Source organism: Orcinus orca, chromosome 10, assembly GCF_937001465.1.
Source record: "Orcinus orca chromosome 10, mOrcOrc1.1, whole genome shotgun sequence".
NCBI lineage: Eukaryota > Metazoa > Chordata > Mammalia > Artiodactyla > Delphinidae > Orcinus > Orcinus orca.
Window position 1 is genome coordinate 16,064,964 of NC_064568.1, and position 72,089 is coordinate 16,137,052.

The 72,089-nt window shown below is 36.8% G+C and overlaps 2 pseudogenes; one reads left to right on the top strand and one right to left on the bottom strand.

Moving 5' to 3' along the window:
* Nucleotides 1-29,333: 29,333 nt before the first annotated feature.
* On the bottom strand, nt 29,334-30,785 carry LOC101277273 (CAAX prenyl protease 1 homolog; annotated as a pseudogene).
* A 239-nt stretch (nt 30,786-31,024) lies between these two features.
* Nucleotides 31,025-44,975, top strand: LOC101277022 (ubiquitin-conjugating enzyme E2 Q1-like; annotated as a pseudogene).
* Nucleotides 44,976-72,089: the final 27,114 nt, after the last annotated feature.

The window sequence follows — 72,089 nt, forward strand, 5'->3', positions numbered from 1 at the left end:
CAAAAAAGTTCATACTCAGAGTAGACTGAATATGTAGATTATGGGCAACTAACAGTCACATGTCTGATAACTTATCCAGAATACAGACCTTTATGATGTTTTGAGCTGCCTTTACTTCTATTGGTTAAATTCCATTGTTTATAGAGACATATAAATATGTGTATTTAATGCAAGCAAAGAAACATTGAGTTCCAAGCAAAAGATGCAGATTTGTTAATGATATTTATCAGTAAGCTGATGAGTCATCACTTAAATTTCAGTGTTTTGTGATTGAAACTGAACTGTTCTTTCTCTAAAAGCAGATAGACAAAACTCATGCCTGCAGAAGGTTATTTGTTATAATGCAGGCACTGAATTATCAACTAATCGTATGTATAACTAGTGAGTATGACAATTTTTATTTAGGAATCAACTGGTGCTTGAAAAATGCTTTCTTGTAATCATTCAATCAGCATTTGAGTGCCTACTATATGTCTGGTACTCAATCTAGGAGCAGGTGATACAACTGTGAACATAGCAGACACAGCCAAGAGACAAACAAGAAACAAACAGGAGACTAATCCCCAAAAGTAGAGATTGTGTTAAACGTTAAGAAGATGTACTGGGTTGACTAGTGTCCCCCAAAATTCATGTTTGCTGAGAACCCCTGAATGGGTTCTCATTCTAATCAAGCTGCATCTAATTCAATCATACTGAATCAGGGTGGGCCCCAAATCCAATACTACTGTTGCTTTTATAAAAAGAGGGAAATTTGGGCAGAGACCTGGACACATAGAGATGAGGTCATATGAAGACAGAACAGAGATTGGAATGATGTGCCCACCTGCCAAGGAATGTCAAAGAATGCCAACAACCTCCAGAATCTAGGAAGAGTCAAGGAAGGGTCCTCCCCTGACTGTTCGAAGAGAGCCTGGCCCTGCCATCACTTGATTTGTGACTTCTACGTTCCAGAACTATGAGAGTACAAATTTCTGTTGTTTTAAGCCACCAGTTAGTGGTACTTTTTTAAGACAGCTGTGGGAAACTAATACAAAAGGCCTGAAGAAAATAAACAGATGAGTATAACAGAAAACAATGTGGCAGGAGCTATAGGACAGGGTGGTCAGGAAAAATGCATCTGCCAGAGGGTGACTTTAAGGGGAGACTTGAAGTATGAACCAGCTTGTAAAAAAAGGCAGAGGGGAAAAACATGCCAGCCACAAGGAATAGCAAGAACAAAGGTCTAGAATCAGAAAAGAGCTGGAGGAACTAAAAGGAAGGCAGTGGGGGCTGGAGGAGAGACAAAGAAACCAAGAGGTTGAGATGCACTGTTACTGAGTCTAAGCTCATACTGTTCGCCACACAACAGGCCAAACCAAGAGATGGTGAGCTCGCGCCCCCAAAGAACCATCTTGCCTGAGTCAGAATTCAGGCTTCTTTTATACTAAAAGAGGAGGGAGTAAAGTCAAACATATCCTGGTTGCGGTCAGACTCCAGAGGGGATGTGTTAATTTCTTCCTCCCTGCAGTCATTCACAGGTGGGTCTGGTCAGGATGTTCCCTGAGAGCTAAACAAAGGTATTTCAGCTTAATGCTCATTACCTGGACGGCAGGGTTCCCAGATATGGGCCATTATGGATAATTTAAGCTTATAGGCAACATCCCTTTAGTAATTAACTTGTAATAGAATACAAAAGGTTCCTCCCTAGTACAGCATGAAAAAAAGAGGTAGAAGCGGTGAACATGACACAGCTGTAACCATTTCCTAGTCTCAAGGAGCACCCACTCTAGTGAGGAGCAAACCCACATTACTGATAGCTCTGATTAATGATAGGAAGTAATAAAAGCTCTAAGCAATGTACAGCGTTCCCAGAGAGAAAGCAGTTTTTTCCTTCTCTGCGATTAGTGAAAGATTTGCTGACAAAATGCCATTTGTACTAGGTTTTAAACATACAAATACAATTTACGTATTATCTTAGGTCAGATTCCCTAAAAAAGAAAGGCTGAGATGAGGATTCTCATTCTAGAAATTCATTAAAGTAGCGCTTTCCTTTCCGGAGAAAGGAAGAAGCTAAGTAAGGATGTGGTTTCAGGTGATGTCTAGCCACAGTCTGATTCCACAAGGGAGTGCAAATTGCATAGGAAATCTCTTTTGCCTGGAAGCAAATAGCTGAGCTTTTGTATCTCCTGTCCATGTAGTCATTGGCTCTGGGTCAGCTGGGGGGCTCCATTCCCAAGCCCCTCCAAGGGAAGCAGCTTCTATGCCTAATGGCAATACCGTGAACAAGGATGTGAATGAGAGCCTTTGGGCGCCATTCTTCTAAAAGGGATCCTGGAAATATGAGCAGAGCAAAAGGGCATCAGCTAGAGATAGGCAGATATGAGCTGGTCAAAAGGAGTTAGAGTTATGTGAGTGGGAAGAATAATAAGGGCCAAGACGCTCCTATTCAAGTCGACTCCAGCTCACAGACGTCACACAATAAATAAGGAAGGAACTGGCCAGACCCAGAATGGGAGTCTCTGTAGGCAGTCTCTCCTAACTTTGCTCATCTCTGCATCACTGTAGTCATTACATTCAGCTTCTATTAAAGGATTACAAGAGAAAGAGTTTCGCTTCTTCCTGCTAGGTCTCAGAATGAGGAAATCAGTGACAAGATTTTTAAGTTCTAATGTTAACAGCAGATGCTGAATCAAATAACAGTGATTATTTCCAGACAAAACACCTACAAGAAGAAGAGAAGGCAAAACACACTGTCTCTTTTTTACGTCTCTATCCCGAGAGACAGATGAATGATAAGTCATCCCATCCTTAGGGATTGCAATACTTGTCCCAATTTCCCTTCAGTGAATCCTTGAAGCATCTATTTTGTGCACTTAACTCATGGTCATTGAAATTTATTTACCATCCAGCAGACATCATCAATCCCAGGGAAGTGAGTTCCAGGAAAGTAAAGATAATTTCATTGAAGTGTTTTGCCACAGTAAGAATCTGAATAACATTAGTCCTGATACGAAACCAAGCTTATAATATAATGAAATAAAATAATGCCATTTTGTTTGAAGTTTTTAGCTTCCTGATTTATCAATGTAGTCAAGGAAATATTGAAATAATTTTTCAGTAGAATGTATGATATATGTGTGCATATACATATATATATATATACATACACACACAGATATGATATATTCTATTAGCAATGATAGGACGATAGGGCTAGTTCACTTCTTAGAGATAATGATGGAAATATGTTGATTATTAGCATGAATACTGGTTGTTCATTAAATCCAAGGGGACTTATGGATCAATAGCAAATTGAAAGAAAATCAGAATTAGGAGATTTGTTTCTTTTTTGTTTTTTGGCTGCACTGCACAGCTTCGCTTGTGGGATCTCAGTTCCCCAACAAGGGACTGAACCCACACCCTCAGCAGTGAAAGCGAGGAGTCCTAACCGCTGGACCGCCAGGGAATTCCCAAGATTTATTTCTGAAAGTCACATTAACTGTTATTGTTTTCAGTGCCTGCAAGGCATTATCTGTAACTATTTTAGCTCATGTGATTTTTTTCCCCCTATTTAATCGGAGGAAACTTTCAGTAGAAAGTTACTATTATTTTTGCATTAATATCAACACAGATCACTGTACTATCACTGTTGGCAGTTTTCACCTTCTAATAAATATTTTATAGTTATTTTTTATACAAGCAGTTATAAATAACTTCTTACAGTTGAAAACTTAACAAATTATTTTACTTCATTTTGGAATGTTCTCCGGGATAAAAAATATGATTGATTATAAAGTTAGAGCTAACAAATCTTTTGCAAATTCATCCAGTTTTATTCTCTCTGTGTCTTTTTATGCTCCTAATCATTTGTAGATTACATGGAGATTTTAAATAGTTTGCTTCAGCTGCAAAAATTATTGAAGAGTACTAACTATTTTATATATTTCAGATGTATCATTATAAAAGTTATTTGGTGGGAGTATACCAAAATTTATATAATGAGTACATTTACAGACATAAAATACTTGCTCTGAAAAATAGGCTATTAATTCTATAACAGGCTACTAAGATTTAGCAATTTGATAAATTATATTTACTCATTATTCAAATATATAATTTATTTTCTTATTCTGTTCATAAAATGTAGTAGCACGAGTCAGATATTATTTCTCATTTTTAGAGAAACATTGGGATTCTTTTATAGCTTTGCCCATATTTTTTAAATTCTTTAAAAAAAATTTTTTTTTTATTGAAGTATTGTTGATTTACAGTGTTTCAGGTGTACAGAAAAGTGATTCAGTTATATATAATATTCTTTTACAGGTTCTTTTCCATTGTAGGTTATTACAAGATATTGAATATAGTTCCCTGTGCTATACAAAAAGACCTTGTTGCTTATCTATTTTACATATAGTAGTGTATATCTGTTAATCCCAAATTCCAAATTTATCCCTTCCCCCATCTTTCCCGTTTGGTAACCATAAGTTTATTTTCTATGTCTGTGAGTCTATTTCTGTTGGTAAATAAGTTCATTTGTATCATTTTTTGGATTCCACATATAAGTGATATCATATAATATCTGTCTCTATCTGACTTACTTCATTTAGTATGATAATTTCTAGGTCCACCAGTGTTGCTGCAAATGGCATTATTTCTTTCTGTTTTCTGGCTGAGTAATATTCCATATACATACATACATATATATACATTGCATATATATATATATATATATCACATCTTCTTTATCCATTCATCTGTCATTGGACATTTAGGTTGCTTCCATGTCTTGGCTATTGTAAATAGTGCTGCTGTGAACGCCAGGGTACATGTATCTTTCAAGTTAGAGTTTTCTCTGGACTTGTGCCCAGGAATGAGATCTGTGGATCATATGGTAACTCTATTTTTAGTTTTTTAAGGAACCTCCATACCGTTCTCCATAGTGGCTTCACCAACCCATGTGAGGTGATACCTTATTGTGGTTTTGATTTGCATTTCTCTAATAATTAGTGATACGGAGCATCTTTTCATGTGTCTGTTGGCCATCTATATGTCTTCTATGGAGAAATGTCTATTTAAGTCTTCTTCCCACATTTTGATTGGAATGTTTGTTTTTCTGATATTAAACTGTATGAGCTGTTTGTATACTTTGGAAATTAATCCCTTCTTGGTCACATCATATACAATATTTTCTCCCATCCCATAGGTTGTCTTCGCTTTGCCCATATTCTTAAAGACCTTGTCAGCTCTAGCTATTCTATTCTGGCTGAACTAAAAATTACATTAGTTTAAATCCCTAAAATTCATAAGTGGTCTAGTCATGTAAACACTTAGATTGCAAGGGCCTATCCCTTAGGCAGTGTAAGAAAGTCTTTAACAAATATAACTATGTAAAAATTTTTCAGTTTATTTCTTATATTAAACAAATATTGATGAGTTTATTCAGCATCTGTTGAGAGCCAGAGTAACAGTTAAGATACTGGAACTAGAACCCTCAATTTCAGTTCAATTCAGTGCTCCATCACTTATTCATTCTGTCACCTTCCTCAAGGTATTTAAGTTCTCAACTTCAGCATCCTCATTCATTTTTTAAAAAATTTTATTAATTTTTGGCTGCGTTGGGTCTTCGTTGCTGCCCGCAGGTTTTCTCTAGTTGCAGTGAGTGGAAGCTACTCTTCGTTGTGGTGCGTGGGCTTTGCCTTGCGGTGGCTTCTCTTGTTGCAGAGCATGGGCTCTAGGCACGCAGGCTTCAGTAATTGCAGCACGCAGGCTCAGTAGTTGCGGCATGCGGACCCCAGAGCATGCGGGCTTCGGTAGTTGCAGTGCACAAGCTCAGTATTTGTGGTTTGCGGGGCTCTAGAGCATAGGCTCAGTTGTTGTGGCACATGGGCTTAGTTGCTCCGCAGCATGTGGGATCTTCCTGGACCGGGGATCAAACCCATGTCCCCTGCACTGGCAGGTGGATTCTTAACCACTGCACCACCAGGGAAGTCCCTCCTCATTCTTTAAGTTGAAGAAAATAATAGGGCCAAGTGTACATTGTTGTCATGGAGATTAAATAATATATTGTATATAATGTATTTGGCCCAATGTCTGGCATATAATAAGTGCTCACTTAATGTTGCCCATAATTACAGAGTTTAGCCAGTGTCTAAGTGCAAAACAATAAAAATATTTGTCTCAGTTAACAATCAGGAGAATGTACATAAGTTAATATCTTGAAAATATAAATTATCATTTTCTAGTTAATATAGTATAACAACATAGAAATGATTCAAAATTTAAATAGCTTACTCCATCCAGAACAATAACTTGTTTATTTTTAAGTATCTTAATCTGTATATCTCATATAGTCTTTTCTTGAGAAAATTACTTTAACACCTTCATAAATATCCTCACATACCTTAGATAAAACCTGTTTTCTCATATTCACCCATTATATTAGGACTTGGAATTATCTATAATCATGGATTTTTTACATTAAACTTTTTAGTAAAGTATAACAAACATACAGAAAATGGACACAGTGATGAATTTTAAACTCATTAATTTTTCTGCAGAATAAAAACCCCCACGTAACTACCATTCAGATCAAGAAACAGAATTTTACCAGCACCTCAGTAGCTCTTACCACACCACCTCCTGGTCAGTATCCCCTTAAATTTAATCATTATTCTAACTCCTATTAGTTTTGCATATTTTTCAAATTTGCGTAACTGGAAGTACACAGTATGTACTGTTTTGTTTTTGGCTTCTCTTGCTTATTGTTACGCTCATGAGATGCATCCACTTTTGTTTTCTTCATTTTCATCGTGGGTAATATTTCATTGCATGAATCCATCATGATTTATTTATTCACTTTGTACTTGATGAAAATTTGGGCTGTTTTCTGAACTTAGCTAGTATGATAATGCTGCAATGAACATTTTCTTATACATATTTACTAGGGGACATAGGTATGTACTTCTTTTGGGTTTATACCTAGGAGTGGAATTCATGAGTCAGAGGGTCTTGGGAAATTCCTGAGTCAAACTGCATCTATTTAGCTTAAGCACATACTGTCAAAAGGAAAACATTTTGACAGAAATGGGACTTAGTGCTATTACCCATTTTATTGATTGGAAAACAATGACTCGTGGTTAAGGGACTTGTCAGTGGATCTAAGAAGTACCAGTCATAAATGTGGGAGTAAAAGCAGATCAGATACCCACTGTGTGCAAGACATGTTGCTCGGTGTTATGGATAAAACGGTTAGAGAAAGGAGCCATGACCTCTGCTTTCATGGCACACAAAATATAGTACAGGAGACAAATGTATCAATAAAATGTCAATAAAATGAAAAGTCACATTGACAAGTTTATAATTATAGACAAGTTGAGTGATTTGAATAAAAGAAGCATGATCCTAGGACATCATATAACACGTAATATCATTTGTTCTAAACTAGGAGTTCACAGAAGTCTTCCCTCAGGAAGTATGTTGAAGCTAATTTTCAAGGAACGGATAATAGTCAGGCAGGAAAAGAGGAGGCAGAAGGGCCTTCCGAACATAAGAAACAGTATGTGCACAGAACCCATGTGGGGGAAGAGAACGGCTCTTAGGACAAGACTGGGGGAGGGCGTAGTGAGCAGGGAGTCTGCAGAGACAGGCAGTGATAATAACACACTTGTCCTTTAGCCACTGTTAAGGATTTGGATTGTTTCCTGAGAATAAGAAGTCATGGAAAGATTTAAATGTGGGAATGGGGAGAGGTATGGAAAAGATCATGCTGGCTGCTATGTCATGAACAGACCAGACAAGGGCCAGCATGAATGCAGGGTACATAATCACAGAAGACATGATCCTATTTCAGACAAAGGTGAGGCAGTGGAGACGATGAGAAGCTGACTGATTACAGTGGTATATGTAAAACCAACAGCACTTGATAAGGGAATGGATGCGGGCTGTGCAAATAAAAAACACATCCAGAATGAGCCCTGGGTTTCTGGTTTGCTCAGCTGGATAGATAGGTAACTGGTTAATCCTGGGAATAAAATCATCCTAGCTGTTGATGTCGCTAAATCTAATGTAGCTTTTTTTTAAAAAAAAAAATTACATTTAAATCCTGGAACTAAATCCAAGAACAAATTGACTGAACTGTTTTTTGTCACCTTTGGAAATGCTCATTCTCCTCCCGACACGCCCCAGATGCTGCCAGCAGCTTTCCGTCCCTGGCATCAAATCTTCAGTATTTTTAAAGCTATTGATTGTGGATTTCAGCAAGAAACGTAATTTTGGAGGTGTTTAAAGATAATATCTGTTGTACGTGCATATGAAGTAGATCAATGGTAATCACCCACTTGCTATCTGTTCAATTTGAATGCTACTGAGATATTGTTATGAATTTCTTCTCATTTCATCTCCTACCATTAAACACACTCTATGAATTTGTTCTGAGTTTCGTTTATTATTATAAACCTAATGAAAACATTTCATCTACATAGAGCTGTCACAGAGATGTCTATGAGTGTTTTGTTTCAATATAACTGTAGGTAAGAAGTACTTAAATAGATATATCTTCATAAACAAAAATGTCTCTAAATTATACATCTGCAATTTGGGATTTGTTTAGTACACACCTTGTCATATTTAAGCTGTGAGTGATTCGTATATTGTTCTAGTCAGAAATTATGTCTTGGATGACTAAAGAGTGTTTTTAAAAAACTAGAACGTATTGAGAAAATAGTTAAGCATATATTTTTATTTCCTCTCCCTAACTCCATTTTTGATTTTAAATTAATTCTGCGTATCACTGCCACATTAATTTTTCTAAAAATACATTTTGCATCCCGTCACTGAATTACTTAGGGATAAAAGATTCTTCCCTATTACGTACTACATGAGACTGTTTCACATTTTAGGTCTTCCATAAACTTTTCTTATCCTAAAAACACCCATTCATTTCTCTCTCCTTCTGAGAATGCTGGGTCTACCATATTCAACCAACCCTCTTTGTCTGCGTTAACCTTGGAAGCTTGAACTTTTGTGCATTGCTCCCTCCCACCCTTACCAGGTCCTGAAAAAGTCAAAAGGCCAGAACCTCTCCAAATACTTCCCATCCCTCAAAGTTAAGATTAAATCTAACTTCCATTAAACCTTTCATCATTATTCCAGCACACAGTGATCATTCATTTTTTCAGTTACCTCGATTCCACACATAATTAGTGCTAGTTGGCTTAAGCAATTAATGAATTGGTTTGTAGGATGATATTTATCATTAATAGATACTATATTCTCTAAAGGAAAGGACCTTTGTTTATATATTTATGTGTCTGTATCACAGTGCTGCCCATATGGGGACTCAATAAAGAGATGCTAAATTGATTACTTGATTGATTAGAACACTCTGAGCTGTTTATTAAACATAATCCAGTAATTTCTGTACATTATTATTTTCAAAGTTATAAGTACCCAAGGGATAGAAAACATTCTATTTATGTCCAATCTTTCCTTGTAATTTTGCGGCAATTGGAGAGAAAGCCAAAAATGAAACCTAAAATGAAAGTAACTGAACCATTTGGAAATTCAGAGTTATTGAAAGAAAGAGCTGCGGAGATTAGTCACACTCTTACTGCAATTCTGAAGCAGCATATGGCTGAATATTTCCTCATGAAGTTTGTTCACTGAACTCTGTAAGTGAATATAAGCACCACAAATGCACATCAAGATATCATCCAAAAATTGCCACTAACAAGTGTAGGAACATGTACAACTCTAACTTTTCAAAATTGAGTATCAATTTGGGAATGCGTGTACATAAATATATGTGATGTGCATCTTAGAAAGTGTTATATATGATCAATTTACACACATGAGATAGCCATCTATATAATATATTCATTTATTGTTCAGTAATTATGTATTGAGGACCTGCCATGTGACAGGAAATATACTAGTTGCTAACCATACAAAAATGACCAAGAACAAAAGACATGAACTCTGGTATGATGGAGTTTACAGTACAGATGTACAGAAAGATAAATACTAAGGAAGCACATACAAAAAGGATAAATCTGGGGCTTCCCTGGTGGCACAGTGGTTGAGAATCTGCCCGCTAATGCAGGGGACACGGGTTTGAGCCCTGGTCTGGGAAGATCCCACATGCCACAGAGCAACTAGGCCCGTGAGCCACAATTACTGAGCCTGCGCGTCTGGAGCCTGTGCTCCGCAACAAGAGAGGCCGCGACAGTGAGAGGCCCGCGCACCACGATGAAGAGTGGCCCCTGCTTGCCACAACTAGAGAAAGCCCTCGCACAGAAATGAAGACCCAACACAGCCAAAAATAAATAAAATTAATTAATCAATTTTTTAAAAAAGCCAAGCATTTGAAGCCCTTTAAAAAAAAAGGATAAATCTGGATTATTTCATTTATAGGAAGTAAACAAATGTCATTGTAGAAAATGACAAGCAGAACCTGCAGAAGGGCCTCTCTGAGGAAATGAAATTTAACTTGGTCCCGGAAGGATGAGAAGCAGCTAGCTGTGCAAAGACACCAATTTATTATTTTCTTTACTAAATATGTTAGTAGTAGTTAGAGTGAGACATGAAGCAAAAATTTTATTTTATGAGATCTTAACTTGTTCTTATGGTCCCATATCAAAGTCTGCTCAACAAGGAGATTCTATGATATAGGCAACTGATTGTATGTTGGTTTCAAAGTAATTATAGTTATAATTTCAAGAAGAAATATAGTAGAAGATTTTAAGAACAAGAGTATAAATCATTATCCTCATAATTCTCTTTTCTACTCAAATGGAAATACTTTTCAATTCCTTCTGACATGCACCTTATTTTTCTAAAAATGACCTAATGATTAAAGAATTACACTAATGTGTAATAAGATTTATGGAAAACAACCAGGCTCGGAATGAAGGTGTTTGTATTCGGGTTCAATCTTTATCATTCAATGGCTGTCGCCTCTCAAAAAACTCAATTCTTCTTGAAAGAACTGAATCACTTCCCTGATACAATGAAGGCCTTTATCCTCTGAAGTTTCCTACCCACGTTCCTGAAGATCATAGAATTTCATAGAATGCCTCAGTGACTACCCAGCTAGGGAAGGAGAGAGGGAATAAACAGGATATTGGAGCAGGAAGAGCTTTATGTCTCTTTCTCCTACTTCAATACATAAAAATAATGCGTAAGTTCTGATGTTATGTATTTTACATTTGGGGATGTCAAATGAGCTTTAACAGAAGAATGGGTTCTGTCTCTAAAATGATGTTGTAAACCATTGGACTAGTTGATTTGAAGACTTCATCTTCAAACAGCAGTTTAAGAATCCATGTTCTAGGACTTCTCTGGTGGTGCAGTGGTTAAGAATCCGCCTGCCAATGCAGGGGACACAGGTTCGAGCCCTGGTCCGGGAGATCCCACATGCCGTGGAGCAACTAAGCCCATGTGCCACTACCGAGCCTGCGCTCTAGAGCCTGCAAGGCACAACTACTGAGCCTGAGTGCCACAACTACTGAAGCCCACATGCCTAGAGCCTGTGCTCCGCAACAAGAGAAGCCACTGCAACGAGAAGCCCATACACCACAGTGAAGAGTAGCCCCTGCTCGCCTCAACTAGAGAAAGCCCACGTGTAGCAACGAAGACCCAATGCAGCCAAAATTAAATAAATTAATTTTAAAAAAAAACTATGTTCTTCAAAACTAAGATTAAAAGTATTTTCTTAAGATGAAATAAACTGGTAATGATAATCTCCAGATGTTCTAGCATGACTAGTTTAAATCACTGGTTAAATTACTTTATTTAAATCATTAGTTTAAATCACTTTTAAATAAATAAATTTATCTGAAAAAAATGGGAACATAAAGGTAGAGGAAGTTCAAGGCACAAACGATTGCATACGTGAACCAAGTTATGCTTCCCTCCAAGGCATTTGTGCACCATGTACCAGCTACTTCCATGCACCTTTGCCATCCTAGGTATTCTTCAAGTCACCACTACCTTCAGCCACCTCCTCAGAACACAATATTGACCTTAAATAGAAATGAAACTTAAGAGGTTCACCTTGCCATTTCTATTCTTACATTTTAAAGTCTCACTCAGATGAACTGTATGGTTATTTTTGTGACAGTAAAGGCAGGTAGAAATTGCGATTAAAATTTTAAAACATTGTATTTCGCCATTCATACGATGAATGAAATCCAGTGACCAAGTTTTGCATAGATTCCATGAGAAATCACTTCTTCATCAGGTATATTATAGCAGAAAAAGAGCAGAAATGTGGCTCTTTCTGGCTGGTGAGCTTCTGTCAGAAACAATGGCAACAATTTGAAAGGAAACCATTTTATAGCAATGAAGCATTTTCAGCAATATTAAAAACATATACATATTTCCAATAAAATCCTTGTAAAGCAAGATCTAATAGAATTTTTTAAAGCCAGTTTCATTCATACAAGGCATCTGCTGTGAAGAGTGTCTTGTTGTTACATAACATTGAAAAAGAACTAAGATACATAGGAAAGAAAATAGGAATTGTTTATCTTTAAAAACTGAATTACTAAAAATGTTTTATGCCAACTTATTCTCTGGGAAATACAGAAAAAGTGCATTTTTCTCTCTACCTCAGGTGATAAAATGTTCGTCTAAAAAATCAGAAGTGTTTTCGTATTTCACATGGGCCCTTAAGAAACATCCTTTCTTCAAGTGAATTTTTTCCCTGTTGGCTTTAATTAAGTTTAGAATAGTGCATCTAGATACTAAAAAATGAATGCAAATCGAATTACTGTCTAGACCAACAAGTTCTAATATTTCCCCTTACAGCTGTGTTCTGCTTTCAATGTGTTCATGAAAAGTTTCTCTTAAATCAAATTTCTGATAATCAATCACACTTCAAAAGCACTAGGAGAATTTGTTATTTAAAAGGACTCTCCGTTAAGAGTGAACTGCACAACTAGTAATCCTTGGAGGTAACACACAATCTGCTTTAACTATTGTAGAAATCTGTCTTTACATGCGTTAGATATGCTTTAAGTGTAGAGCACTTGGGCAGTGCAAATGGCTCAAACACCTCCCAGTGTTAGCTAGGAAGATGGTGTCAGTTAAAACTGTAAGAGGGTTATTCACCCCTACCCTTACCACAAGCACCATCGTACCAAAAGTGTCCAAGGCACCTGTCTGCTGCTAGTGCTCTCCAGCCAAAGCCCACCAGTGTTACAGCTGTAGGTGAACAAGTTAGGTTTATTATCCACAGCAGTGAGAGACAACACTTGCCATGGGAACCATGGGATGACTCAGTAAGAGAGGGTTAGAAAACACTATATTCTTGTTAAAGAATTTGGGATCATGTTAAGTGATCTGGGGGAGAGTTTAAGGATGTGGGGCTCTGGTCTGGACTGGATATTCTCAGGAGGTGGGGTAATTCTATGAATGGATGTATTAATAAGTCTTATCTAGAAGAAGGGAAGACTAAATCCTTCAGCTCTAGAGCAACAGTCACGCATACCATATGGGAGAATGAAGTGTTTGGTGTTTCATGGTTTAGACAATGTTCATGTTTAGTCCGTGTTCAAGCGTGATTACACAGTGGTCTTATTTTTGTCTTGATCCATCATGCTCATGGGGTTGCCGCGTCTGATGTTGATGTTCTCTAAGTCAGTTTATGTTCAACAGGGGAACTCCGCGGCATGACTGCGAGCATCAGATCAGCCTGCAGCAACACCAGGTTCTAGCTGCACGTCAGAGGCTAGAATTCTTTCTCAGTGTGAATGTGTTCAGACTTTAGTTTGTTATTATTTGTTGTCTCATAATCATGCTTATTTTAAAGAAGCTTATGTTTACTCCTCCAGAGTCATCTTAAGTAGATGACTTTTCAAAATGAATTCTTCTCTAATCATTCACTTCTTCCTCATTCTTAAACCAATAAGAGAGGCATTTGCATTATCAAGTACTTTTTTAAAATTATAAATAACTTTGGAAACTTTATAGTCAAACAGTTATTTTTATCTTTTATATATAAATATGTAAAGATGTACTTTTTTCCTAATCAGAGAGCCAAAGAAATCAGAAATTTAGATGTCTTGATAGAAATGGAAAACTTCTATACTCCTTTTAATAACGTTTTTAGTTTCTATTATCTACACTTGTAACATTGTAAAGCCATTCAGAGTTGGTGTTTCTCCACTGTGGAACCCTGATAAAGGTTTTTCTTAAGATTTTCCATTTCTGGTTCCAGCCAGACTTAATCACCTAGTGGACTTCGTAATCAGTCACCTGTATTAACTGAATCCAGCAACGTAGTGTATCTAAAAGCAAGGACTCTTTCCTCTCACAGTCAAGCATTGAAATACTAGAGGATCACACCAGAGAACTCAAAAGAGAGTGAGCAGAATGAAATTCTGGTGCTTTAGTCAGAGAGAAAACAATAGGAGACAGCAGAAGCAATGATAGTTGTCTCAAGCAGTTACAGTAGTGTCTTCATTTCTGTTGCTCCAAGGAGCAAAATCCATATGACAATATTTTAATTACACAACGTGTAGAATTCTTCATTGGGAATTGGACTGGTGAGCTTTAAATGCCTGTCCAACCTAGGACTTTGGGTTATGGTCTGCAAACACGGATAGTGCCTGGTTTATGGCACCATTATCCTAAGCCGTTTATGCACTCAACTGTAACAAACATTTGCCGGGTGCCAGGTACTGTGCTAAATGCCAGTGATATAGTAGAGTCTACAACAGACAAAGTATCTGTCCTTATGAAACCTATTTTATAACAGACAGGCAACCAACTCTACAGAGGTCAACATATAAATTAACACAATCTAAGTATAGATTGTGATAAGAAGGTGGTTTTAGAAGAGGGGAAAATTAATCCCATTTTAATAATATTTAAACCTTAACTTTGGATGGTTAGATAATCAGTTAATGAGGTAACAGGCAAATTTTCCTACTCCTATTTTTTTTCTTGGCTTATGTTTTGACTTTTAACTTTGATTCCCAAATATAGATCATTACCATTGGGATGACTGAATAGAAGAATATAGAGAAATCAATGTAAACAAATCTTTATGATTAAAAAAATTAGATTTCAAATCTGTTGAAAAATTGTTTGATTTAGACCATCAGCAACATCTAATTCAGCACAAATATGGATCACAGACCATGGTATCACCCGCTCAGAGTATTTTTTTCTTATTCAAGAATCTTTTTTCTGTTTCTTGGCAGAGAACTTATACTGATAATAATTGTGTTTATTTCTGGTTTCTTAAAGATTTCATTTCATGGAACACCAAGCAAATGGCCTACCACATCTTTATATGATCTTAAATATGATACTTGCACCCAAAGTATAAAAGCAACTAAGCAACTTCCATATCACAAAGTAGCACAGGTAGTTGAATAAAGCAGAAGTGAATGGATAAATCCTATTTTAATAAGGTTCACAAATCTTTCACTTAAATAGAAGAGAAAAATAAAAACAGAGAGGAAAATTTATATATGATTTCTCAGCAGTACAAAGAAGCTACTGTGAAACTGATTAAATGGGAGATTTAGACCTATGAAAACAAGATTCAACAACAACAAAAAGCAGCAAGATTCAACCAAAAAATCTCTGTGTTGCTTTAAATAAAACCCATTAGGATGAGGTGGGATTGTCCCATGAGTCAACCTACGCCAAAAGCTTATGTTTAAATACCAACCATAAAAAACATTGTGCAATTTGAAGAATTCTGCTTCTCACAATGAAGCACATTACAGACATCTTCAAAAGGTCCATAGATTTCCCTCATGTAAGCAACGTATAAATTTTTTTTGTTTGGTTTGTTTTGAAATTTCATGACCCGATTGGGCTTTTGGAGAATAAGTAGTATCAAAAGAAACTGTTGACTTGAATTCTCATTACTCAAGCATTTGAATAGTTATCACTTATTTATCTCCCACAACAAATCTAGATGAAAGGAGTTGAATTTGAGGCTAATCCATGTATCTTAACTACATACGTTGAATATTTTCATCTCAATATATTATATATCCAAATAGTCACACCTGCAAGATGAGTGTACATGAGGATCTAACATAATTTTATCTACTAAAATGTGTCCTTCTGATTGAAATATCTGCAGCCAAACCAGTTCACTTTTTAATTATGTGAGTTTCTTTCTCTTCATTTTAAGAACATATTATAATTTTCATATAAAGCTATTTTTTAAAAGTTTTCATTACTTTATTCCAGTTTATCAATCTCTGTAAATTTCTGTTGACTTTCTTTGCATTCATGTATATTAATTCACATCAGAGGATATTTTTTCTCATTTATGTGACATTAAAAATATACAGTGATATTTGTTTGAAAAACATTACGTTAAGATATATTAATGTGAGCATGTCCCTAGTCTATCTCATGTGATCCTGAGAGCAGTGAGCTTACTTATTGTTAAATCCTTAGAAATCAAGTTTCAAAACTGTCTTTCTGCAAATGAAATGAGAGTTGATTTAGAGAGGTTCATGTGTGAGTTACTAACATTTTTTTTAACATCTTTATTGGAGTATAGTTGTTTTACAATGCCATGTTGGTTTCTGCTGTATAACAGAGTGAATCAGCTATACGTATACATTTATCTCCATATCCCCTCCCTCTTGTGTCTCCCTGCCACCTTCCCTATCCCACCCCTCTAGGTGGTGACAAAGCACCGAGCTGATCTCCCTGTGCTATGCAGCTGCTTCCCACTAGCTATCCATTTTACATTAGGTAGTGTATATACATCAATGCTACTCTCTCACTTCATCCAGCTTACCCTTCTCCCTCCCCGTGTCCTCAAATCTATTCTCTATGTCTGCATCTTTATTCAAGTCCTGCCCCTGGGTTCTTCAGGACCATTTTCTTCTTGTACATTCCATATATATGTGTTAGCATACGGTATTTGTTTTTCTCTTTCTGACTTCACTCTGTATGACAGACTCTAGGTCCATCCACTTCACTACAAATAACTCAATTTTGTTTCTTTTTATGGCCAAGTAATATTCCATTGTATATATGTGCCACATCTTCTTTATCCATTCATGTGTCAGTGGACACTTAGGTTGCTTCCATGTCCTGGCTATTATAAATAGTGCTGCAATGAACATTGTGGTACATGACTCTTTTTGAATTATGGTTTTCTCAGGGTATATGCCCAGCAGTGGGATTGCTGGGTCATATGGTAGTTCTATTCTTAGTTCTTTTTTTGTTTTGTTTTTTGGTTTTTTTGGTGATACGCGGGCCTCTCACTGTTATGGCCTCTCCCATTGCAGAGCACAGGCTCCGGATGCGCAGGCTCAGCGGCCATGGCTTACGGGCCGAGCCGCTCGGCGGCATATGGGATCTTCCCGGACCAGGATATGAACCCATGTCCCCTGCATCAGTAGGCGGACTCTCAACCACTGTGCCACCAGGGAAGCCCTAATTTTAGTTTTTTAAGGAACCTCCATACTGTTCTCCATAGTGGCTGTATCAATTTACATTCCCACTAACAGTGCAAGAGGGTTCCCTTTTCTCCACACTCTCCCCAGCACTTATTGTTTGTAGATTTTTTGATAACAGCCATTCTGACCAGTGTGAGGTGATACCTTATTGTAGTTTTGATTTGCATTTCTCTAATGATTAGTGATGTTGAGCATCCTTTCATGTGTGTGTTGGCAGTCTGTCTATCTTCTTTGGAAAAATGTCTATTTAGGTCTTCTGCCCATTTTTGGATTGGGCTGTTTGTTTTTTTGATATTGAGCTGCTTGTATATTTTGGAGATTAATCCTTTGTCAGCTGCTTTGTTTGCAAATATTTTCTCCTATTTCGAGGGTTGTCTTTTCGTCTTACTTATGGTTTCCTTTGCTGTGCAAAAGCTTTTAAGTTTCACTAGGTCACATTTGTTTATTTTTGTTTTCATTTCCATTTCTCTAGGAGGTGGGTCAAAAAGGATCATGCTGGGCTTCCCTGGTGGCACAGTGGTTGAGAGTCCGCCTGCCGATGCAGGGGACACAGGTTCGTGCCCAGGTCCGGGAAGATCCCACATGCCGCGGAGCAGCTGGGCCTGCGCGTCCGGAGCCTGTGCTCCGCAACGGGAGAGGCCACAGCAGTGAGAGGCCCACGTACCGCAAAAAAAAAAAAAAGGATCATGCTGTGATTTATGTCAAAGAGTGCTCTACATGTTCTTAGTGTTTTCCTCTAAGAGTTTGATAGTGTCTGGCCATACGTTTAGGTCTTTAATCCATTTTGAGTTTATTTTTGTGTATGGTGTTAGGGAATGTTCTAATTTCATTCTTTTACATGTAGCTGTTCAGTTTTCCCAGCACCACTTTGAAGAGGGTGTCTTTTCTCCATTGCATATTTTTGCCTCCTTTTTCAAAGATAAGGTGACCATATGTGCGTGGGTTTATCTCTGGGCTTTCTATCCTGTTCCATTGATCTACATTTCTGTCTTTGTGCCAGTACCATACTTTCTTGATTGCTGTAGCTTCGTAGTATAGTCTGAAGTCAGGGAGCCTGATTCCTCCAGCTCTGTTTTTGTTTCTCAAGATTGCTTTGGCTGTTCGGGGTCTTTTGTGTTTCCATACAAATTGTGAAATATTTTGTTTTACTTCTGTAGAAAATGCCATTGGTAGTTTGATAGGGATTGTAGATTGTAGATTGTTTGGGTAATAGAGTCATTTTCACAATGTTGATTCTTCCAATCCAAGAACATATTATAACTTTCCATCTGTTTGTATCATCTTTAATTTCTTTGCTCAGTATCTTATAGTTTTCTGCATACAGGTCTTTTGTCCCCTTGGGTAGGTTTATTTCTAGGTATTTTATTTTTTTTGTTGCAATGGTAAATGGGAGTGTTTCCTTAATTTCTCTTTCAGATTTTTCAGCATTATAGGAATGCAAAAGATTTCTGTGCATTAATTTTGTATCCTGCTACTTTACCAAATTCATTGATTAGCTCTAGTAGTTTTCTGGTAGTGTCTTTAGGATTCTCTATGTATAGTATCATGTCATCTGCAAACAGTGGCAGCTTTACTTCTTCTTTTCCTATTTGGACTCCTTTAATTTATTTTTCGTCTCTGATTGCTGTGGCTAAAACTTCCAAAACTATGTTGAATAAGAGTGATGAGAGTGGGCAACCTTGTCTTGTTTCTGATGTTAGTGGAAATGGTTTCTGTTTCTCACCACTGAGAATGATGTAGGCTGTGGTTTTGTCATATATGGCCTTTATTATGTTGAGGTAAGTTCCCTCTATGCCCACTTTCTGGAGGGTTTTTACCATAAATGGGTGTTGAATTTTGTCGATAGCTTTGCTGCATCTATTGAGATGATCATATGGTTTTTCTCCTTCAGTTTGTTAATATGATTTATCACATTGATTAATTTTTGTATATTGAAGCATCCTTGCATTCCTGGGATAAACCCCACTTGATCATGGTATATGATCTTTTTAATGTGCCGTTCGATTCTGTTTGCCAGTAGTTTGTTGAGGATTTTTGCATCTATGTTCATCAGTGATATTGGCCTGTAGTTTTCTTTCTTTGTGACATCTTTGTCTGCTTTTGGTATCAGGGTGATGGTGGCCTCATAGAATGAGTTTGGGAGTGTTCCTCTCTCGGCTGTATTTTTGAAGAATTTGAGAAGGATAGGTGTTAGCTCTTCTCTAAGTGTTGGATAGAATTTGGCTGTGAAACCGTCTGGTCCTGGGCTTTTGTTTGTTGGAAGATTTTTAATCAGAGTTTCAATTTCAGTACTTGTGATTGGTCTGTTTATATTTTCTATTTCTTCCTGGTTCAGTCTTGGAAGGTTGTGGTTTTCTTATAATTTGTCCATTTCTTCCACGTTGTCCGTTTCATTGGCATATAGTTGCTTGTAGTAATAGCTCATGATCCTTTGTATTTCTGCAGTGTCAGTTGTTACTTCTCCTTTTCCATTTCTAATTCTGTTGATTTGAGTCTCCTCCCTTTTTTTCTTGATGAGTCTGGCTAATGGTTTATCAATTTTGTTTATCTTCTCAAAGAACCAGATTTTAGTTTTATCTATCTTTGCTATCATTTCCTTCATTTTTTTCATTTATTTCTGACCTGATATTTATGATTCCTTTCCTTCTGCTAACTGTGGGTGTTTTTTGTTCTTCTTTCTCTAATTGCTCCAGCTGTAAGATTAGGTTATTTATTTGAGATTTTTCTTGTTTCTTGAGGAAGGATTGTATTGCTATAAACTTCCCTCTTAGTATTGCTTTTGCTGCATCCCATAGGTTTGGGGTCATGTGTTTTCATTGTCATTTGGTTCTAGGTATTTTTTGACTTCCTCTTTGATTTCGTCAGTGATCTCTTGGTTATTTAGTAGCATATTGTTTAGCCTCCATGTGTTTGTATTTTTTACAGTTTTTTTCCTGTAATTGATATCTAGTCTCATAGGGTTGTGGTCAGAAAAGGTACTTGATACGATTTCAATTTTCTTAAATTTACCAAGGCTTGATTTGTGACCCACGATATGATCTATCCTGGAGAATGTTCCATGAGCACTTGAGAAGAAAGTGTATTCTGTTATTTTTGGATAGAATGTCCTATAAATATCAATTAAGTCCATCTTGTTTAATGTGTCATTTTAAGCTTGTGTTTCCTTATTTATTTTCATTTTGGATGATCTGTCCAATAGTGAAAGTGGGGTGTTAAAGTCCCCTACGTTTATTGTGTTACTGTCGATTTCTCCTTTTGTGGCTGTTAGCATTTACCATATGTACTGAGATACTCCTATGTTGGGTGCATAAATATTTACAATTGTTATATCTTCTTCTTGGATTGATCCCTTGATCTTTATGTAGTGTCCTGATTTGTCTCTTGTAATAGTCTTTATTTTAAAGTCTATTTTGTCTGATATGAGAATTGCTACTCCAGCTTTCTTTTGATTTCCATTTCCATGGAATATCTTTTTCCATCCCCTCACTTTCAGTCTGTATGTGTCCCTAGGTCTGAAGTGGGTCTCTTGTAGATAGCATATATATGGGTCCTGTTTTTTTATCCATTCAGCTAGTCTGTGTCTTTTGGTTGGAACATTTAATCCATTTACATTTAAGGTAGTTATCGATATGTATGTTCCTATTACCATTTTCTTAATTGTTTTGAGTTTGTTTTTGTAGGTCTTTTCCTTCTCTTGTGTTTCCTTCCTAGAGAAGTTCCTTTAGCATTTGTTGTAAAACTGGTTTGGTGGTGCTGAATTCTCTTAGCTTTTGCCTGTCTGTAAAGGTTTTAATTGCTCCGTTGATTTGAATGAGATCTTTGCTGGGTAATCTTGATTGTAGTTTTTCCCTTTCATCACTTTAAATATGTCCTGCCACTGCCTTCTGGCTTACAGAGTTTCTGCTGAAAGATCAGCTGTTTACCTTATGGGGATTCCCTTTGTTCTTATTTGTTGCTTTTCTGTTGCTGCTTTTAATGTTTTTTCTTTGTATTTAATTTTTGATAGTTTGATTAATATGTGTCTTGGCATGTTTCTCCTTGGAATGCGCTTCCTGGCGTTGATTGACTATTTTTTCCCACATTAGGGAAGTTTTCAACTATAATCTCTTCAAATATTTTCTCAGTCCCTCTCTTTTTCTCTTCTTCTTCTGGGACCTCTATAATTCGAATGTTGGTGCATTTATTGTTGTCCCAGAGGTCTCTGAGTCTGTCCTTAATTCTTTTCATTCTTTTTTCTTTATTCTGCTCTGTGGTAGTTATTTCCACTATTTTATCATCCAGGTCACTTATCCATTCTTCTGCCTCAGTTGTTCTGCTATTGATTCCTTGTAGAGAATTTTTAATTTCATTTATTGTGTTTTTCATCATTGTTTGCTCTTAGGTCTTCTAGGTCCTTGTTAAACATTTGTTGTATTTTCTCCGTTCTATTTCCAAGATTTTGGATCATCTTTACTATCATTTCTCTGAATATTTTTTCAGGTAGACTGCCTATTTCCTCTTCATTTGTTTGGTCTGGTGGGTTTTTACTTTGCTCCTTCATCAGCTCCGTATTTCTCTGTCTTCTCATTTTGCTTAACTTACTGTGTTTGGGGTCTTCTTTTCACAGGCTGCAGGTTCGTATTTCCCATTTTTCTTGGTGTCTGCCCCCAGTGGGTAAGGTTGGGTCAGTGGGTTGTGTAGGTTTCATAGCCAAGGGGACTGGTGCGTGTGCTCTGGTGGATGAAGCTGGATCTTGTCTTTCTTGTGGGCAGGACTGCATCCAATGGTGTGTCTTGGGGTGTCTGTAAGCTTAGTATGATTTTAGGCAGCCTCTCTGCTAATGGGTGGGGTTGTGTTCCTGTCTTGCTAGTTGTTTAGCATGGGGTGTCCAGCAGTGGAGCTTGCTGTTCGTTGAGTGGAGCTCGATCTTAGCGTTGAGATGGAGATCTCTGGGAGCGCTCTCGCCACGTGATATTACATGGGTCCGGGAGGTCTCTGGTGGTGCAGTGTCCTGAACTCAGCTCTCCCAACTCGGAAGCTCTGGCCTGACACCCTGCTGGAACACCAAGACCCTTCAGCCACACAGCCAGGTACATTGGGAGTTTCTTGCCTTTTGGGAAGTCTGATGTCTTCTGCCAGTGTTCAGTAGGTGTTCTGTAGGAGTTGTTCCACATGTAGATGTATTGTTGATGTGTTTGTGGGGAGGAAGGTGATCTCCACATCTTATTCTTCCTCCATCTTGAAGTGTAATAAATTTGAGTTACTGACATTTTTAAACCTCACCTTCAGCCCTCTCTGGAATCACACAATCTGTTTGAATGGTTGTCTAGGGTCTTCATAAAACAAGACTATGACATGCTGGAGGCTGCCAAGCATTGATGGGCATAAACCTAAAATTGACCAGACAATGTGAAGCAACTAAAAGCTTGATTAGAGAAAAAGAGATAAGGAACCATCTCACACATGAAAATGGCTATAATCTACACTGTATTTTCTATTTTAAAATGTAGGATTTGATTCTTAAAAATGTTGGAAAATGTTATATTAAGATTTATTTAATTTCCTTGATATAGCCATAACTGTTTCCTAGAAAATAATTACAACCATGTCTACCTTATTATATTTATTAAAAATAGGATGAACTTCTATTATTAAAACAGCTATCCTTCCAACTGAGGTATTCCTATATCAATTTAAATAACATGGATAAAAATTATCTCACTTTTCTTCTTAATTTTTAATAAAAAAACTATGTTTACTTCAGTCCTAAAGAATGCATGCTTCAACAAGTATAGGGTACCTGAATATTTCTATGGTAGCTAAGAGAAAAAATAACCTACGTGTTTGTAATCATGAAATGAGAGCTCTCTTCAAGTTGAAAGATTCAAACTCATTATACTTTTTAGCTTCATGGTAAATAAGTTTAATTTGTTTTGTCACAAGGAAGGAAGGGAGGGAGGGAGGGATGGAAACGAAGAATGAAAAAGAGGCTTTAACATAGTCAGGAGAGAAAGTAGAAAGGTTTTAAGACACACAAAATCTTTATAGGAATATATTTAATGCAGTATTTCTCAATATGTGTTACACATGTTACTTAGGCTAAACATGAATATTTTTATTTTAATGTTTATTATAATGCCTATTAGAAAAATATAACTAAGGAATCAAACTAGTGATTTAATGTCTATTACTGCATGGGGGGAGGTAGAATTATTTAAGTAAGATGAGGAGTCACATTAATAAGTTATTGAATAAATGATAGTTTAGTTGATATGGAAAAAAACATGAAGGTAGCCCACAAATGACTAAGGTTTATAAAACTTTACTATAAAACTGCTCTTCAGAACTGGGGATGAGTAAACTGAAAAAGTGTCAGGGAGGAAATAATAGCTATCTTTATACATTTCCAATACTAATTCACACCAATGGGAAGAAACTACAGAATACATATTTCTAGTCCACAGAAGGAGAGAGTTGTCATAAGTCCAGTACCGCTAGAAGATAAAGTGTACTGATTCCAGTTCCTCATTACCAGTGGAACTTAGGAACAGGCCTGCCAAACATTTAACAGTAATGTGTAAAGGGAATTGAACAACTGGAAACGTATTGTGCTCAGAAGATCTTTTTCCAATCCAGAAACTTTGTGAGAAAAACATAAATACACTATTACCTCATTTTACACATTTACTAGGGATAATGATAGCAGAGGTAATTTTCATAAACAGAACTTTATTATCCAGTAAATTCAACCTTCATGAAAATAGAACGTGGGAAAAGTTTTGAGTTTACTTTCACGTACTATTCATGTTCTCTGAGATAGGAAAACTTTAAGAATCAGCACAACTCATGGTCATTACAGGCAAACATTCCATGATAGTTTTTCTGACTCAAAAGTACACATTTATCAAATTTGTCTTTCCATATTACAATAATCCATCATGATTTTTGGTAACAATCACATGCTTTCTTGTGTTGGTATTAAATTATTTCATGGAGGTAATCTTTATTCATCAAGAGTTTGGGGGCAGCAAATAACAAAAATCCAACTAACTGTTGCTAAAATCACAGCTATGATTATTTCACTTAATAGGAAGTCCAGAGATAGGAAGTTAAAGACTAGTTCAAATTTTAATGTAATCATCAGTGACTTAGACTCTTTCCATTTGCCCATTCTTTTTGACACATTGGCTCTTTTGGTTTTGTATGTTTCATTGCCTTAGTTTGTTTGTCTTAGGTTTATTGCCTCATAGCTGCAAGCTCCAGATGTCACAGTTATATTTAAAATTAGAAAGAGAGGGGAGGGTTTTCTCCTCCTGAGTCTATGTCTTCTTATCAGGAAATAAAAGCTTTAATTGAAGACCCGCCCCCCCCCCCCAAAAAAAAAGATATCTCGTTACATCTTATGGGCCAGAAAATGTTCCCATGGCTATAAGTGACACTGGAAAATTTGTACATGGCAAATAGGAAAGATGGAGACAGGGGTTCACTTAGAACAGTCATGATTTACTCCCTGATATTGGACATATTACTGTTCTTCAAAAAAACAAAACAAAACAAAATGAAAAAACAACTGTGGTTCTGATAGCCAGCAAGAAAGGGGGAGTTGTGGATAAGTAATAAGTAAGGTCTCTCACATAAACCTTGAAGGAGCTCTGCGTTCCCTGAGCAGAAGAAAAGGATCTTCCTTTTTATTAATTTACTCAATGCCATGGGAAAACTGTTCATTTTTTAAGTACTGAATAATCCCATTCATTCACCTATCAATTTATATTCATATTTTGACAAGGGGCATATTTATTTTTAGGGAGGAAGGTAATTTCAGCAGGAAAAAAAAAAAAAGAAACTGAAAGAATGAACAGAAATTTTTTGCCATGAGACTGACTTAATGATTCACTAGATGAATTTGTCAAGAGAGCCATGTCTAGTAGAGTTTAAGCCTTTGTGACTGAAGCAGTCATGAACACATCAAAAGAAATGGAGAAATAGTGGAAATTCCTTCAAATTTAAAAACTTAAGTTTTATATATATTTAACATTTTAAACTCTCAAACTTTAATTTTTGTGTGTTTATATTTGCTTTGGATTTTAAATTAAACATGAGTTAGAGTTTCAGAGTTGCAAATTACAAATACAAAGATTAAAGAACCCACAAATTTTCCATTAACCCTTCTTCAAGTTCAATGCTTTTATTAAACTATGTCCAATCTGCTCATAATCCCACCTAATGATGTTTTCTACAGATGTTGTATTTTTTAGTTCTGGGATTTCTGATTGCTTCATTTTTACACTTTTTATTCCTTTCCTGAGAAAATGCCTTCACCCATTATGTCCATGTTTTCTTGTAAATTATTTAACATACTAATAAGTTATAAAGCCTGTGTATATCTGAGTCACCTTTGGGTCTGCTTCCATTGGCTCTTTATTCTCTTGAATGTGATGGCACTTCCTGATATTTTCATGTGTATAGTAATTTTTTATAGTATTGTTATATTGAAAATTGAATATAATGCTTTGTAGAAATGCTAGATATTGTTAGGTGTCTCAGAATTTTTTCTAGCACACATTTATATTGTTTACAGATAGCTTTAATTCTGTGAAAGTTTTTACTAGGTTTTGTTAGGGCAGGACTCTTTTGCTTTTGCCCTTGGTCCTTGGGCATGGCCCTTACTGGAGACTTCATTCCTAAAGTATACCCCTTCTAAGTTTTACACAGAAAGCAAGGTTTTTATCAAACCACCCCAACTTGACAGGACTCCAACACAAAACTCTTATTCTCCAGTGTTGAAGCTGATGAAATCTTTGCTCACATTTTAAGGATTCTATTTGTTGCTTTCTGCTGGGTCCCTTGAAGTCTTGCTCTATACATTTACACTTTAGGAATAAACTGAAAATTTTACAGGAGTCTGTATGCATATTTAGGTCTTCCTGTTCTGTGTCTAACTACTTTCTATCATTTTCCTCTCAATTTTTAATCTCTTTGTCAGTTTCACATTGTTATGTCTAACTCTACAGTCAAGTAAGACTGCATCTTTCACCTTGAACTCTGGGGTGCTCACATAGACTGGAGAATTCCCTCAGGGAAAAGTCAGTTAAGTGTGGATCTCACCTAGTTTATTTCATTTCAAGAGTTCTATTTCTCTCTATTCTCTCTGCTTCTGGTGCCTCTTTAATGCCTTCAAACTCTTTTTAATTTGCATTGGCAATTTTTAATGTTTCACTTGTGCACAACTGAAATTTGTCTTTAAAGTCACAGAAGGAAGGAAAGGCAGTTGTCACGGCATGAATTCAAAGATATAGGATGCTGGATAAAATCATAGGACTGCTCCTCTTTAGCCTTAGGAAAATAAATAATGTGGCACTAAATTAGATATTTATTTTTAATTATATTTCCATGTAAAGACATCACCCAGATATCTGCTGAGCCACAGACTTTCTGGGTAGATACCAAGGATGCATCATTGATCTTACTTTGGAATAAATCACCAGAAGGCAGATATCACCAATGGGTGGGAGCTCTAGGGACAAAGTCAGTTCTCATTCAGAAAGTGGACAGAAATTTAAAGCAGTCAAATATGGAGCCTTGAAAACTGGAAAAGAAAAATTTTATGACATTTGATTTGAAAATAAAAATTATCTGCATATCAAAAACTATAATTATCAAGAACAGAATCAGGCCTGCTTAAACAGTACTTACAACTTACTGATAAGATTATAAATAAAAAGTGAAACTCTTCTGTCCTTGAAAGAGATAGAAGACTATATTTTTTCCTGCAATATTATAGGAGAGCCACCAGTGTTTCGCCCTGTGTCTCTTAGAATGTCATTTCTTCTTCTATCCACATTCTGCCACTTTAAAAACAGTAAAAGCTGTTCAATATGGCAACTTCTGCTAAGTGAAAAGATGCACTGTTTATTGACTAAAAGATTATGAATGAGGAGGAAGCTGAATATTTTTTAAAAATACTAATTTACCCATAATGGGATCATTCCCAGTACGTAGAAGGAAAAATAAAGACTGGGATTTTCTTAGAAACAAAAATAAAGCTCAATGATGTAAAACATTCTACACATAATTTCTAATTTCAAAGCATCATTAGAAACTCCTGATCAGTTTGTAGCAAGAGAGCAAACAGAGAAATTTGGTGTAACAGTAGAGCGTATTTCTAGCTACTTTCATTTAAATAACATCGGCCTTACCAATTGTTACTTTTCTTTTTCATTTAAAACACTGATTGCAGGTTAAATCCTAAAAGCATGAAAGTAATAACAAGTCTCAACTCAGGTATGAGCACAATGATTTGGGACTACTATTTCTGTCTTACAGAGAGGACTTAGAGGTGATGCTCCCTCTTTTAAACATATGACCCCAAACTTCCCTGATTCCATATAAGTGTGTAAGTAAAACAAGTTCTGTATTTTCTCAAATAATTTTACAAGTTGATGATAAATTTGATTTTAAAGATAAAACTATTCCTTTAAAACTTAAACATAAGACCTGACACCATAAAACTCCTAAAAGAGATCACAGGCAAAACATTCTCTGATATAAATCGTACCAATGTTTTCTTAGGTCAGTCTTCCAAGGCAATAGAAAAAAAATGGGACCTAATCGAACTTACAAGCCTTTGCACAGCAAAGGAAACCATAAACAAAATGAAAAGACAACCTACAGAATGGGAGAAAATATTTGCAAACAATATGACCAATAAGGGCTTAATTTTCTAAAATATACAAACAGCTCATACAAGTCAACAACAAAAAAATCAAACAACCCAATTGAAAAATGGACAGAAGACTTAAATAGACATATCTCCAAAGAAGAAATACAGATGACCAAGAGGCACATGAAAAGATGCTCAACATTGCTAATTACTGGAGAAATGCAAATCAAAACTACAATGAGGTACCACCTCACAATGGTCAGAATGGCCATCATTAAAAAGTCTACAAATAACAAGTGCTGAAGAGGGTGTGGAGAAAAGGGAACCCTCCTACACTGTTGGTGGGAATGTGAGTTGGTGCAGCCACTATGGAAAACAGCATGGAGATTCCTCAAAAAACTAAAAATAGAATTGCCATATGATTCAGTAATCCCACTCCTGGGCATATATCCAGACAAAACTGTAATTCAAAAAGATATATGCTCCCCTGTGTTCACTGCAGCACTATTCACAGTAACCAAGACATGGAAGCAACCTAAATGTCCATCGACAGATGAATGGATAAAGAAGATGTGGTACATATATACAATGGAATACTACTCAGCCATAAAAAAGAACAAAATAATGCCAGTTGCAGCAACATGGATGGATTTAGAGATTATCATACTAAGTGAAGTAAGTCAGAAAGAGAAAGACAAATACCATGTGATATCACTTATATGTGGAATCTAAAATTTGACACAAAGGAACCTATCTGCGAAACAGAAGCAGACTCACAGACATAGAGAACAAACTTGTGGTTGCTAAGGGGGAAGGGAGATAGCAGAGGGATGGAGTGGAAGTTTGGGATTAACAGATGTGAGCTATTATATATAGAATGGATAAATAACAAGGTCCTACTGTATAGCACAGGAAACTATATTCAATAACCTGTGATAAACCATAATAGAAAAGAACTTTTTAAAAAAATGTATGTATATGTATAACTGAATTACTTTGCTGTACAGTAGAAATTAACACTACATTGTAAATCAACTATACTTCAAGAAAAACTATGCCTTTTAAAACATTAAGCCTAAAAATTTCATCCATTTTCTTTAAGAAATGGATTATTAAAATCATTTTTGAAATGAGATATTAAATTTATTTAAATCTTGGATTTTCTGTACTTAATAATTTTTCTTAAAGAAAAAATTAAAAACAGGAAGAGCTAGAATATGCCACCAGGACAAAACTGATCGGAAGTGTCTTCAGTCACAGACTCTGGACAACTAGTCTTGTTTTGAATTTTCCAAAGCTTGAAGTCTCCCTGGTACTAGAGGATGAGAATAATGTGACATTGAAAACAGTCAGTCAAAAACAGGGAATCCCAAGTTACCTTTGTTCAGTTTGGTTAAAGCAGCATGTGTCTTTAGCATCTCCAAGTTTTTTAGCAAATGCATCAGCTTGAAAGTCAAATCTGTGGCTTAGGGCTGTTAGGTGAAAAGAAAGACCATCATGATAAGGTGGAAAAATAAACTGGAAGATGATTAAGATGATTAAAAATAAACTGGAAGATGATCCAATAAGTAGTCCAATTAGAGCATAATGGCTGCCATAATAACCAAACACAGCAAAAAGCTCTTTTTCAATCAATTAGTACAGCAAACAAGAAAAAACACAGGAAATAATTCATCTGGCTAATAATGATATTTTTGTGTGTCCCAAATTCCAGTGCCCCAGTTCATGGCTTAGTACAGCAAGCACCTCCTGATTATTACATGTTTGTTTCTTATCCTGTAGTGCCCAAGTTGTAATCTCAACCAGCAGCTTCACTCACCTGCAGAACCAAGTTCTGGGTGTCCCCTGACCAGGGAACTTGACAGAGTGCAGATCCTACGTATTCTAATCCTCAAATGAGGAGTTTTGCTGACCCTAGAGCCTGGCCTTCCCATATCCAGGCAAGCTGCTGAGTCACGGTCTCTCTCACTATGGAGCATACCCTCTAGATTCATCTGACTAGAAACAATTGTTCTTCTTTTTTTCTAATGTGTTTTGTCCAAAGCTTATAATTATTTCATCAGGAGGGCAGGTCTGATATCAGCTATTCCACCATTACCAGAAATGAAACTCCGTTTTGTTTTTAGATGTGATAATGTTGTTCCAGTTATATCTAAAGAAGAGAAACATTTATTAATTTTGACAAATGTATACTGAAATATTTACAAAGGAAATATATATGTCTGAGATTTGCTTCAAAATATTACAAAAGTGGAGTCTGGATCAAGATGGTAGAGTAGGAGGATTCTGAGCTCACCTCTCTCTGCTCATGGACACACGATAACTACAACTACATACACAACAACTATTTCTGAGAACAACCTGAAGACTAGCAGAATAGAGTTTCTGAAACTAAGGATATACAGCAAAGTCCATGTCAAGACAGGGAGGATGAGCTCGGGCATGGTCTAACCAGAACCCACACCCCTGGTGCAGTGACCCATAAACAGGAGGGGTATCACAACCGTGGAGGTCCCCCCTCCCCAAGAGGCAAGGACTCCAAGCCCCATGTCTGGCTCTTCAGCCCAGGGGACCTGCACCGGGAAGATGAGCCACCGTAAGTCTGGCTTGGAAAACCAGTAGGGCTTGCATCTGGGAGACCTGGAAGATTGTGGGAAACTGAGACGCCACTCTTGACTCTTACACAAACTCACTAGCTGATACCCACAGTGCAGAGGCAGCATCTTGAAAAGCACCTGGTTTATATGAGAAGGAACTTCCTTGACTAATTTTAGGGTGTGTGCTAGAGAGGCAGGGGTCTGATGGAGCTTTCTCTTGAGATGGAAGTGCTTGCAGGTGCCATTATGATTTTTGTGCGTATCTGTCACTCTCCATCAACTTAGCTAATATCCTGTGCCCCACCCCAGAGGTCCCCCAAGGACCCAACCTGCCTAAGTTGCCCATCCAGGCCTGCCCCTTCAACATGGCTCCTGCCCAGTCTCACCCAGTGGGCCGTCTCTACCAGCACTGGCACCCCTCCACAGCAGCTCCCATTCTGTGGGGACAGTCCGGCATGCCAGTGTGCCCCTAAGAATTTCAGCCAAGTCTCACAGCCAGCTGGGCCAAGGGCCAGTCCCACACATCAGCGTGCCTGCAGTAGTCATAGCTGGCCCTCTCAGCCAGCTGGGCCGGGTGCCAGACTTGCCCAACAAGGAATCCACAGCAGTTGAGGCCAAGCCACACAGCTAGCGAAGCCGGGGGCCAGCCCTGCCCACCAGCACAAATGTAGCAATGGCAGCCCAACCATAACAGGAGGGCACACACAGTCCACACAGGAGATACCCCTGGAGCACCTGGCTCTAAAGACCAGAGGGTATTGCGCCACTGGGCCTCACAGAGCAGGTTCTACATGAGCCCACTGTTTCCAGACCGACAGAGGTAGTGGATAACACCTAGTACATAGAAACAAATGCAGAAAGTTAGGCAAAATGAGACAAACCACCTTCCAAAGGAAAAAAACAAAATAAAAGACAATCAAAAAAGAACAAGACAAAACCTCAGAACAAGAACTAAACAAAATGAAGATAAACAATTTAATAGATAAAGACTTCAAAGTAATATTCATAAAGATGCTAACCAAACTCAGGAGTAGAATGTTCATAATCAGACAACTTCACAGATGAGCTCTGCCAAATATTTAAGGGAGAGTTGGTACGTATCCTTCTCAAACTGCTGCAAAAAAGGTGAAGAGGGACGGATGCTTTCAAACTCATTTTATCAGACCAGCATTACTCTGATGCTAAAACCGGATAGAGGGAAGAGATATGGGAACATGTGTATATGTATAACTGATTGACTTTGTTATAAAGCAGAAACCAACACACCATTGTAAAGCAATTATACTCCAATAAAGATGTTAAAAAATAATAATAAATGAAAAAAAAACAGATAAAGACACTACAAAAAAGAACATTACAGGCCAATATGCCTGATGAACCTAGATAAAAAAATCTTCAACAAAATACTAGAAAACTGAATTCAACGATACATTAAATGGATCATACACCATGATCAAGTGGGATTTATTCCAGAAGTGCAAGAATAGTTCCATATCTGCAAATCAAGCAGTACACCACATAACAAAATTAAGGATATAAATCATACAGTCGTCTCAATAGATGCAGAAAAAGCATCTGCAAACTTCAACATCCATTTATGATACAAAAAATCTCAACAAAGTGGATATATAGGGAATATCCTTCAACATAATAAAGGCCATATGTGACAAACACGCAGCTAACATCATACTCAATAGTGAAAAGCTGAAAGTTTTCCTCTAAGATCAGGAACAAGACAAGGATGTTCACTCTCGCCACTTTTATTCAACATAGTATTGGAAGTCCCAGTCACAGCAATCAGAAAAAAGAAAAAAAGAAGAGGCATCCAAATTGGAAGAGAAAAAGTAAAACTGTCACTATGTGCAGATGATATGGTACTGTATATAGGAAACCCCCAAAATCCCATAAAACCTATTAGAACTAATAAATGCATTCAGAAAAGTTTTAGGATACAAAATCAATATATAGAAATCTGTTGCCTTTCTATATACTACTAATGAACTATTAGAAAAAGAAATTAAGAAGAGTTCCACTTAAAATTGCATCAAAAAGAATAAAATACCTAGGAATAAATTTAACCAAGGAGGTGACAGACCTGTACTCTGAAAACTATAAGACATGGATGAAAGAAATTGAAGATGACACAAATAAATGGAAAGTGGCAAATTTTGAAGGAAAGTTAGCAAAACCTGGGCTCAGAAAGTCCAGTAACTACATCAGGATCTAGAGGAGGAGAGGAGCTGATAGATTTTCTCAGATCAAGCTAGAGTACCTGGATTATCAGTCTCACCAAGGCTGCAAGAAATGAGGAGGAACAGTTCCCTAAAGGAAAACAGAGTTGCAGCAACTGGAAGAAAGTGAAACGGATGCAGGTAGGAAAAGCTATTAGATATCACCATCCAAGACAGCAGGAAATCATTGCTAAGACTACATTAAGAATAAAAAAATTATAATAATACTGTTTTGCTTTAAAAAAAATTCCAGCAGTAGTTAAAGCAAAATGTTCACCAGCATACCCATATTAAGGACAGGTAAGAAATGTTCAAACATCAGCCAACAGAAATAGATTTTCTCTTTTGCTGTACCTGCAGTAACTGGTTGAATTACTCAATATGGTAATATAAAGCAGACAATATGGAGACTCAGATGAAGAACACAGAAAGATTCTACTCACCGCTGGAACCGTTGTCACACCTTTGAATTACAAATGGAGATTATCCTTCCTTAAATTCTTAGAGCCATTGTTCTTGTATAGAATCCAAAATAAAGGCCAAAATTTCCATTTCATTTTCAGCGAGGTAATTTGGCCATGAAAGAAATAAACCCCACAGATGTGTTCATCATAACTCTTTAATTAAATATTCTAGAAATCAACTTGAGCTAGCTTATAGAGATATAATGGGAATTCATTATGAAGATTCAAAGTGTTTTGTATTTTCCAAGGGTGAGGTTGTAGCAAGGCCTCAGAGAAGGATGGTAACAAGGAAGAGAAAAGTATCTGGAAAACAGGAATTATTGGATCTCTATTTTTTTTCTCTGAGAAACTACCTGTTCTTCCTTTTGCTTCGATTGATAAATAAGGGCACCTTTGGAAAAAGAATATGATTGGCCCAGTTTAAGTCATTCATCTTCTTTCCTGGACATAATCACATGTGTCCAGGAGAGTAGTCTTTTATTTCAAAGTTAACTGCAGCATCCTATTCCTATAGGTAAAAGTATTGATGAATAGATCATACAGAGCCTGAAAGGCATTGCAAAAGTTACCTTGTTCAATGGATATAAGCTGTGTAAACTTAAGCTAACTTTTGTCTGTGTGTATGTCTTTTTCATTTCCCTTTTTTTTTAACAAAAACTGGGTTTGAGTTTAGAAACAATGTAAAGATAAACAAAATGTTAGAAATATGTGATATGGATCACAAATTAATAATAGTGAGATAAGGAATTAAAAATCTTGCTGGGGGAACTACCAAAAGAGAATCACTGTTAAGAACAGTGTGGCCAGAGTGGCCTTGTAGCCGAGAACAAGAAGGTTGGTCATTAAGGATGAAGCTCGGAGGCAGTCACAGCCACCTACCTTCAGGGTGGATCTGTAACACCAGCAGTTACTGAGGTGGGGCTAAATCATCAAGCCTGAGCTAAGGAACCAGACCCCAAGGTCACCAGCCATAGACTATAGTAGCAGAAAGAGCTAGCTGTCCTGGAGTAAAGCTCACTAACTGTACCTCAGCAGACACCACCAGTGAAAACACGAATACCAGATCCGTCGCCCTGGAGAGTAGACCAGTAGTAGGTAAAACCTCAGACAGCTCTTACTCCATGAAACATAGTGAAGACCTGTGACTTACGTCCAGATGCCACCTGGGGGAAGACTGAAGGGGAAAGGTGAGGCAGCCCTGATAGAGCCTTGACTTCTAACCTGACTAAATATTTAACATAGAGGGTCTACTTAAAACTGAAAGGTGCTGTTAAAACTGGAAGATGCTGAAATATTGCTGATAAACAACATGTGTCTCCTCACTGCCTAGAAGGATAAGAGTCTGTGACAATGTTTAGGTCAGTTGCATAAAATAATTAAGCTATAATTTTCATGCACATCTGACTATATGTACACTTTGACAATCCAGTTACATTGGAAAAAGCCTAATAACTTGGATCTAAATGGTAATGGTAATCCCCTAGTAATGGGAATGGATTATCAGCTCATCATAACTTTCCAAATCTAATATTTTGACTAGCCATTTGCTAAAAAATGCCATTAGGATATATGATTAGTCATAAATATGCCGGTTAATTCAATGAGATTTCTGTCCTTTGTTGTTCAACAGAGTCCTTCCTGTTGAAGGACTCCCAAAGAAAAAGTGTTTAATAACTTAGTGCTTTCTATTTATATTCAGAGAACTTTGTATTCTCTATAAACATTTTTACAAGTGGATAAAACATATTTTGTTCCAGTGCTTCATGATCTAAATTGTGATTCCTTAAAAGCACGGTGGAGCATATATTTTTTTAGAAAACACAGCCCCAGTGATACCCCAAAAGGTGTGCATTTAACTTTTAAGGAACTTACCACATTTGTTCTCTTTAACTGTCATTTGATTTAGCTACTATAGACATCTGCTACAAAGCTCTTTCAACTTTCCATTAAGGCAAATTACTGGAAACCTGGGTTACTGTGGCAATGAGGGATAGCCCTTATTTTTCCATATCAGTCATCTCAGCAGTGTTAGTCTGGTGGTAAGTGCTAACCAGTAGGGGAGTGAAGACCAGCATACCTTTACAAAGCTTTAGATTGTGAATCCTGGGATGGAACCTCTCAGATGGAAAGGCCTGTTTCCATGGCAACAGGAGCAGCTCCTACTGTTTCAGTTTGTCACTCATCATAGCAATGTTTGCCTTGGGAGACTGCGCTAAGCATTTCTAGCCGCATTTTGTTGTGGATTCAAGAGATTGGATGGCGATGCTGCTATGGTTACCAGGGTTTTTGTCTTAGGGGAAATCCTAGAATAAAGTAATCTCTCTGGTTCCAACAGAAATTTTAAATAACTAGCTGTGGAATAGAAAGAAAAGAAGTTGTGATAAGTAATTCCCTTCTGGGACAATGATAACAAAGTCTGACAAGTCTGACTTCCTTTTTTTTCTTTTTTGGTGCTTGTGGTTATGGGGTGGTTGGAAATGAGAAAATGAGAACTGGGAAAGGTTACGGAAAATTAGAACAAGAAGGAGAACATAAAATGATTGTTTACCATTTCTTTAAAAAATAAGAATAGAAAAGAGAAGGGCTCAAAGAAAAATGTATAGTAAATATTCATATATTCAAGGAATTTCTTTTATCATTCTCTATATAACTTAATTTAAATGATTTTCTCCCCACACTTATAAAAATAATTCATTTTCCTAGTCAGATGATGACCTCTTCCCCAGCACTGATCATTTAGGGTGTTGAAGGAATAATATAGAAAAAGGAGAACCTTCAAGCTGACAACATTTTTAAAGATTTTATTTGTTCCTTATTCCCACTCTTCATGGGTCCCAAGATTGATGCAAAGAAAGAAATAGCCATTGAGAATTACAGAAAAGGCTACAACCAATATTGTTATCTTTTCTCAAATTATATGGTTACTATTACATCCCTGGAGTATCAGAACACTGCAAACCTGACAATGATTAGCACAAATTTATTTTATAGAAAATTATTAAAAGCACAGGAAACTGTAGTACAAACATTTACAGATGAACACTATTTTTATTATTTTATTTTGATTTCATGATCTCATCTTAGTATTTCTCTTATATAAGATTCTATTATGTGATAAGTATTGAATCAATCGCATTACCTGCATTGTTTCACTTAAATTTCACTAAAAACTTTTGAGGAAATTATTATTATTCCTATATTCAGAGGGATTACAGCTAGCTGGCAGAATTACTTGAAATTAGACACCGAGTTCTACTACTACATCTATCCTGGGATAGAACATCCTCATTTTTTAATCACCCCAAATCAATTCATACTGTGTGTACTCCCTTATTATTTCCTGAGCATGAGTGATCTGTGAATTATCAAGAAGTTGTCAACAGTCAGATGTTATTGTATATGTCTGTAAAGAGTGATAACTTCCTGCTTCATTTGTGGACTTTGACAAATCTTTTACATTGATAGAGTTATAATGCATTCTTTTGATCTCAGCAAATATTTAATGAGCAACTAATTAGTCTGTGATGAACTCTTTAATAGGTTATGAATATATATGATATGCATTGTTCTATCAGAACATTCTTTTGGAAAATACAGCATAAGATACTGGAACTATAATATTTTGGGCCTAGAAATGGAGTGGATGTAGCCACAGTTGATAGGGCACAAAATACCTAGGAGACATCTGAGAAGAAACCGTGTTCTGCCCATATGGCAACGACTGACTGTTCACCCATTGAAACGAGAATTTGGCTCTAACTCCCTAGGCACCTGTTCAATGGTGTATGTTCTCCATAAGTTATATCTCTTAATTCCAATTCTGAGAATAAGTAGAAGGGAGTCTGTAAGAAAATCCAGCTTCCCTCTTTTTGTCTTTTCCTGGATTTTGGTCACATTGCAATAAGAATTATTTTTTTAATGCTATTTTCTCTCATAAACTTTATTCCCAGCATAAATAACTTCATGAAGAGCTTTTAGAAGAACTTAGCATGAAATATAAGGCCATTTTGCCAGAAGTAGTCAAGGAATGTACAGTACAGGAGACATGGTAATTGCAGGTGTTGAGAAACAATTTCATCCTGCATGTATATGTACACATACGTGTATCCATAATTGTGTATGTGTGTGTAAATATATACATAGCTAATACCAAGATTTCAGAATTTTTTTTTTTAAGATTTCAGAATTTAATAAGAAGGGTAATGAGAGCCTATAGTAGTGCCTTTGCATAAGTAGTATTCCGTAGATATTTTTGGAATGCATGAATGAATGAACGTCAAGAGAAAATGATGAATATCACTGGACTGCCTTAGTTAAAATGGAAGTTTATTATAAATCTCAACTCAGAGTTTAGAATTTTCATAATCAGTTTTCTTTATTGTATTTCTCCTTTGCTTAATATTCTAGTTGCTTTTACATTTTATGATTAAAAGGTAATTATTTTGTTATAAACAAGTAGTACCAAAATCTATTTTATGCCTTGCATATGTGCATTCTTGAGTTTAGCAAATTGTTTACTCTTTGTCTTCTATCTGGTGCCACCTCCTTGGAACATTCAGCGTTTTTCTTTCATTCAACAAATATTTATGAAGACCTTCTCTGTGCACTATGCTGGGTTTTGATGGAGGGGAGATGAATGGGTGGAGGGGAGATGAATTAGTCATACATACATCTGTGAAAGCTCACCTAGAGTATTGTGATTAAAGGTCAGTGCATTTTAAATTATCTTAATTGATGAATATATTAAGATCAATCAAAAGTAAATGCCTACCTTAAAAAAAATTAGCCTAACTTGTAACTTCTAACAATAAATTTGTCATCTGACCATGCACATTTACTGAGCATCAGTTATCTAAGTGAAGCTTTACTGCAGAGAACAGACGTGAATCATAGAATGTCGTCCAGAATATGAACTGTCCCATGAACTGCCCAGTGCCCCACAGTCTTGAATTCTGACATTCCATCAGCTTGGCAGAACCTTCCTCCCCTGGTCCTCTGTGTCGAGACCCAACTCAAAAATCACTTTCCACTTATGCCTTCCCTGGCAGTTTTGTCTCCAAGAATAGGGTTAGTACCCTTTCTGTGCAGTCCCGTAGCAATCCAACCATAACTCTATTATGGAACAGACTACGTTGATATTTTCATTAAAGTTTTATTTCTAGATAATTTAAAATATACTCAAAGAAATCATGTAGAAAAAGCTCTAATCCAATCTTGGGTGGGGATTTAAAGAAATCTGCTGAGAGCAGAAGCTAATTAAGGTAGAGTATAAAGAATGAACTTTCTCCATCCAGGAAAAAAAAAAAAAAAAGATAAAGAAAAAATCTTTCGAGAGGAAAAAGTCATATGTGCCGAGCTCAGGGATAAGAGGGAGCACCAGGCAAACTGAGAAAATGTAAATAGCTTGGGAGCGTAACAGCTTTGAGGAATTTAAGGAGAAGAAGATGCAAAGTTGAGCAGAAATTAAATAATAAAGAGCCTTGTATGCCTCTGAGATTTGGCCTTCACACAGAGGATAAAGGCTTGAGAGAGAAAATGATGGTCTCATTTTGATTCACATCTGCTTCCTCTTCCCAACCGGCACTATCTTAATTTAAACAATTAATATGTGAGCAAGAAAAGAAAACCCAGTGAAGGAGATAAGAGGAGGAGTTATCAATGACAAGAGACGAATCCTTTGTAGCCAGAAAACTAGAGGATATAAAGCGAAATAGAAGCCAATGCGGAGCTTAGAGTAGGGATCATCAAACTACACCTGTGAGACAAGTCCAGCCCACAGCCTACAAATAAAGTATTATTGGAGCACAGCCAAGTCGACTCATTAATACACTGTCTATGGCCACTTTTACATATGATGGCCAAGTTGAGTAATTGAGACAGACATTATCTCATAAAGTCAAAAATATTTACTATCTGGCTCTTTACAGAAAATGTTTGCCAGTCCTTTTTTTAAAGCAAAAGAGCAGTTGATTAAAAATAGGACTACCAGGAATCCTTTGGATTTATCAGCAAAGTAGGTTTTGGGAGACTCTGTGAGAGGAGTTTTCAGTAAAATGGTTGATGCTAAATATAAAGTATAGGATAAAAGAAAGTGGAGAGAATAAATGCAGTAACCTTCCCACCACCAACTCATTCCTGCCCCAGTCTCAGCAATAAAATGTATTATCTCCATTCACTGAGGAGGAAACAGTTTCAGAGATTTTGAGTAACTTAGCCAAAGTTGCACAGCAAGTACTTAGGGGTTGGAACTGGAATCCAGTTCTGTTTAATCAAAACCCATGTTCTTTCTGCTAGATTGGATTTTCCCTAGAATTTAAGTTCGAGAGCCCAGAATTCAAGCCTCATGAAATTGTTTTAGATTCCAAAAATCGTGAACTTAGAAGGCAAAATATTCTTGCAGAGAAATGAGATATGAAACCTCATCTGTTATCCCTGTCAACAGGCACACTGAAGGAGTGAGACTGTTTAATAACTATGTTCAATTAACCCCAAATCATTCTCTCTGCAAATGTAAACAAATCTTACTCCCCAGACCCTCCTAATTTACAGAAACCACCTACTCAGAGTAAGTTTTCATAGACATAATGGAATTCACTTACAACATCTATTCTAAAATATTTTGCACAGCAAAGAAAATGAATAAATGAAACCTTTTAAATTAATAACCATTAAGGGAACAATAATAACAACAAATAACAATGGAGAGAGACATTTCTAATGAAAGGAAAGAGAAAACTGGTAGACCAGAACCTTCCTATCCTATAAAGGTCTACATGAAAAACCTGAATAAAAGAATGTAAACAATTTTTTCTAACATGTAATTCACTATTGTCCAAATTCAGAGATTTATGTTAAATGAGACATATTAGCCTCATTCTTCTTCATTCCTTTATCAATTTTCAGGCCAACAATTTTAAGTATGATAGGAGGGAGAGGTTGCTATAATATATGTCACCATTAATTAGAAATTACTTTAAAGCAGTAGCACTCAGTGGGGCAATTTTGCCCCTCCGGGGACATTTGGAAATATCTGGAGGCATTCTGGATTGACACAACCTGGGGTAGGGCAGAGTACTACAGACATCTTGTGGGTAGAGGCCAGGGTGCCATTAAACATCCCACAAAGCACGGGACAGCCTCCCGCAACAAATTATCTGCTGGCCCAAAATTTCAGTTATGCCCAGGTTGACATATGCCACTTTAAAGGAGCACCACTGTAGCACAATGGCATTCCAGCCAATGGCATAGTCTCCAGCATTTCAGACATACTAATTATGCATAGGCAAATGTTATCTGCAAAGTCATGAAATATAACCCTTAAACTCTCACAGTTGGAAAGGACAGCCTAAAACAAAGAATTATGTAGGGATGATTGAAAGATTAAAAATATTGTATTATATAAAAAATAATAATATATCAATATTACCATGTATGATTTTTAAGAAAAAGTTGTCCTCTTCTTCAAAGATGGTATTACGTATATATCAAACTGTATACATATACCCTTTGGACCAGCAGCCTATAGCTGCATAAAAACAGTACATTAAAGACCCGTATGAGGCATGTTGCCAATTCATCCACAAAGAGAGAGATAAATGTGTGACTGAAAAAGTACTTGTCGAACACAAGCTGCAGCTGTGTCTAACTAATACCTAATTACTCAACTAGAACATATTATCCATCAGGCAGAAAAAAGGTGGGTAATTTGCTATCATCTACTGAGATGATTTACCAAATTACTGCATAAAAATACACTTAGCTCATATTAAAGTTATGACACTAACCAAACACAAGCATATTCAGAATTAATGGTGATTTGACCTAACTTTCCTTTGTAGGGATTTAGAAAATATACTCCACAGGAATAAACCAAAGATAGTATAAAAATCTTAATTGGAAACCTGAAATTGACATCAGAATTCTTCCGGAACTAGTATAAAAGATTTCAATAGGGCTTCCCTGGTGGCTCAGTGGTTGGGAGTCTGCCTGCCGATGCAGGGGACGCGGGTTCGTGCCCCGGTCCGGGAGGATCCCGCATGCCGCGGAGCGGCTGGGCCCGTGGGCCATGGCCACTGGGCCTGCGCGTCTGGGGCCTGTGCTCCGCAGCAGGAGAGGCCGCGGTGGTGGGAGGCCCGCGTACCGAAAAAAAAAAAAAAAAAAGATTTCAATAAAGTTTGGTACTCAAAAACTATAATATGGGAAAATGTCAATAATAATTTAAAAATAAATTACATTTGTTACTGTTTTGGTTACTTATCTGTTATAAAACAAATTTATATACAGATATTCGTGTATAATTTAATCTGAACAGAAATGTAATGGTGATGAACACTGTCTTCTTGGATCTTAATAATAAACTCTATGGAGACGTGAATTGGAGAAAATTCTTCTGACAGCTGACTTTGTCATCAAGTGAGCACTAGAAACGTCCTCTGGTAAATAGGTTCATTGCTCTTAATTCTTCACTTCTGTCCTGTATTCGAATTACTCCATACCATTTGTCACAGGACTTTGCATTACCTCGCACTAATGAATATGTTTCCTCATTCAACTGATGTTGAGTTTAGCCGCATGACTTGTTTGTCCAATAGCATGTGGATTAAAGTGATGGGCCCTAGACACAAGCTGAAGCCTTTAAAGGCATTTCATAACTCTGCTCACCTTTTTTGTTTTCATGCCATTTGCCATTAGAGAAACATGCCTCACGTGACTATTAACTAGAGAAATGCAGAGCTGACCCACGACTTGAAAGCAAAGAAGATATTTGTCGTTGTAAGCCAGTGAGATTTTTGAACTTGTTTGTTAACAGCAGAAATGACTATTTCCCTTAATAAAGGCTTTTCCAGAAACGTTTATACTATGGATGTTTCATGTTTACCGCCCCAGCATTTGTCTCCCTGATTTTTAATCGAAGATCCACCTTCATTCCATATCTTTAGGAAGGAGTTTCTGGGGTAAACCAAGTCTTGGCATTTTTCTAGTCACTGTAATTTGATTCAGTTATGGACGTAAGATTTTAGTTCGGCCAATCACAATAAATTTCAGGACTTCTGGAAAAGCTACCAGAAAAGAATTTCACTGTTTCCTTATAGTCTTTTACTAGAAGAATGGGAAGTTTAAGCTGCTTTCCGACATCTTCCTGACACAAGGAGAAATCTAGCGCTACCTAGACTTAAGCCAACCAAGTTGAAAATAGAGTCAAGAAACAGAAAGAAACAAATCCTGAGGAGGTGGCCCAGTCTCTGAACCCAACTATACCTGAAAATTAATCTAGCTCTGGATATTTATATGTGTTGACAATTTCCATTTATTCCTTAATCTAATTTTAATTGAGTTAATGGTCTCTGACCACAGAGAGCTTCGTAAAGGATACAGTATCTATGGTGTCAATTTAAAGGATAGGAAATAGAGAAAATATTTTGTCTTTTTAAAAATTATAAAAATTGTCTTTTTAAAAAATTATATGAGAAGTATAATGCACAGCATTATACTTCTACTTCTGTATACCCTACAATGTGCTCACAAGACAAGAAATAACAAGTGTTGGTGAGGATGAGGTTGGTGGGAATGTAAATTGGTGCAGCCACTATGAAAATCAGTATGGAGGTTCCCCCCAAAAAAATTTAGAATAGAACTACCATATGATCCCGTTATCCCACTTCTGGGCATTTATCCAGAGAAAATATTTTTCTTAAACACAATTTTCCTTTATTTGAACTGAAACACTCAGTTATTCTGTAATGTGTATAAAAAGAAGAATTTATCGCAGGAACAGAATAATTATAAAAGCGTATGCAAAATACATGTCTAAATCTTCTATTCATATAATTTTCTTGTAAAAGTGAGTATCATTTTGACATAATTATAGTTTATCCAAATCCCAATGTAAAATTAACATTTCAAAGATATAATAGAATTATAATATTTTTCCTGCAGGCCAAAATATTTTATCAGTTCAACCTAAATTTATAATCTTCCAAACTTCACAGGAAGTATAAGAGACTATCTAAGGGAGGCGGGGCTGCCGAGGAGGAGCAGGAGGGGCGCCTGGCTTCCGGCGGCTGGGGGGGGCCTGCGAGGTGGCGGGGGTGGGGGGGGCCTGTCCCGGAGGTGGCGGTGGCGCCATCTTATCGAAGGGGGGATCAGGAAGTGTGGACGGCGGGGGCGACAGTGGAGCCTGGAGCAGAGGCCGGAGGCTCCCGCCCGCCGGCCCTGGGGCAGCAGCAGCAGCCGGGGCCGGGGCAGCAGCTGGGGGGGCCGGGGGGAGGGGGACAGTCCCGGGATGGGGGCGGGGCCCGGAGCCGGGGCCCTGCCTGAGTGGGGAGCTGAAGCTGCTCCAGTTCCTTCTCCCCCGCGGCCACGAGCGCTTCCGCATTGCCAGCGCCTTCCTGGACCAGCTGAGATGCGAGTTCCCGCTGGCTGAGGCCAGAGGGGCCGGGACGAGGGCCGCGCCCGGACTGCATCTCTCCCCACAGGGGTCGGTGCCTGGGGATCCCGTCTGCATCCACTGCAACATCATGGAGTCATACCCAGCTGTGCCCCCCATCTGGTCAGCGGAGTCCAATGACGCTAACTTGGCTGCTCTCTTGGAGAGGCTGGTGGACATAAAGAAAGGGAATACTCTGCTGTTGCAGCATCTGAAGAGGATCAACTCCGACCTGTGTAAACTCTGTAACCTCCCTCAGCATCCAGATGTGGAGATGCTGGATCAGCCCTTGCCAGAAGAGCAGTGTACACAGGAAGATGTATCTTCGGAAGGTGAAGATGAAGAGATGCCTGAGGACACAGAAGACCTAGATCACTATGAAATAAATGAGAGAAGAAGCGCCAGCTGAGGGCAAGAAATCTGAAGATGACGGCATTGGAAAAGAAAACTTGGCCATACCAGAGAAAATTAAAAAGACCCAGAGGCAAGATTACTTAAATGGTGCGGTGTCTGGCTCGGCGCAGGCTACTGACCAGGTGATGAAGGAGCTCAGGGATATATACTGATCACTGAGTTTCAAAGGCAGAAACGGTACAGTCGAACTCGTGAATGACAGCCTGTATGATTGGAATGTCAAACTCCTCAAAGTTGACCAGGACAGTGCTTTGCACAACCATCTCCAGATCCTCAGAGAAAGGAGCCGACTTCATCCTACTTAACTCTTCTTTTACAGATAACTTTCCCTTTGACGTGCCGTTTGTCAGGGTTGTGTCTCCAGTCCTCTCTGAGGGTATGTTCTGGGCGGAGGTGCCATCTGCATGGAACTTCTCACCAAGCAGGGCTGGAGCAGTGCCTTCTCAGTAGAGTCAGCGATCATGCAGATCAGTGCCACACGGGTGAAGGGAAAAGCACGAGCGCAGTTTGGAGCCAACAAATCTCAATACAGCCCGACAAGAGCACAGCAGGCCTACAAGTCCTTGGTGCAGATCCATGAAAAAAACGGCTGGTACACACTCCCGAAGGAAGATGGGTAACCCGGGAGTGCCGTCCCCTTCCTCCTTCCCTAGGCATCACTGGACCAATTGCCTTTTTTTTTTTTTTTTTTTGCCCTACGCGGGCCTCTCACTGCTGTGGCCTCTCTCGTTGCGGAGCACAGGCTCCGGACGCGCAGGCTCAGCGGCCATGGCTCACGGGCCCAGCCGCTCCGCAGCATGTGGGACCCTCCCGCACCAGGGCACGAACCCCCATCCCCTGCATCGGCAGGCGGACTCTCAACCACTGTGCCACCAGGGAAGCCCCAGGGAAGCCTCTGGACCAGTTACCTTTGAATGCTGTATTTGGATCTCCCTCTGCCTCTGTGGTTCCCTCCCTCACTTTTCCTGGACACGATAGCTCTGCCTATTGCAGGACAATGATGGCTATTCTAAACGCTAAGAAAAAAAAAAACAGACACAGAACTGTTTCAAGTACTCAAGACTGACTTACAGACAACCAGTCACCTGGCTGGAACCTTTGCTAGCAGGCATTCTTATAAAAGAAACTTTCGAGCCTCATTATACGGCTGGAAACTCAGCTGTGCTCCAGACGAGAGCCTCCTTACCTATGCTATGGATTTTAAATTTATTTTCCCTTATTTCATGTACACTGCTTTTTTTGGTTACAGTGTATGATGGATGTTTATGAAAAAAAATGTATCTTTGGGAACACAATTACAGTTTGTTAACTTGAAAAAAAAAGACTATCTAAAACTCTACTAAATTTAAAATGAACAAATTTAATACCAGGTTTATAAACACGACACAAAAACACCTCAGATGAAGGAGAGAATAAATTATATCTGTCCTAGAGTCAAGTCTACATAAACCTATTTTTCTAGATAATATAGGTGAAGTGTTTTTTCTGTAATTGAGTAAAGAAAACTTAATCAGCTTGCCTCGACACAGTAAAAAGTTTTCTTTGGCGACCATCAGTAAAGTGGCCAAGTACCTGATAATTATATTATCAGATGTTAATATTTCACTTCTGGTTGCTTAGCAGCCACCTATATTTTAGAAAATAATATTCTATTTCTCTGACTATATGATGCATATCATTTTATATTATTTGGAAAATACTGAAAGGTATTAAGGAAATAAAAGCCTGCCATGTTCCAAACACAAGACAGTTATTACTGTTAACAGTGTATTGTAATTCTCTCCAGAATTTATTTTCTAGAATTGTATATATAATCATCTGCATCTTGTTTTTTTAATATACACTTATTATATTTGATATTTTCCTATGACAATCATTTGCTAAAAAAAAAAAAAACTTTCAATAAGCATACATCTCACTTTAAGTAAGAGCCTAATTCTTGCAGAGATCTACATGAATTGCATCCTCTCATTATCTATCTGACCCAACTACCTCCCACTCCTTAAGTTTACTCTGGTCGCAACAAATCCACTGCAATTCCTCCAACGCGCCATGATGGACCCAAGTTAATGCCTTTGTAGTAGCTGTCCCCTTGGCCTGCAGTCCCTCCTCTCCTGACATGCATGGTTCATTCCACCTCCTCCTCCAAATGGCAAAGTTCTGTGGGATGTACCATGACCTATCAGGTGACTGTGGTCATGGTCTCTGGAGTCAGAATTCACATACTAGCTGTGTGATCTTGGGAAAACTGCTGAACCTCTCTGTCCTTTGGGGAATAACAATAACTATTCTCAGGGCCCAAACTCCACTCTGTTTTTTTTTAAAGTCTTTATTGAATTTATTACAGTATTGCTTCATTTATTTTATGTTTTGGTTTTTTGGCCATGAGGCATGTGTGATCTTAGCTTCCCAACCAGGGATCGAACCCGCACCCCCTGCATTGGAAGGTGAAGTCTTAACCACTGGACCACCAGGGAAGTCCCCAGCTCTTTTTTTGATGCTATTTTTTCCACAGTCCATTTGTATTTCATAGCATACTCTATTACTTACTGGTTATTACTGTTATTATTAGAATTTACTGATATGTTTATTGTGGACTGTCTCATCTCTCACTAGATTCTAAATTCTACAAAGGTAGGTTTTCACCCTGAAGTGTTCCTCAAACAAAACTGCACTAAAAAATACACCCATATACACAAAAAATTAATACTAATATAGAACCTAGAATGCCATCACTGTCCTAAGCTTTTAAAATATATTAATCATTTGCTCCTGCCACAACCCATGGAATAGGGATTATTATTATGATCTCCATTTTATAGATAAGAAAGTTGGGGCATTCAAATATATAAGCAACCTTCCCAACTGGTAATGCTAGTAAGTGGTGAAAGAATTTGAACCCAGGCAGTCTGGCTCCAGACAGAATATTCTTGATCACTATGCTATGCTTCTACTGAATATGTATCGATTGAATGAACTGAACCAACCAAAGAAGGAAGCGCTGTCATATCAACAGGATCACGTTTCTTTGGTAGTCCCTACCTCCTTCTGAAAAAAAGTGAATTCTAGTTCTTCTAAGATTATCTTTTTCTCACCAGAGGAATGCAGGCAAGAAGGTAGAATAGTGAGGTTTTCATTTCTCATCTCACCTTCAACATGAGATGGGCCACCTTCCTGTTGGCTGAGTGTCCAAATATGTTGGATTTTCCTTTATTATTTTCGTCACCTTCACTCAGTTTCCAGCTCCACACTAATGATTTGCATCTGTAAAGCAAATAACCTTTGCTAGCCAGTGTGTTTTCCCTTTAACTTGGGCATGTTACCTTTTTATTTTAAATAAATGTAGCACAACTTGCTAGTATACTATTAATAGCAGCAGTTTTCGAACAACTACATCATAACTGTGTTCAATTCACTGGAATACTGTGTTCTTTTGCCACTCTATACATACTGCCCTTTAATATAATTTCTTTTATTGGGATACAAGTTGCTTGCTGGATGCATTATGAAACTCCACAGGGCTGTATTACGAAAGCAATACTTTCTAGCTGTGCCCAGCTCTGCTCTAGCTTTGCTTAATTATGTCATATGAGGGAGGGAGGAGGGCTTCTCCTTTAGTTCTTGAAAGGGAGTGAGAGAAACTACTGTTCACTGCCCCTCTCACTGAAAGAAAACAAAAATACACTTAAACTTAGCTGTCCTCTAGGACTACCTAGAACACTGTTTCTCAAAATAGAACCCACAGACAACAACTGCATCACAGGCAGCTTGAGTGCTTGTTAAAAAAGGAGGACCACTACCCCTCATCCTGACCTTTTAGTGAACTGAAATTTGAGGAGGTAGGACAAAAGGGTTTGCATTTTTAACAAGTACCCCCAAGTAATTTGTGTGTGTATAATATATACATTAAATGTTATTCAACAAATAAATGTTCAGCCTCTACTAGATGCCATTTCCTATACTGATTTCTGGGAATATAATAATAAACAGAAAGAGATATAATCCCTGTCCTCATAAAATTTCAGCCTACTGAGGAGCCAGATATTTGTAAATAACCACCACACAAACAAGCACAGACTCTCAACAGGGATCCGGGCTATGAAGGAGAGAAATTCAGAAATATGGACAGTTGGGCAGGAATTTCAAGGAAGGCATCTCTGAACTGAAACCCAAAGCTGAGTATAAATGAACTCAGGAAGAGGGGAAAAGGGGGTTGTGTTCCAGCCAAGAGGAAAATGATGTCATAAATCACACGGTGGGTAAAGGAGCTTGCAGAGAGAAGGACTAATGCACAAAGCCCGGGGCGTGATAGCAACAGGGAAGGGGAAGCAGATTGTGAGAAGAAGCCATTGAGGTGACAGCTGAGTCTTGTAGACTAGCTCCTCCTTTATTCTACAAATACAAAGGGAACTTCTTGGAGGCTTTAATGGGGGAGAGGACACTGGCAGTGTTATAGTTGACATTCGTCTTATCCTAGAGCTGCACTGTCCAATCAGGTAGCCACTAGCCACATGTCTATTTATGTTTAAATGTAATAAAATTAGAAGTTCAATTTCTCAGTCACACTATTTACATTTTAAGTGCTTAAAAGCCACATGTGGCTGGTAGCTACCTATCTGACAGCACAGATACAGAATATTCATTGTCCCAGAGAGTTCTATTGGCACAGCTGCTCAAAGTGTAGTCTGCAGACCCCAGCATGGCAGACATCCCCTGAGAGCTAGTTAGAAATGCACAATGTCAAGTCCCACACTGCATTTGAAGGTGATTCTTAGGTGACCTGTGTGCATATTAAAGTTTGAGAACCATAATTCTAAAAGGTAACTGACCTTTTAATGGAATCCTATTAATCATTTGCTACTTTTCTTTTTAATAAATTTATTTATTTTATTTACTTTTGGCTGCATTGGGCCTTCATTGCTGCACACAGGCTTTCTCTAGTTACAGCGAGCCGGGGCTACTCTTCGTTGTGGTGTGTGGGCTTCTCATTGCAGTGGCTTCTGGTGTTGCAGAGCATGGGCTCTAGGTGTGTGGATTTCAGTAGTTGTGGCATGCAGGCTCAGTAGTTGTGGCTGTCGGACTCTAGAGCACAGGCTCACTAATTGTGGCGCACGGGCTTAGTTGCGCTCAGGCTTAGTTGCTCCGCAGCACGTGAGATCTTCCCGGACCAGGGCTCGAACCCGTATCCCCTGCATTGGCAGGCAGATTCTTAACCACTGCGCCACCAGGAAGCCCCTCATTTGCTACTTTGAATGAGGTGAAAAGCACAGAGAAAATTCCAATATAGAGAATGACTGAAGAGATGAGGATATTGCCTGGTACCAATTTGGGCCTCAATTTTATGAGATCTCCTCAAGTCCCCTTAGGAACTCAGTGAAATATACACACCACTTGGTTCCAATCAAATGCTTTACATCTGGGGGGGGGGGGAAAGATTGTGTTACAGTTCTTTCCAAACATGATTTCCAGGTATTGCCCTGCTGTCTTCCCTTCCCATCCTTTCCCCTGTACTATCCCTCTCTAATGTCTTGCTGTTGTGAGTAGGATTGCTACGTATCATACCAACAGAATACAGGCTGTGACTGCAAAAAGCTTAATTATCTTTTTTAGCGTTCCTGGTGAAATGTTACTTGTTAGATCATTAAAAGAAACTAATGAACTCACTGGCTTCCTGAAATTGTAGTTCTGTTTTTCAGAAGTATGGTTGCCTATTTATTTTTAACTGTACTGTTATCATACAAATAGATCAACTTGTGGTTGGGTACCCATTTCAGACGCGTGCTCCTCTCCACTTTTATTACACAGTCTATTACATGACAAAATACCTGAGGAAGCTCACCAAAATCCCAGACTTCTAAACAAAGCATTATAACATATGGGAGGATAGAAAAAACTTCCAAATAGCTAACCTAGGCTCAGGTTTAATATTTGAGCTAAAGGAAGACGAGGAAAACAAAATGATAATAATCTTAAAATGAACACTTACTAATCATTAAGGACTGAATGTATCCTCTCAAAATTCATATGTGGAAGCCCTAACCCTCAATGTGATGGTAGTGGGAGAGAGGGCCTTTGTGGGGTATGAGGGTCAGATGAGGTCATGAGATTTGACAAAGTGTCTCTCCTTGACCAAATTTTAGTCAGGTTCCTTTGATCTTCTTCCCAACTGGGCCTCAACTTTTGTCCTACTCTTTCTACCTCTTGCATTGTACAATTTTAGCAAGAGTCCTGCTAAGTCAATTTAGCCAGAATTTCCCGCCTCAATATCTGATCACCCTCAATAGCTAATTGGGTTCCTCTTCCCCCCCTTACGCCAGGTGACATCTGATCTCCCTGGCCCCTTAAGCAAGAATCCTGTTAGGTTCATTTAGCTAGAATCCTCTCTTACCCCTGATGTTTCTTCTTAGCAATATTCCGTCTACTGACCCCCACCCTGATCCTTGGCTACAAATTCCCACCATTTCTTGCTGTATTTAGAGTTGAGCCACCTCTCTTACTTCAAAAACCTCATTGCAGTAGCCCTCATACCTAGCCTGATAATCCTGAACACAGCTTGCCTTACCACTTTAACAAGGCTCACAATAATTTTTTCTTTAATAGGGTGGGATTCTCATGATGGGATTACTGGTATGATAATAGAAAGCTATCTCTCTCTGTCTCTCTGTCTCTCTGTCTCTCTGTCTCTCTGTCTCTTTCTCTCTCTCTCACACACACACACATACACACACACACACACATTCTTTCTCTCTGTCTACAGAAGCATGGAGGAAAGGCCATGTGAGGACAGAGTGAGAAAGCAGCCATCCACAAGTCAGGAAGACAGCTCTCACTGGAAATCAATTTGACTGGCATTTTGATCTTGATGTTGGACTTTCCAGCCTGTAGAACTGAGAGAAATACATTTTTGTTGTACAAGCCACACAGTCTGTGGTATTTTTTTATGGCAGCATGAGCAGACTAAGACACTATGTGCCATGCCCAGTGCTACATACTTCACAGATATTGTCTCATTTGATCTTTACCTACATTATTACTAAGCTAAAGTTACTAATATTATAAATGCTTTACAAATGAGGAAACTGAGGCTCACTGAGGTTAAGTGACTTCCCAAAGTCCCTCTGTTATTATTCCAAAGCCATCTCCTATTTACTTTGAATCTGAGTCCAAAGATACCCCATGCAAAGCTTTAAGCAATATGTATGTTAAATGCTAGCAGCTATAGAGCTATCCGAAGCACCCCAAGTACTTGAAATGTTAACACATTTTGACATCTATATTAAACTATTACCTGCATTTAAACAGATGCTATTATTTTTACAGGTATAATTAGGCTTTATGTACAAAAGAAATATATCTGTGTCTATTCCTTGTTTGTTTGTTTTTTATTCTTTTTTTTATTCCTTGTTTTTATCCAGGAAATCTTACTAATTCGGGTTCATGTAGCACAGACAAGATGGCTTGCTAAACATATAAATGCACATCAAAAGCCAAGTCCTGTATGGATAGGAAACCTAAATTCTAATCCTATTTTGTAACTAATTATGGGACGTTGGGCAGGTCACTTTAGGACAAATCTCATAGGACAAGGTGTTCCCTTATGGGAAAAAGAGGCTGTTGGTCTTTAGCATTACCCCTCCCCCAGAGTTAATACTCTTTGATTTTTGTTCTCAAAGGAAGTCTTATCAAGAACTCCATTATCTCAGCTGGCAAAATAAAATGTTTGATCTTTATAACAGGTTTAGGTCCTGCCACTTGATTACTTTGAATTTTGGTCCCCAAGGTAAAAAAATGAAAGAATGAAAGAGAGAGAGAAGAAGAAGAAGGAAAGTGAGAGAGAGAGAGAGAGAGGGCAGGCGGGCGGGAGGGAGGGTGGGAGGGAGGGAGGGAGGAAGGAAGAAAGAGAGAAAAAAAAGAAAAGAAAAGAAAGAAAGAAAGTCGGTCAATCATATGTGCTATTCTACAAAAGAAAAATAAAATAAAAAAATAAGAAAGTTCAGACGTTGATTAGCTGATAGAATCTGTCCTGCTAGCAAATGTAAAATAATTAGCTACACTGGTTAGGACTTATTCAGTTACAAGTGACAGCAACCCCTTTCAAAATGGATAAAGCAAAAAAAAACAACAACAAAATATTTAGTGATACGCACAAATGAAAAGTTCATGGGTGGTATGGCTTCAGGCAAATATCTTTGCCTGCTGGCAAAGCTCTAGGCTTATACGCTTATCTTCACTTTCCCAGAGAGATGTCCCAGAATTAAATCTCATGGGCCAGAAAGGGCCATGTGCCACATTTGAAGCAGTCCTATGGCCAAGATAGGCCATATGCTTATACTTTGAACCAGAGATGAAGGCAGCCTCACTTTTAAACACCTAGAAGCCACAAGGAAAATCCAGTAAAATTACTGTAAGATTCGAGAATGAATATTTGGCAAGCAAAAAACAGTAGTCATCTACCTTATCAAGAAGAATATTAACAGTAAAGACATAATGGTAAGTGACAAAGTGGTTTCCCCATCTTACTAAAGATAATAATAGCTGTAAATTATTGAGCATTTCCTATACATCTGGGATTGTGCTAAATGCTGTACACATGTTATCTACTTTATCTTACCCAGAGATGAAGAAGCAGAGGCTCAAAAAAGTGATGTCACTTGCACAGAATCCCTAAAGCTAATAAAAGGCAGAGCTAAAATACAATATGGATTTATCTGATTTCCCAGTTCAGGTTCTTGAGACTCTTAACCACTATACTGCTTCCATAAGAACTAACTTGATATCTTATTTTCAGAGAATACAAGAAAACAGAAGCTGCAAAGTAAAATAACTTCATTACGTGGCTTCAAAAAATGATGTTTGTAACAACAGAAGAGTACAGTAGAATATGGTTGACTAATAATGTCCATAACCGATCTGTGACAAAATCAGTATCATAGTGTCTTAAATAATTCAGTTACCTTATTTCCAAAATACAACAGTGTTCCAAAAAATGATTTTCACAGTAGATATGTACATGTATGGATGTGTATGTGTGTGTACACAGAAAATTAGAAATCAACGTTTCCAAAAGAGTTATTAACAATTAGAACATGAGAACCATCCACAGCTCTTACTAGTTATATCAGAATTATGAGTTATATCAGTTACTAGTGATATCAGAATTATTCAAAGTTATACTGGGACATCACTAACCAGTCATTTGAAACTTGGCTGTTCATATGCCGGCAACCCACCAACCTCTACAGCCAGTCATTAAGTTACCACTTACATAAACAATTTTCTACAGTAAGATTTGGCAAATGATGGTCTATCGTTCAAATCCAGCCTGATGCCTGTTTTTGTCAGTAAAGTTTTATCAGAACATAGCCATGCACATTAATTTACATATTGCTTATTGCTGCCTTTGCACTACAATGGCAGAGTTAAACAGTTTCTACAGGGACCATCTATCCCCAGAGGTTGAAAATATTTGCTATCAGTCCTCTACAGAAAAAGGTTGCCATGTTCTAGAATATGGCATGCATGCTTCAAGGAGGATTTGAATGTTTAAAGATAAATTCCAAAAACCCAGAAATTTTTCTCCTAGCTTGTAAATCACTGGGAAGGAAACTAATATTTTATTAATACATATTGAATTTCTCATGCTATAAAAGGAATGTGATATCATACCTCAAACTGGCCTTTGAAAATGCAGTAATGACGTGTTTATCAGGCAAGCTGCCTCAGAACAGTTGAGATGCCAGGAGTGTCCTCTCCTGCTTTAGGGCATCTTACTTTATATTGTTTCTATTTAGACCTTTAAAAAAGGAGTTAACGAGCTGAAACCTTTTCATTTACTCTCTGTGGGGCAACTGTCAATTGGAGGCTATGACATATACTTTTTCTTGAAAAGTTTCCTTAAAATCTTTTAAACCTTAAAACTTTCCTTAACAGTTTCCCTTGCATTGGTTTCTACAAATTATATATACCTTGTTCCCCTCCCACTAAATCATGTTGACCCTGGAGTCATATATAAATTAGACATGTTCAACTCTTAACAGGCATTCATGGCTACTGAGGGACTTGTCCTTTGAAAGATCAACTGGGCACTTGGCCTTTATTGGTCTGTTCTTGGAATTACTGTGTTTCATCTGTTTTCCTTAAGCAGCTTGGGCTCTGGATGACCCACTTTCAATAAAGAAGGCTATTTGCTTAATGGAAGAGCATACTGTATTTTCCCTGATTCTGAATTAAACTCTAGGGATAATGTTTCCGTTTTTTACACGCAAACTGATTACTCCAATCTTCCCTGATTGGGTGGAAGGAGGATATTTTAGATGTGAAATTCAAGTTCTGATACTTTATCCTAAACTCTAGACTGCACAGGGAATCCCTGATAAAATTTCCAGAAGTTACATGAGACATATTAGGCATCAGGGTATACCACTGAGAAATATCTCTATGGTGTGCAAGTTGCTGCAGACATTTCACTTGTGCTATTTAAATAAACTAGTCATGTTTCATCATGCACCATGTTTCACTGTTAGGCACACAAACCTTAAGAATTTTCATATTTTCAACAAACTCAAGAGTAAAGCCATGAATTTGAAAATGTATAAGTGTTCACCCCAAGCCAGAGCAGAATATAATCCCCCTCAAAGGAGGAACACATTTTTGGCTACCAGAAAAGCAAAACAAACTACAATCCTTAGAATATTTTAAAATCAGCACAAGAAAGCTGTTGACAAGGAAAACAGGATTGCAATGTGGATGGGAGAATCATATCTCCCAGTTAAGATCTTACTAAGAACAATTCATTCATTTCTGCATGTTGCTCCACTTATAGAAAGAAGTTGTGGCCCCCATTCCAATTCCAAATAGTCCAAAGGAGCATTTGCATCAGCCCTCATATCTGTAAATTACACTCCTGGAATGTCAATTTCCTGGTACTGAAACTGCTAAAATGCAAATAGGAATGCTTTCACTAATCCTACAGTTACATATGTCTTGATAAGACTGCCTTAAGGCTTGTTTGAAAATATACTGAGTGAGTTCGATATATTTTTTCTCGACCAAGCATCCATCCAAGGAGAAAACTGTGTCACCATGAGGTGGCAATCTGTTCCAGCAGTCAGCATATGACAAACAAACCAGCTGGAGACAGGTCTTTCTTTACCACTCTTAGAAGAAATGCATTATCTTTCCACTGAGGATGCCCACCTGCTCATGGGTAACCTTGGAGCTTTAAGTATATTTGCTCCAAAAAGGCAGAGTCTGTCTGAAGGTGCAGTCAGCACAAAGAGCAGAGTTAGGGGACTCAGAAAGACAAATCCCAAAGGGCATCATTTAAGTCCAAGAGTGAAGTGCTACCTAATGGTAGAACCACGGTAACTTTTCAGTTAGTTGAAGTTAATAAGTTCACTTTTTGCTTAAGCTGTTTAGAGATGGGTTATTGTCACTTGCAAGAGGATAGTCACAAGGACAAGGTATTTTTACAAATGCTCAAAACGTAATGAAAGCTCTATTATGATATGCTTATCAGACATCAAAATTTTGAAGATATGTGATACCTGACAGGAACATTTTGTGAGGGAGGAGGAGGAAGAATCTAGAAGCGTAAGCACAATCCATAGGCTCTGAATGGAATGCAGAATAATCAGGTACCCAGAACAGAGAGGTGGGGGGCTGGTGACGGGAGGGGCATTAAAAAGGGAAGCGAGCAGAGGTAGAAGACATGTTTTCATGTACTTGAGTGCAGTGTTTGGGGTTAGGAATGATTTAGCAAAATGTGAGATCTACAGTTTTATGCAGAACTCAAACTAAACTACTCCAACAAAACTATTTCTCCACTGATATTACCTCTGCCATGAGCCAGGGTGTCCATTATGTTAATATTCATTTCATATTTTTTACCTTATTAAGAAATACCTCTGCCACTTATTGGTTGAGAGCTTTCCAACCACTACACTGAGCTACTTGATGACCTTTCTCTGTATGGATGAACAGGTGGGGCCTGGAATGGCCAAACCCTTGAGCACATCATTGTGAACCATGAAAAGCCATGAACAGTAACAATGGAAATCAGTACAATCATATATGTTTTGTTCAAGTCATTTTACCTCCCTAAGACTAAGTTTACTCATCTGCAAAAAGGAATAGAATATAGAGATGATATATTATAGAGATTTGCAGTGAAAATTACACTCAGTATAAAATAATATATGAAAATGGTCTATGTGGCGCCATAATACAGTAGGTACTAATTAAATTGTAGCTGCTGTATTTTCTATAAACACATTTTACATTTGTTTGCCAATTACATTTGCCTTTGTCTGTAAATGCACATATTTAAGACAGAATTTACTTTTCCCAGACAAAATGTGTACATGAAAGGATCTATAAAAGGAAAAATCTTGATTTTTCAGAACCCTATATTGTTGTCATGGTTAAAACACTGGAGTTTCAGAAGAAAAATGCTTAGAATCATGTAAATATCTAACTAACCCATCCTCCTAATCAGGTTATTTATTTTTTATAAAGCAGTTATTCACACTGAAATTATTGAATGGCACAATAGAACAAAATTGGGTTTGTGCAATAATTTGAGGCAATCATGTTTTTATAAGTAAATAATATGCATAAATGAAACAGATTAATAATCTAATTAAATTATGACTTCTTTTAGAGCCCGTTAATGTCCTAATTTCAAAAATGTATGTTAATCATGCTGTTTAACAGTGCAATCACAAAGGTCAGTGTACTTTACAAAAGCTGATAAGGGTCTAACAGACTTGCAAAAGGTATTAGTCTCAGCAGAAAGCTAGCATTTGGAAGTCAATGAAAAACCTGCAAAGTTGTGAAAGCAAATACAGAAAGAAGTGTCTATGCATAAAATATTCAGCAAGATAATAAGGTAATACGGCATTGGTGAACTTTATTTTTTTATTGAAGTACAGTTGATTTACAATGTTGTGTTAATTTCTGCTATACAGCAAAGTGATTCAGTTACACACACACACACACACATTCTTTTTTTATATTCTTTTCCATTATGGTTTGTCATAGGATATTGAATATAGCTCTCCGTGTTATACAGTAGGACCTTGTTGTTTATCCATTCTTATATATAAAAGCTTACATCTGCTAACCCCAACTTCCCTCTCCAACCCTCCCTCAACCCTCTCCCCCTTGGCAACCACAAGTCTGTTCTCTATGTCCATGATTCTGCTTCTGTTTCATAGATAGGTTCATTGTGTCATATTTTAGATTCCATATATAAGTGGTAACATATGGTATTTGTCTTTCTCTTTCTGACTTACTTCACTTAGTATGATAATCTCTAGTTGTATCCATGTTCCTGCAAATGGCATTATTTTGTTCTTTTTTATGGTTGAGTAGTATTCCATTGTATGTACCACATCTTCTTTATCCATTCATCTGTTGATGGACACTTAGGTTGTTTCCATGTCTTGGCTATTGTGAATAGTGCTTCTATGAACTTTGGGGTGCATTCATCTTTTTGAATTATAGTTTTGTCTGGATATACGCCCAGGAGTAGGATTGCTAGATCATATGGTAGTTCTATTTTTAGTTTTCTGAGGAACCTCCATAGTGTTTTCCACAGTGGCTGTACCAACTTACATTCCCATAGCATTGGTGAACTTTAAAAATTGTAATACAGAGTGCATATGGAAGAGAACAAAAAAAAATTTCAATGGCTAAAGATTTGTGACTTTTTTCTGGGATGAATATAGTAAAAATCAATTAAAAAATTGAACATAAGTATAAAAGAGATACTATGTTTTTCTGATAATAAAAATGGCAATTAAATATAAAGTACTTGCTTCTCATCCAAGTCTCCTCTTCCTCTTTACCCCAAACCCATCCTTTAGCACAGCCTCTACTTTCTCTCTTTTATAATACACTTTCTGAAACTGAAATAAAACATACAAACACAAAAATGCATACAGAAATTTATAATCATTTTTGAAGCTTTTATAAATGGACTCACACAATATGTATACTTTCTTTTGGGGTTTCCTTCACAAATTATTATGGTTGTGAAATTTTCTTCCATGTTGTTACATGTAGTAGTAATTTTCATTGCTCTAATGTATATACCACAAGTTTTGCCATTAAAATAGTGTATTGTTACAAATAGCCTGGACCACCTTTTCTACTTATGTATTTTTGGAATATAACTAGGAGTGGAATTGCTGGGTCAAAGCACTGTGGAGCTCATCCTTTAGGTTTCCAAACTGATAGTGCTAACTTACGCTATTGCAAGCACTGCTTGGATGTTTCCATGGGTCCATAAACCCCTCATTAGTATTACCATGTTTACTTTGTTTTGAATTTTAGCCATTTTTTATATGTAATGACATCTCACTGGGTTCCTGTTTTATTGAGGTATAGTATACATGCAACAAAAGGCACATAAGTATCGATGGGTTTTGACAAATTTATTTACCCATGTAACTACTATCCAAAGCAAAATATATAGAATATTTCCATTATCCCAGAAAGTTCTCTTGCCTTTTTCCATTCAATTTCATACTCTCACCTTAAGAATTACTGTCCTGATTTCTGTCACTATAGTTTCTCTTGTTGGTCTTCAAATAAGTAAAATCCTACAGCGTAAAATCACTTATGTGTGGCTTCTTTTGCTCAACATTGTGTGCCCGATGTTGTGTTTATAACATTTGTCATGGCATGTGTCAGCATTATTAATTTCCTTTTCGTTGTCAAGCAATATTCCATTGTATGTATATACCACAGATTGTTTATTCCGTTCTCCTTGTGGATGAGCATTTGAGTTGTTTCAAATTAGGTTATGATGAACATTTTTATACATCTTTTGCAGACAGAGCTTTTAATTTATCTTGGGTAAATACCTAGAATGGAATTCTCAGGGTGTGAGATAGAATGTATATTTAATTTGATAAGAAACTGTCAAACAGTTATGCAAAGTATTTGAACAATTTAACCTTCCTACCAGCATTTATGAAAGTTACAGTAGCTCCACATCTTTGCCAACAATTGGCATTGTCACTCTTAACGGATATATCCATTGCAGTGGGTGTAAAATGATATATGATTGTGGTTTTAATTTTCTGATAATTAATGATGTTAAGCGTTTTTTTACATGCTTGTGCTTATTGATCATTCTTATATCTCCTTTTGGGAAGTGTCTGTTCAAAAGTTTTACCCTTTTTATTGAGTAATCTGTCTTTATAACATTGATAAGTAGAAGTTCTTTATATATTCTAGTTAAAAGTCCTTTCTCAGATTTATGCACTGTAAATATTTTGTTTCCGTCTGTGACTTGCCTATTCATTTTCCTAATTTTTTTCATAAATAGAAGGGTTTTTTTGTTTTATTTGTTTTTTAAAATTTTATTTATTTATTTATTTTTGGCTGTGTTGGGTCTTCGTTTCTGTGCAAGGGCTTTCTCCAGTTGTAGCGAGCGGGGGCCACTCTTCATCGCGGTGCACGGGCCTCTCACTCTCGCGGCCTCTCTTGTCGTGGAGCACAAGTTCCAGACGCGCAGGCTCAGTAGTTGTGGCTCACGGGCCTAGTTGCTCCGCGGCATGTGGGATCCTCCCAGACCAGGGCTCGAACCCGTGTCCGCTGCATTGGCAGGCAGATTCTCAACCACTGCGCCACCAGGGAAGCCCAGAAGTTTTATCTTTAATGTTGATAAAGTTCATATTATCAGTTTTTGTAATGACTAGTGCTTTTTTGTGTCTGTGCAATAAATCTTTGCCTACTCAAGATGACAAAGACATTTTCCTACAGATTTATGGTTGTATATTTTAGATGTAGGCCTTTGATCTATCTTGAATTAATTTAATTTTGGAGTGATATATGGAATTGATTCAGCATTATTTGTTTAAAAAAAACTTTCCTATCCCATGGATTTAATTTCGCACCTTGGTTTAAAATAGCTGGCTGTATATATAGGTCTATATCTCAACTCCGTTTGGGTCTACTGATCTATTTGTTATTGCTTATACTGATACTACAGTCTTAATTAACGTAGCTTTATAGTGGTTCTCAATAGCAGGTAATATGTCTTTCAACTTTGTTCATTAAGAAAAAAAAATACATGCTTTTATATAAACATATATTTTATTATATTTTATATAAATATACATATCCTTTGCAATTGCATTTTAATTTTAGAATAAGTTCATGAATTTCTTCAAAAACTACTGCTGGAATTTTGATTGGGACTGAGTTGAATCTACAGATTTCTGACTGCTTTTGTGATTTATTATTTATCTTTTGTTTTCAGCAATATGACATATGGCATATTTTTCTTTGTATCTGTGTTTCTTCGGTTTTATACCACTTCTTGAATCTCTGCCTTGAACAGTTTTTTTAACATTCTTAATCTCAATATTCTCAACTATTGTTTCTGCCCAATTCACTCTTTTGTCTGCTTCTAAGACCCCAATTACATATTTGTTAGACATTTTTGTACTATATTCTAAATATCCATTATGTTCTTCTCTAAATTTTCTATCCTTTTGGAGCTTCACCTTCAGTTTGAATATTTTCTTTTGACTTATTTTCCAGCTTCTTCTTTCTTCAGCTGTATCTAGTCTGTTGATAAACCCAACCACTTAGTTTAATAAAATCTCCACTGTTGAGATCTTAACCACTCATTTTATTACTTAAGTTCTAGAATTCCCATCTTTTAAAATTTCCAGTTGTCTGCTAAAATTCTCCATCTTGTCACAATTTCTGAACATATTAATTAAGCTATAGTTTATAACTCTAATATGTGGTTGTTCTCTTGGCTTTTTTTTCTTGTTTTTGGCCGGTTCTTGATGTTTTGCACCTGATTGTTTTTTATGGAAGTATAGTTGATTTAAAGTGTTATATTAGTTTCAGGTGTACAACATAGTGATTTGATATTTTATAGATTATACTCCATTTATACTTATTATAAAATATTGGTTATATTCACTGTACAATACATCCTTGTATGTTATTTATTTTATAAGTGCCTGATTATTTTTTATTGCTCACCCACATTGCCTACCATTGTATAGAAAATTAGTATCAATCATTTGAAGCTTTAACTAATGTCATCTTTCTCCAGAGAGGAATTATTTTTGTTATCATGAAGCAGGGGGGTACATCGCCATAATCCACAGAGGAGATGAGATGATTTTAAGCTGGGCATTAGTTATTATGAGAGCTTATTTAGTTCCCATTCAACATCACATGTAGAATGCACTACCTTTAGATACCAACTGACAGATCGGGGTATTTACCGAGAGCCCTTAATACCATAGTTTCCCCAGCAACATAAGACAGCCCATATTCTGCTCAGTTGATTATCCTCTCAACCACTGCTTTAGCATTTGGCATTAATCTTACTGGTAAAAGTGGCTCCAGATACTGAAATAACCTCCCTTGGTATTCCTCATTTTCTGTCTCCTGGTTCTTTAAGTTTTCAATGTGTTGGTACCTTTTTTATGTCTTAAAACTGATAATTTTCTAAATATTTTTCTAGCTTATTTCATTGTTCTCAGCAAAAAGGCTGTTCCGAAAACTCCTAGTTAGTCATTACTAGAAGCAGAATTTCTTTATCATTGCTTAAAAAATAAATATTTGTAGAAGTTAATGGACCAGCTTTCAAAAATATTAAAATATTATCTTGTCTGATAAATCTAATAGAGACAAGATTTCCCTAATGTAAATTTAGTTCAATGACATGCAGAAAATTTAGCTGAGATATGTCAGTCTGTAATTGGTAATTTATGATATTGCTTGATGATAAGGAAAAATGCAACTCATGAGTATAACTTACTGAGAATAGAGCAAGATGAAAAAAAAAGGAACCAAAACCAAAAAAAAACAGCATAGTAAAAGCTGAAAGAACTGAGCTGAAATTTACACCACCACCCACAAAAGACAAGACAGATCTTACAGTTCAGATGTATCCAGACTGGTTGCCTCCCAAAACAAAAATATCCACACTCCCAAGAGGATTATAATAGAAACCAGAATGTATAAAATATAACATTAACAGTGACCAACATACAACCCAAAATTGACATGGAAAGACATAGGAAAAAGAGACTCATTTTTAAGTGAAAAGACAACAGACAAGGTCAAGATGACCCAGATTTTGTAATTATCCGACAAGGACTTTCCAGCAGCTATTTTAAATATCACTATTTGTTATAACTTTCATAACAAATATACTGAAATGAATGTAAAGATGAGAAGTATCAGTAGAAAATGAAACTATAAAAAATAACTAAATGAAGCAATTATACTCCAATAAAGATGTTAAAAAAATAACTAAATGAAAATTTTAAAAGTAAAAAGTACACTATCTTACTTACATAAATAGTTCACTGAATGGGCTCAAAACCAGACTATGTATATATATATACATATATATATAAAAGGTCTAAAGTAAGTTACATTGTTGTCCTAGAAGAAGAGAATAAAGAGTTTAGGGCAGAAGTGTATTTGTAGAAATAGCATTTCAAAATATGCTAAATTTGGTGAGAATCATAAATTTATAGAATCTAGAAGCTCAGTACATTCCAAATAGGATAAATTCTAAGGAAAACATGCATAGATACATAATAATCAAACTGCAAAAAAATCAAAGACATTACAAACAAAACTTAAATATGTTAAAGAGAGGAGGAAAGCCATTTAAATAAATCACTGGATTTCTTATCAAAAATCCATCAAGAATAGTAGTTAGTGAAATAAAATGCTGACAGGAAAAATAAAAACATAAAAGCTCCGATTATATATCTAGCAAAAATATCCTTCAGGAATGAAAGGGAAATAAAGATGTTGTCAAATCAAGGAACAACAAAGACAGTTTGTTGCCAGCCAATCTAAACTATAAGAAAAAATATAAGGAAGTTCAAGTTGAAGGAAAATAATAGTAGAGGAAAAATTTAATCTTCAGGAATAAATGAAGAGATTGAGAAAATTCTAACAAAATGCATGCTGATAAAAAGAATGAAACTGATTTGGATAGCTAGATACAAATATCAAAACCTTAAATTAGATTTTTGGCCCTAACTATGGAGATTGTTCGAATGTTATTTTAATTTCAATTATAAATGAAACCATCAATTCACTAGATATATGTAGTAGAAGCTGTGTCGTGCTGCCCAGATACTTCCTAAAAATTGAACAAGACTTAGGGATCTGTGGAACAATAGGAAAAGGTCTAAAGTAGGTTACATTGTTGTCCCAGAAGAAGAGAATAAACAGTTCAGGGCAGAATTGTAATTGTAGAAATAACATTTCAAAATATGCTAAATTTGGTGGGAATCATAAATTTATAGAATCTAGAAACTCAATAAATTCCAAATAGGATAAATTCTAAGGAAAACATGCATAGATACATAATAATCAAAATGCAAAAAATCAAAGACATTACAAACGAAACTTAAATACGTTAAAGAGAGGAGGAAAACCATTTAAGTCACTTTTGTCCTAAAGGACAAAAGTTCTTATTTCCTCAGCTGCCAAGACTTGTTGGCTACTGAACACTCACAGAAGAGACCTGCTCAAGAACTGCCCTCATTCACAGGGGCTCCCTCACCCCCATTGCACCTCTGTCCCAGGGGCCCCCACATTCAGTGACTGGTCTGTGCTGGGTACAAAAGTCCAGCCGCCTCGCCGGAATTCAGGACAAGTCTGAAGGGTCACTGCAGCTCCACAGCTCCCCACAGAATCAGCCTCTGTTCTCACATCACAGTACAACTTTTTTCTCTGCGTGATCTTATTTCATCCCTCCCTGGTAGGTGTTGCTCGAAAGGCACTCCCCAAAAAACCTTGTGCATGCAAATCTCTGTCTCCTAGTCTATTTCCCGGGTAACCTGACCTAAGAGAGTTTATCATACACAGAACCCTTCTAAAGCTGAGTCCTTTGAAAATACTGGGCAAGATGAGGGGGTGAGAAAAAACAAGCATAACAGCAACTTTCAGTTGAAAATAATCACTTAGATTGTTTCTCTCAGTATGATGGGCTAAATAAAACACATTCATGGAAAGCCAAATGACAGTGTTGAGACCCACTTTCCATCTAGACTCTACCAACTCTAAGAGCCATACGTGGGTTCCATCTACCACCAGTCTGCAGTGCCAAAGATAATAGAACACGACTGGAAATATATGAAAAAATGAGAAAATGCTGCCTTAAGCCATAAAGCGTGTAGAGAAATAGGTGCTGAGTTATCATAAGAAGCCACAGTTACTCACTGGCATTCACAGCAAATAGACCAAATCTTCCTTAAGAGGCAATGACAGCTTTATGCTGGAAAAACCATCTCAAATTCTTTTCTTAGGTCAAGCACATTAAAAAAAATTACAAAAACATTCTCAATAAGTCTAAAATGGGGATTAAAGGTGTTTTGGTTGAGGTTTTTGCTTACCCTGTTTCTTCTATTTGAAAAAAAATCCAGTCTTCTTAATAATCCCTTTCATTATATAGCTCCCTAGAGTTTAGAGCACACTATTGTATACAGTATCTCATTTATATTTTTGTTACTGCCCACACAGTACACGATTATTGTAGAATTATTGAAAAACTCAGAGAAGCAAAAAGTAGATAACAGATTATAGGTAATCCTAGTAACAAGATAAATATTGGAGGCATATTTTCTTTTGCCTTCTTAGTATTTCATCCTCCCAAAGAGCCCACTGTTTTTCCTGTAGAAAACTCAATTCAGTCCTCCGCAATTCAATCCAAGTGTGGGTATGACGTACCCTACCCTTTACTCAACAAAAGCATGTTTGTCTCAAGCCTAACTAATCAAATCTCAAAATGATTGGTTCAGGGAACAGTATGAGGCAAGACAGGCCCGTGAATGTTGGGACGTTTGAGGCAGCAATTAAGGAAGATTTTTTTTTTTTCCAGCTGGGGATGCTAACCTGGTAGGCAGTGGGTTTGCATGTGGCCATTTTAGTCAGCATATGTGGTGGTCCTACCTGAAACTAAAGCTAATACAATGGAAGCAGAGTACAGGTGAAGCCTAAGAGTTCATTTAAGCCTTTGAATCCAGTTGTGCTCAAATCTCTTTTGAACATTTCAGTTTGAATGAGTTAATACAGTCCCTTTTTTCTTAAGCCTATTTGAATTTCATTTGCATTACTTACAATTGAAAGAGCTCTAATAACACATAACTGTTCATGATTTGCTTATTGTTTTTCCTGGTTATATTTAGATAAATATACACAGTTTAATAAACAACAGAAAAACAATAAAATTTGGAAGTATTTCATCTTTATTCATAAAGCCATCCAGCATAGCAGGTAAGGCAAGTATTATTAATTCTATTTTACAGATAAACAAGGAAGAAAGGACAAGGCTAATACGTTATATCTTGGACTGGAACCTATGTCTTTCTGATATCTGATATTTTTTATATTGTATGACATTGCCCTTCCCACTGTCTCATTATTCTAACAATTTATTTCCTGAATATTAATAAGGATTACCTACCATCTGAGAATAAAAGTGAAGGAGGAAATTGTGAGTTTATAAAGAACTTTATCAATCCTCAGAATGAGAATTCTAGAAAATAATGATATTGCAAAGAGAGCTAGGACCTCCAAAATTATGGATAGAGGTTTAAAAATATCCATCCCTTCATTCAACATCTATGTGTTTTGTGCCTTCCTTGTACCAGTGTCTGTCTCAGGACACTGGGAATGCAACTAAGATCAAACCCTAATTCGTCCCTACCCTCATGGAGTTAGAGAACAGAAGGACACAGAACACATCCAAGTATGTACACAAATGACATGAAGATTCCAACTCTGACATGTACTTTGTAGAGGAGATATTTTGCTGCTAAAAGAGTTCATATGAGGGCAGTTTGATGTAATGAGGAGAGTTAAGGAATGTCCAAGGGAGGAATGATGCTTAAACTGAGATCTTCAGGATGAGCAGACTTAAAAGGTGATGGAAAAATATTCTAAATGGAGGCAACAGCATGTACAAAGATCCTGTGAAGGTGGGGGGGTTGATGAAGAATACATAGGACCAGGAGAAGGTCTGTGAGTCCGGACTATTTAAAGCAAATGACTGAAGCCGTGGCTGGCTTTCGTTTCTTTAGAACTTAGATTTCTAAGATTAGGTATCAATTTTTAAAGTGCACTCAATCCACTCTGTCCCAACATGTAAGTAGACATTTTCCCCACACAAATTAGCTACCTGATGTTACAAAAATCTGTAAAGAGATTCTTTTAAAAGAATATAACTAAGTTAACAGTTTTTTTTTTTTTTGCTTTGCAATATGTAGCCTATCCTTTTCTTGCTTCAATTTAAAATATTTTAAGACAATACCTTTTCTGTGCTAATGCTTCGTAGAATTACACAATTTTATATATGGAAGAGATCTTAAAGATTTTCTAAAATAATCCTTTAATTTTAAGGATGGAGAAATTAACCCCCTCAATGTGACTTACACAATCACCCTGTTAAAATGGCACAAATGACTAGTTATTTCTCCAAAAATCATTTTTGCCAAACTAAACCCCAATTTCTATATCCACCTATTATCTTGCCAATTATTTAATCCTTTTCATTGACTCTCTCATTTTCCCACATCTTTTGTTAAGCTGTAGAGCTCAAAGCACGTCACGTAGTACGGTAATGACAGCCAGCGTACTGAAATGAAACACCAAAATGAAAACTTCAGAGTTTTTCACATTGTATCCCTAAAATATTTGTGCCTAAATGTTACGAATGTGTTTAATATTGCCATCTAAATAAGACTGTAAGTCTTATAACAGACATGTAAAAAGCTCTGTGATAATACAACTACAATTGACTTTGTAAACTCATATATTAGGAGGCATATGTTACTCAATCTATTTTTAATAAGAAATTGTCTTAACAGTACATTTGAAAAGAGATCATAAATACGGGAGCCAGAAAGAGATAAGATTTGTAACTAGAGAGTTAAAACCATCTGCTATAAAAGTAATGTTTAAATTTTCCTTTTCTTTTATATAAGTTAAATATTTCACAATGAATTGCCTAATAATTAACAGATTTATTGGCAGCCTGAAAATTCACATTCGTTGTAAATTTATTCAGCCACTTCCCCTTGCCCTTAAATCCTTTTCAGAATCAGTTTTAGAGTTTAAGTCTGCCTTGGTTTTTTTGTATCACCCTTCGTTTATTTTATTTTTTGATAATAAAATGTATTAAAAATTCTGAGCAATTATAAATGGAGCCATCCTCCAGCTATCATGAAATAATTACACCGAGAAAAATGTTGCTTTTGCATAGTGTCACATAAGAGATAAAGTAACATAAAAAGCAAGCAAATTGATTCTCCATATTGCACATAAATTAATAATTTATCATAGTAATACCGGGAAATAATAAAAATTAAAGAGTACGTAAAAATTATAATGAAAAGCAACCATCCTCACAATTGCACGCTTTATGTCATTTTTTTGTAATTTTGAATAAAATTTTTACAGCTCTATTTCTTATGTCATTAACCTCAGTCAGTATAATAGTTTTGTCAAGGTAAGATGGACATATCATCACCCATGCCCTTCCATCCTATCTTCTCCCACTACTTTTAACCTTCTATCTTTTCTCAAATATTTCTTTGTTTGCATATTTTTAAGATTAAAATTAACATTATATTCTGGGTGTACTCTGATGCTTTCACAAAAATGTTCCTATAAAAGGGTTTCATCTTCAAGGAATTCATGGAAAAGACTCTGACAAGTACAGGTTTCTGGTAACTGCCTATACTGCTGAACTGAATGAATAAGCATTTTCAGAACTCTAATGGAAAACTGATGAATTCATGAAAGTGCTAACAAAAGATCAAGATGAAAAAAAAATTAATTACATGGGACTGAGTGAACTGATGAGGATGATTATAATTTTTGTGACTTTCTGTTTGAATAAAAAAAAAATCCCACAAGGACTCAGAGGCAAAAAATATGCAAAAAAAAAACCCCAAAAAATAAACAACATTATATTCTATATTCATAATTTTGTCTGACCTTTTGTACAGATGTATTTGTAAAGTTGAAAACTAATAGTCTGTATCAATATTATTATGAATGTCCTAACTTCACATGTCTTTGCCATATTGAGAACTTTCTACTTTATTGTAGCTTATTTCGATTCCAGAGTAGCTGTGAGGAATAAGTCTAATAAAATTACTTTTCTTACACTCCTTTACTTCAAACCATTCCACATATTAGTCCGCTTCACATTTTCCTATACAAAATTTGATTTTTCCTGAACAGTCTATTTGCCTTTCCTTTTCTTCTTGACCAAAAACCAAAACAAGAAAAAGCTTCACCATAGCTTCAATTTATCATATACCTATTGACAAAAATATCACATATTATATAAGATCTTTTCCCCCAAATATAAAAAAACCAAAGTGCTATAATCTTCTCCAATCTTAGAGTCATGTGGTCAAAAGCTGTTAACCTAGAACTTCTCTACTCTCCTAGGCTATAACTATACTTTCCTGGATCTCATGAGCTTTGTTTTTCTTGGCTTTTTTCCTAATTTTGCTAGAGTATTTCAAGAAATTTCTATGAAAAGATACACAAATGGTAAATGCTGACAGTCTTGAACATTTTTAATGTTTGAATTGATTGATATTTTGGATGAATATAGAATTCTAGATTTAATATATTTTTTTCTCAGAACTTTAAAGGTATTGCTTCATTAACTTTTATCATTTCATGTTACTGATACCTGCCTGTTTTGCTTTACTTTGTACATATCCTATCTTCTGTTTAAGTATTTTTCAACTTAGTTTCAGAGTCTTCTCATCATTCATGAAATCACATAAATGTGACAAGGTGTAGCAATTTTCATGTTCATCAACGAACACTTTTATGTTAGAGACTCGTAGTTCCCTTCCACAGTGTGAGATTTTCTGGTGTAATTTCTTTGATGATTTTTCTCTTGTCTGTTTTCTTAACTCTTTTTCCAGGGCTATAATTCTGATGATGAATGTTCTATACTAGCTCTCTGTTTCTCAAGTTTTTTCAAATAGTTTCTGTGTCTAATATTTTAGCTCTTCATTCTGGGATATTTTATTTAGATTAATTTCCAACTCTTCAATTGATTTAAAAATTTTGCAATCATATTTTTAACTTATAACAGTTATTTTCATGCTCTATAATGCTTTATATCACATAATCTATTCTTCATGTTTTATGAGTGCAATTGTTTACCACTCAAGAAAGATTAAAATTAGTTTTTCAGGTTTTATTATATTCTGTTTTGAAGACATCACTGTTTTATTTTTAAGAGATAGTTTTAAAGAATTATTTCTGTATCCTAAGGAGGTCAGTTTTTCTTCAGTTTACACCTATCTTTTTCATTATTCTAGTTTTCTTCATAATCAGGTGATACCTAAGTACCATTTCTTATTTAAGAATAAAGAGCTGAGAGGACTACTTTAGGTAGCTAATATGAGTTTCTTTTGCTTTTTAATAACCTTGTCTTTTTTGTAACAGATCTTTTCTCAGAGTGGCATGCCAGATTAGGAAGTCTGGTGTTAACTATAAAGCTTCAATTTAGGGTGATCATGCAAGAAAATGCTAGCAGGCCAAGCATGGTTCTATTAAATGACAGAATTAAGAAGGGTTTTATTCCAAGTCGCCATCACATGTACCAAATGTATTAGTTCTCCCAAGAGACTGCATCTGATTTCTTTATAGAAGACCCTCCTGGATTGGTAGTGGCTGTTTATACTGGGTTGTCTCCTGGTCAATCATTCCCCCAATTCCTACATTCATTCTCATTATTTCTCTCTTTCCTTTCTTCTAACTCCAATTTGAGCACCTTTCTGAAGTTTTGTTTTGAAGACCGAATCTTACCTCCACAAGAGTTCTCTAGGGTCATATGTTGGGCTACAGCTTCTAAGAGTCTGAAGTACATTCATTGTTCAAACAACAGACTTTCTAGCTTGCAGAAATGTCTTGAGATCTCACGTGTTAATTCTCTTTGTCGTTCTGGGTTTATTATTATCTGTACTTCAATGCCATGATCATAATGGGATCTCCGAGGAAGAGATCCAAACTTTCCAACTTCCAAAATTGAGCTAGAAGCTAAAATTATTTATGTTGATATGTTCAGCGAATTTTCATCCCTTTTGTAATGTTGTAGCTGAATTTCTTTCTTCTGTGTCATTTGCTGTGATTTCCTGAAACGTGCTTTATAATATTGTTGTTACACATTACTTTTGAGTGGTTTGATCTAACCTTTGTATTTTTAAGTGTCACTTGAGGGAAATAAAAACACACATTAAGCCAAATACTGGAGCAAAATTGGTAAACCCTGATTATTTATAAATTAGTAGCTTTTTAGAATGTACTGGGGTCTACCATAAATTATATGGGCATATTCTTTTTTCCTTTGGCTACTATTTCACCATATTGACAGCAAATTAGTGGAAAATTCATCTATCTGTAACAGATGCTGTCAGAACCGTGCCCATTCCCCCATTACTAATTCAGTGTTCACTGCATCTTCCAACCTGCAGCACCTACACTGCTTTGCCTGAGGGTTTTCTCTGGCAGGATGAAACCTGCTTTTCTGACTATACAACAGATTAAAAGTGCTGAGGATTAACAACCTCAGGAACAACACGCAACTAATGAATGACTGACAGGTATTTGGGGTATAAATACCTGGTGGCAGGTATTTATTTCTCAGGGGGCAGAATTCCGAGGAGTGGCTTCCAGAGTTTCTCCAACTATTTATGTGACTGTCTGTCTTGAAAAGTAAGCACTGACAATGTCTTTCTTTCTCTGCTCAAGTCTCCTCTTCAGCACCTGGAGTTACCTCCCAAATAAACTACCTGCAGTCAAATCTTGTCTCAAGTTCTTCTGGAGGCACCCAAATTAAGACACCATGTGACACAGAAACTTTAGTTGCTTCATATATTAAGATTCTTTAGCAAGTAATAGTGGATACAGGAGATAAAGCGCTTGATTCCTAACACTGATCTCACTTTCTAGAAGTTTTACTAATGAGTTAACAAAATCCCATTAGTACTCACTGTTAATGCCTCCCCAAACCCAGAATGAAGCAACTGAGTGGACATCCACTTTATTTTTCCTTTTTGTATTGAGGAGTATTGGAATCTGAAGGTTAATATAAAGAAGACAACAAAGGAAATGACTCAATCAACTAAAGGCTCTACATATTAAATTGAGAAAAAAGTCCAAAGCCCAAGGGTACGCCAAAAGTCTCTCCATGAAATAAACACCAGCCTTCAAATTAGACAGAGTGAAACCTGCTTCAAGACCTTAACCAGAAGCTGAAAAGTGCGAGAACTCTACTGAGTTCTCACTCACCTCATCTTTACATCCCTCGTTCTACTATCCAATATAAATCTGCAGGAACATGGTCAAGATACACAATCCCCAACACCTATCTCTACCTTGAAAGGAAAAGCAAACTAGTGTCAGATATTCCAAGAGGAGAGTCGAGATTCATTCACTCTGTATATAAACAAAAAAATTTATGGGCAGAATAGTCAAGCATAACCCAGATGAAAGAAACCACATGGCAATAATGGAGATATACTACAAAGCAGGGAAAGAAGGAAGGAAGGGAGGGAGGGAGGAAGGGAAGAAAGGGAGAGAGGAAGGGAAGGAGGGAGACAGAAAAAAGAAAGAGAGTAAGTAAGGTGTAATAGGAAAACAAGTAATCCAGTTCAGAAAAAATTAAAATTTCAAGGAAAATAATAAAATTCCTCATAATTATTTTTCACAATAGACAACAAATCAATTAGAACATGAATTTGATAAAACAACACAAAACAGCAATGAAATAAATGATAGTATGAAATGAAACTCAGATTGCAGACCCTCCCAAAGAAACACATTGACCAACAGAATGGCATCATTATTA